Raw genomic sequence first — 72,089 nt, forward strand, 5'->3', positions numbered from 1 at the left:
GCCTGCTGGAAGAACGGGCTTTGTACAACCTACCGTCGCCCCGCGCTCCCCGCTGCACCCGCAGGGGCGGCTGGCGGGCAGCCGCAGCCCCAGGGGCTGCCAGGAAGAAGGGACAGGTCAGAAGGCCACGTGTCCCACACCCCGTCCCACAGGGCAAGGCAGAGGAACGAGCTAGCGAGGCCCTCTCCCGGGTCAGCTGCTCTATCCAGCAGAGCTCACCTTGGAGATGCTTTATATACTTGATTATTTTAGGTCGGGTTTACTCCTAAAACATGGTTTAGCTGCACCTTCTCAGCTCCCCTCTATCCTGCAGGACTTCCTACGCGCGAGCAGCTCCCGCAAGCTGCATGGGTCTGGGAGAGCAGCACGGCAGGAGCTCCCGACCACCTCCAGCTCTGCCAGCCACGCCGGGCGCTGGTTTTGCTGCTTCTGGAGAGGTGGGAGACAAGGACAACCCTCTGCCCAGAGGGACACAGCATCACGCTACCACGTGGCAACAAGGAGGGGCGCAGGGCTCTCGGCGGCCTCAGAGATCAGCGCACAAACGCCACGACCATGAATAAAAGGAACAGAGCCCTTTGTGTCTGCCAGAGAAGGCACAAATTCTGGCATCCGACCCCAGGAATTTGGTCTCCATTTCCACTAGAGCTGACCCGCCGGCTGCTACAGGGACACCCACATTGCCACAACACATGATGGCAGGTGCTGCCGGGCTGCGGCTGGCAGGTGGGACTGCAGGAGCCAAGTGACGTCACGTTTTCCACAGCGACGTGAAAACTGCCTCCGGTGAAGTAACTCCTCCAGCCACAGCCCTGACGACAGATTTGAAGACGCACTTTGAAGTGGGTTCACGAGCGTAAGAGCAGAGCACCAGACACGAGCTGCTCCGGGAAGCAAACCCCAGCAACACCGAGGGAAGCGGCAGCGGTCCAGGAGCTCCACGCTCGCATTAGCAGTGCCGCGGTGGTGCTGGTGACGCACAGGCACAGCCCGGTGTAATCCACACCCTGGGAACACCATTCCTGAAGGACACTCCCAAGCCAGCAAGCACTCACCTCGTGGAGCCACGCTAAAGTAAACCTGTAAAGTAAAGTAAACCTGCGGGGAGCGTTGGCAGGCTTGGCCACATGCATCGTACAGGCCCAGCCACAATGGCAGGCTGTAGAAACGTGGGGCATTCAAGTCCTGTTCTCAAATTCAGATGTGACGTGAGGAGAAGGAGGCTGGAGCACAGCCAGGTCAGTCCTCGCCTGCCAACAAGGACTCTTGCTCCAGGAGATCACATGGAGTTTATCCATCGACAGTTTGATGCAGATCGGGACACTCGTTGTGCCCCAACCGCTCCACCATCCATCAGCGTTCGCTGACACGGGCTGGGCTTCAACCACTGACATGACAAACCTCCGAATCCTGAAACGTCCCTACTAAAGCTGATTTAAATATGCATTGAAATGTCAGTGGCTTCTGCCTCATCAGCCAGCTCTCTCAGCCAGCTTGAAGTAACATGAGGATGAACTCCGCAGCTCCACGGTTCAGTATTTATCCTCTCCTACTACAGTATGACACAAACACAAAATAGCATACCAACCAACCCAATTTCTGCTAATCTCGTAACTAATTTGCCTGTCTGTCTTCTACTCATCCTCCTCTGGCCCTCTGGGAAAGATTTACACAGCTGCCTGTGCAAACTGGGACCAGATGTCAACACACTGGTGGCAATCACCAAGGAACAACCTGCCACAACAGATTGTCCCAGGCTGGAATCGGTACCAGAGAAAAAGTGATTGTATTACAGGATTCAGTAATAACCTCTGCAGGTTGCTGAGCCTACTAAAATAATTCCTTGAGAAATACAAATGCAAACTTAAGACTACGAAAGCAATCCATGATTTCAGTTTTTTTTTCATTTTGGCAGGAGAGAGAAAACGTAAGGAACAGGAGGCACCGCAGTAGCTGAGAACTTCTCACAGACCAGCACTGTCCTCATTTTACAGTGTTAGCAGATCTTGACTTCACGATGCAACAAACCCATGGTCCATAGCAGAGGAAGGTGGATCCCACAGAAATGAGTGAAAGGAAATGCCATCTAGACCTTCCGCCATAGCTGGTGCGGGGTGGGGGGGAGAAAAAGAAATAAAAACGGTTGTGGACCAAAGACGAGAGTACATCTTCTTACAAAGATCTAATCCTTTTTCTCAGCTTAACCAAGAATCTGAGATCAACATGCTGAGCTCTACCATAAGTTAGCCAGGCTCAACAATTCACAGCTTTATCCTCTGCATCTTGCTTCCCCCACACCCAAAGGGGAAAAAAAAAAAAGTCCCAAACAAAGGCATGTTGAGCCAGACCAAAAATAGTTGTGGAGAAGCAGGCTGAAAAACACTCAGGTAGCAGAAGATAACATCTGCCTGAAACAAGAGCCATCTGGCACCAAGGAAAAAGCCACATGGAAGTTTATCCGCAACTAGTCAGCTATCCAGAGAAGGAAAAACCCCTCCCCTTTCGAGTTATCAGCACAGCCAAACCAGAAATGAACTGACTGAAGAAACAGAAAACACTTCACACCAGTGCACTACAGGAGCCCGAGTCCTTCGGCATCGGCGTGAGAGCCCCTGAGGACACTAGGTTCGTCCTGTCCACACAGGAGGAAAATCAGAGGCTCTGACACATTAACCCAGGAAGCCCCAGGAATTCTGCCTTTAACTAAGCTTTGCAATTTTCTTCTGCAATTTGGAGAAAACCAAAGGCTGCAGAAACATCTCTAAAGTCTTCAAGTACCTGATGAGTTTTGGCGTAATATATATTAAATTGACTACTTTCAACTGGTTCCATTTTTTAACAGACTTACTTTCTTTACACATGATCCCTTCCACTGACTTTCAATTAAAACCATCCACACAATTGATTTATCAAAACCTCTTTCTTGGATAGATGAAGTATTCTGAAGTAGAGTGCTTTAGCTATGGAAAAAGCAATGAAATACCTTTTTTTGATAAAAGAAAACCTACACTGATAGAACAAGTAATTTCTCAGCCAAGAAAGAAATCACATTTTAAGAGTTTCAGTGATCGCTGCTGCCAGTTGTGCCTTTCTTGTTCTAGGGCTTCTAAGACACCTCTCTCCACACCATCCCGCGAGCCTGCCCCCGGCATGGCTTTCCCAGCCTCCGCTGCTTCGGCCGGAGCAGAGCCGGCAGCAGCTCGGCTAGGACACGGGAGAGCTGAAATGCTCAAAGCTGGCGACAGGGAAATTGCGGGGGACAGCACGATCCTGTTTACAGGATTTAGAGACCGAGAAATAGGAGACTCAGTTTTAACTCTGAGGTCCACGACTTTTCATCTTTTGTGATCACAGAGTATATTTAGCTCTGGTATGTAGCTAGCTCCCATCTGTGGGGAACAAGCTCTTCATATAAGTCATATTTAGAAGTGACCCAGTGTCCTTGCTACCAAATTATCAGCACAACAACTGCCTAGTTCCCTCGCTGGTGCCCTCAGCCCAGAGGCAGGCCAGTCAGAGCTGCATTTATATTTGAATTACTGGGCACGTGTTTAATACTACACAGTTAGGGACCAGTATGCCAACAGCTGCGCAAAGGAAAGATGAGATCAAGTACAAGCTGGACTGCTTTGAAAATTCAGACGCGTGCGTGAATCTGCCACGTTGGGACTAAGTGGCACCAGCCAGCTCAGAGTAGGAGAATTTTGCATCCGCCGCTCCCCAGCTCCTGCAAGGGGAAAGGGCTTAGGTCTCTGCTGCTAAGGGGGCTGCTCTCGTGCTGGTGAAGATGACGAGCAAATCCACCGAAGGCGATGGAATCGCGTAGAGAAGATGGCACAACTCAAGTCACATGCTGTAAAGAAAAAGCTAGAGCCCCCTCATCCTGGCTCTCCATCACACACAGGGCTGTGCCCCGACAGCACTGGAACGGCTCATGGCATCCTTCACCCAAAGCCTGTCCCCTGCAAAAGCCCTGGCACTGCCTTGAGCTCGGCACAGCATTTAGCCAGATGTAAGGTCAGTGTATCAGAAGAAGAGAGCGCGCTCTGTTGTTCTACAGGCCTATACTAGACACAGGGCGTGAACAAATTGTGCCCAAAACCAAAACGAATTGCATGCCAAGCCCTCGGGTCTGATACTAGCATTTGCCACCTTAAAGTAGATGTTCAAGGAAATTTGAAAAGCCACCTGATCTGCTTATAAATACGTGTCTACTCGGGGGGGGGGGGGGGGGGAGAAAAAAAAAGAAGGGAGCTCTTTCTGACTGGCAAGCATTTGGTCTGAATAGCAGCAACCATGCCTGAGAACTAGCAGCTGAAGCCATTTGGAAAATGGAATTGAATGTTTCTTAGGAAATCCCCCCCCAAAAGCCTTCGTGATACTGGCACACGACAAACAGCAGGTGCCAGGAGCACCGTCCCCACGGGAGCTGCGTGCGGCCGGCCGAGCGGCCCGGGTCCTGCGGCGGGGTAGCCTTTTGGGAAGTGGTGCAATAGGAAGTCGGAGCACGGGGCACGCCAGCTGACGGAGGCCGAGCAGAGCAAGGCCAGCGTGCGCCATTTTATAAGCATAACCACAGAAAAGATGAAAGTTTGTTTCCTTTTATTTTTCACCCAATAGAGAAGTTTTAAGGATAAACAGCTGCGAGGGAGGGTGGGCTGACACAAAGAGGGACTTTCTTCACTTCCTAACTGCAGCAGCATCAATGCATGAAATTGCAAACGCAAAGAGCTTTAACTCTTTCCAATGCTGCCCGAGACCAAATGCGGGCCAGAGCCGGGGGCCACCAAAATGAGCAACTACACAAGAAGGTGCAGCTGGGCCTCTGGAGCAGCAACATCCAACGCGCAGACATGGAAAGAGCTGGATCCTGCTGCAAGAGACAGCTGCATGTTCCCGAGAGCTCAGTCACTTACTCAGTCACTGGTAGATCTCCCACACAGATAGCTCCTTCGCTGAGGCACAGCCACAGGAATGCATCTGCCACACGCTGCTCGCATCCAGAGCCGCAAGCATGGCTGCAAAGAGCAGAACCAGGGAATCCCCGTTCCCTGCACAGACTCAGGCCTGTCTCGAGCACCAGAGGCCCAGAGGAGAGAACCAAGACGGGGGCACCAAGCAGCTCTGCCATGTCACTGCATACTCCTGGTCAAGTAGTCTACACAGTTGCTCCCAGCAGCTTCCAAGTTTCATGTGTTTCTCAAAATTTCTTAAAAAGGACACTGCTGCAGTATAGAGACAGCTCCACTTGGAGAGAGAGGCTCTCCCCCTCCTCTGATGGCGCAAGCGCAGCTCTGCGCTGGCCGGTAGCTGCCGGGACACGCCGTGCCATTGCCGGCTGCCTCCAAGCAGAGCGCAGCCTGTCCGCGCCGGGCTAAGCCCCCAGGCCTAGTGCTTCCGCTCAGAAGCCAGACCTCGGTCACCCCGACACAGAAGCATCCTTTGCCTTGCGTTACTGTTAAGATGTCCCGTTATGACAATCTCGAGGCTACTGTTCAAAACAGGATTTACTACCGACTCTGTGCCGTCCGCTGTGCGAGTGCCTCCCCTGCCAGGACAGCAGGAGGAACGAGAGCAGCTTTTAATGGTTTCTCTTTCTGTTCCGCAGGCCCCAGGCAATATTTACAGCCGCATTTGGGTGCCTGGGGCTGGGGGGGGGGAAACCTGCAGTTTATAAATAATCCTCAGTGATGTTTGGGTAATTTTCATAGTTTCCACTCATTTCAGGTTTCACCAAAACCTGCATTTTGTGGCTTGATAGCTGGAACACGATTGTCTGTCTGTCTCTTATTTAACTGCCTAGCAGTTAATGGGTTGCTCATTCATGTCTTCCCTGCCACGTCCAGCTTGCACACCTAGCACCCTGTGTCCCACAACCATCGTCTTTTGGAAACCGCATGCCAACCCCCGGGCACAAACACTTTGCAGAGACAGGAAACAGCAGGAGGGAGAACTGGGCAACGTCTTACACCGTAGGCAAAGCAGATGAGCCACTGAGCTTCATGTGGGAAAGGTCAGGATCCACTGCACACAGTGCAGAGCAAATGGACAACAGCAATTTGATGAAGCTTCCAAAGACAGACAGAACCTGATAAACTCCTCATCTACCCTCAAACTCCACAGAGGGCCAAGGAAATTGTGGGTTCAAATGAATGCAAGAGTGGAGCCTGGCAGGTTCTTAACTTTGTTGGTCTACTGACGAGACAAAGAGGGAACCAGCAGCCAAGCTCCGTTGCTTGACTGAGCGCCTGATGCTTTGCTCAGAAGCCACACAGTAGCCCCAGTCATGGCACTCAGGTAAATGATTCCACATTTTGTCAAACCCACATTTTCAGTGATTCTGCTCCAGCAACAACTGAATGCAATGAAATTCTTGTTTACTGATGCTTGCAAATAATGATATATAATCCCTTCCTCCAACCCTGCGGGCTCCTGGTTCCTGTCTCTTGGCAACTGATAAATAATTTATAGTGCTCTCTGCTGTAGGTGCTAATTGCAGCTCTGCTGGTTTAATGATGAAACCAGTGCCTAGGAACTGGAACAGTAACTGTCTAGATCACAAGGAACATGTAGTCAGACGATCCCACACTCCTCTGCATGTGAAACTAAAAGCAAACTGTTCAAAAAGAACGTTTTCCAGAGCTGCGGCTGCTGGGTAGGACTGCACCCGCAGAACAGCAGATTATCTGCAAGCGGAACAGGCGCGCGCCGGCACTCCTGCCAACACCAGGAGTTTAACATGCTGCGTGCTTCGTCATTTTGCTCCTTTCTGTTAGCATGTATGGAAAAACTCCTAACAGGTTGGTTTTATTGTCAACTTCTCTTACGCACTCCTATGTAATTTGGAAAGCCTCTGGGGTTCACACCTTGAAGGTACCACTGCTGCCTACTTTGGGGGCTGAGAAAGCCTTTGCAGCTCCCATGGCAGGAGAGCTATTAAAAAGCGGCATCTTGTCTACGCAGACTACTCCAGCTCTTGCTACAGAAAAAAAAAAAAAACGAGACTCTTCATTTCATGACAGATGTTCTTCAAGTCTTTCCAACAGAGCAGTAACCACTCATGAGATCTGGCATGTTTGAACCGTACACAACACACGTGCACAGGGTGTGCGCTATTGTGGCAACACAGTCTCTTACACCATAAACTCACTGGAATGAGATTACCCAGGCAGTTGGCAACTGCAGCCATGAGGGCAGAGGAGTGAAAGTTTCTATTTTGCTGTTAGCAGATTTTTTCCTTAAAGGAAAAAAACCCAAAACCAACCAAAAAACACATCCCCCCCAAAAAAACATGAACAGAGAGGACGAAAGGGATAAAGTACTTCTGTTGACAAAGGCCAAAATCCCATCTATTTATATTAGAGTCACACAAAAACCGCAACAGAGCAGTGCTCAAAAGCTTCAAAAAATGCACCTACTCTCTTAATGCTCTTAGAAAATAATAATAAAAAACCCTATCAATATTCACTTTCTGAAATGGTGTAAAAAAAGGACTGCATCAATCATTAAACAGTTAAATGAAGGCAGTATGACAGTCGCTATTGTTCTCGTGAACCACACTTGTCTTTTGCCGAGCAGCTGCCAGATCCTATTAGATGTATAAAAAGAGGACTTTTCTAACCGAGTAGGGATGGTATAAGCTATTGAAAACAGCAGACAAAAGCCCACTTTTGCAGACTATTCAAGCCTTGTATAACATCTGTCCAAAATCAATTTTTGACCTAATGTTACTTTCATTAAGTAACAGACTTTGTTTCCAATGCAATTTGTTTTCTAGGATAAAACTGTATCCTAAGCATTATTACATGGGAAACAGCACAGAGGAAACAGAAGATCTTATTTGAGAAACATGAGAACAGAATTTCCTTAATTGTTTTGACACCTTAAGTACTATAATAGAGAAACTATTTTCCATTTATCTGAATTCTTGTGAATTCTTGAAGTTGGCAAAGCAGCAAGCAATGCACTGGGTTTATTATGACTACGATTTACTGAGGATAAAGGAGGATCTTTGGGAATTACATTAAAGCTGACAAATGCACAAAACTTCTGAAATCTTCACCAAAAATAAAGTACTCTGAACATTAACAACAGCTGTTGAAACTGTCCATTCTTGACAGCTAAGGCTTTTTTCAGGCATTTTAAATAATGAGGAAGTTGATTCATGAATTTGATTTCAAACAGGCTGTTAAGAAACATTTCCACTTACCCAAAGGGTCTCTGAATGAAAGCTGGATGCAGCTGCTGCACACCTATGGTAAAACCTAAAACAATGTTCAGAAAAAAAGAACTATTAGTGAACAGCACCCATTGTACCATTCAACTCATAATATACATGCGTAATGCACCTTGGACCACACATACATGCATTGTATCTGCTACGCATGCGAGCAAATTCAGAACCCCATTTAGAAGCAAGTTAATTTTAATATGCGTATGCGATATGCACGGGGATCAGATGGGAATTCAGATTAAAGAGTGTGAAGTGCTGTTATTAAACAAACAATGAGGTATAATGCCTTATTTTACACACTGGGTACTGCGGGCATTAAACCGAAGGGCAGAATGATGAAATGGATCTTACTGTTAACACCGACGTGACAAAGAAGGTAACAAGAAAAGAGATTAGCCGTGGGAGAAAACAGCTTTAACTCAGTTATATGAGCTTGGGTGCATAACACTAGTGTGACGGGTAAGAAGACACGGAAGAGAGGTAACTGGACTACACAGTGTCCTCAGTCCTAACAGTCAGCACTACGAGGGATAAGCACGCGTCGTCAGATCAGATGAACCCAGCCCGAGTAACTCGTTTCCTCGTCTTACAAGTTATTCTAATAGAGAGAGATGGGATCTCCTGGGTGCCTCACCAGTTTGAATACTCCGTGGTTTTGCTCCCAAATATGCCAGGTTTACATTTGCTTTCCTGCCATCAATGATGGGGTTTGGGTCTTTGCACGCTCTTTCAGCTGCGGCTCTGTCTGCCATGGTCACCTGGAATTAAGCACAGCCTTGTTTGTAGCAACAGCACTTTGTAAACACTCCGGCAACAGGCACTAAGCCGGGTTTATTTATTGTTCTATTTTGAACCGGGAGCTGAGCGCCGCTTCGTTCGGTCTCGCCTGCAGAGCGAGACGGGAAGGGGCTCCCGCGGCCGCGGCGGACAGGAGGGCTTCCCCTGGCCAGGCGGCTGCGCTGGGCTGCGGCCAGTTGCTCGCCCTTGGCTTTTCCACCGCCTCCCCCGTCCTGTTTGAAGCAGCCGGCGGAGCCAGTCCCGAGGCTGAGAGCTGGCAGGCGAGGGTCCGCGCTCCGAAAACACGCGTGGGGCCAAGACCGAGGGCAGCACAAACACGCAAAGAAAGAGCGCGGCGGGAGCGGGGGAAGGAGGTGCCGCAGGGTACGCCGCGACCTCGGCTGGCCCGGGGGGCTTTCCTCCCGGGACCCTCGCCCCGGCCCTTAGCCTGGGCGAGCGGTCCCCCCGCCCCGGCAACTGCCGTGAAGCAGCAGCCACGGGACGGACGGCAGCACCGAGCCGCTCCCCGGCGGGGCAGCGCCCGAACACCGCGGGGGGGGTCCCGCCGGCGCGGGGGCACCGCGGCCGGGCCCCCCTTCACTGGGCGGGGGGTGAAGCAGCGCCGCCGCCCGTCACCGCGGCGCCTGGCCCCCCGGGACGCGGAGCGAGGCGCGGAGGGGTAGCAGACGCGCGGGGCGGCACTTACAAAGCCGTATCCCCGGGATTTGCCGGTCTGCCGGTCGGTGATCACAACCGCCTCCTCGATGTCCCCGAAGACTTCGAAGTACTTCCTGAGGGAGGAGTCGGTGGTGTGGTAGGGCAGCCCCCCGACGAAGATCTTGGTGAAGGTGGTGTCCTTCTGCACGGTGTGCATGGTGCCGGGCGCGGCCGGCCCCGGCCGGCATCCACCCCGCGCCGCGGGCGACGAGAAGAATACTCCCGCCCGCCGAGCCCCCGCGGCGGCCGAAGGCGGCGGAGCGGCGGCTGGGTCCCGGCGGCCTACAGGCGGCTCATGGCCGCGCTTTGTCCCGGGAGCGCGGGCGGCGCCGCGCCCTCCCGCCGGTGCCGGTGAGTAGCGGCCGCCCGCCGCCGCCGCCGCCTTTGTAGGGCCGCGCCCGCCCCGCCCCTCCCCGCCGCCGCGCAGGGGCGCTCGGGGCGCGTAGTCCGGCACGGCGGCACGGCGGCGGGGGGGGGGTGGGCCGGCCCTGGGGACCGCGGCGGGCGGGGGTCAGCCCCCTCTGCGGCGACGGGCCCCGGGCGCTGCCCCCCGAACGGCGGCCGCCTCGTCCCAGCGGGAGGAGCCCCGGGCCCCCGCCCCTGCCGGCAGTGGGACCGCCGCTGGGCTGTGCCGACCCCCGGGGGGAGCCCGCCCGGCGCCTGGCCCCGGCGGCGAGTCCCGGCGGCTGCCGGGGAGCAGCTGGAAACCCCTCGGGCACGGGGCGGGGGAGGCATGGGGACCGCTCCTGCAGGAGCCCGCCGAAGAGACCCGCCTCGAGAGGGGGCCTTCACCCCCCTCCGACCGCACAGTCCCAGCGGCAGGAGTTTGGTCCCCGGCAGGTTCGGGCATAGGGACAAAGCCAGCACGCAGGCTGCCGGCCCGTGGGGCAGGCCGGGTGGCAAAGGCGCGTTAAGAAGCCAAGGCAGGAGGAAGGGATGCCGGCGAGGAGGAGTAGCCAGGCGTTTGAACACTGACGAGAGGTCCGAAAGTGCCTTTATTAAACAGGTTCCTAAGCTTCCTCCTTCACACAGGCAACATCTACCTGTGCAGCCTGCCTCTGTGGGCCAGGGATGTGCTACTCCCATTTCCACTGGTGGTCAGCAATGGGGTTCCTCTCCACTGTCCCCCTTTTACAACTGTTCCCTCCAAGGACAGGCAGCTCATACAAGGGAGGCTGTGAAACGCCACAACCTTTGCTGTGACCTGCAGTTTTTGGGGATAGCTGTGATTCAAAGCTGGGAGTACAGTTACTGTAGCGCAACCCCATACTCAATTCACACAACCCTCCATTCGGAACCACAGGAAAACAAAAGCTGAAAAGTGACTTTGTGCCTCAAAATCCACCCTTGGGGATCACTCCAACAGTAGATTGTTTGCAATGCTTTAATTCCTCCCCCCCAACATCGGTTAGAGTCTGGGGTGTGGGAGGGGGCCCTAGAAATAATTTTTCATTCACCATTTCCATCACCCAGAAATTCATCAGCCAGAACCTCAAGAACTGCCCCTGTGCCTTGGGTTTTTCTTACCTCTACAGGGTTATCATTTTGCAGAGAAAGAGAGAATATTTTTTGCTGCATGATAAATGAAGAAGTAACATTTTAGCAAAAAAAGCAAGTGCAGTTTTAAATCACCATCTACTTTGGCTTCTCTACAGTAGGTTCAGACTCTGCAGACGTTTTTCTGTTACAGAGCCCACAGAGAAAAGCCAGTTGTTTCAAGAGAAAGGAATGCGTTAAATGTCTGCACTCCATAGTTATTCATTAATATTTTTCTTGCACGGCTTCCATAGTTCTAAACTCCCTATGCTTCATAAAAGAAGGATAGAGGGGGAAAAAAAGCTAAGGAAAGCCATTAAGCTTTTCGTTCCTAAAGCACCAGACTTCAAGACTAGGACACGTTTCTGTTGATTACTGTGGAAGAAAGATGGAGCTGGGCCAGCAGCACCCAACATCACTGCAACATTAACAGCCTTCTGCAAAAGGGACAGCCACATGGGAGTTCGTGGAGCCTTTGTGTTGTTTTATGCAGTGATGTGTGTGTGTGCAGCCACCAGCTCTCCCTGGCCCGTCCCAGCAGCAAGCCCAGAATACACCTGTGGGGTGGGAATACAGCCAGGAGCTGGGGCCTCTCCACCGCTGAGTCACACCCCTTGTGTCTGCATGACTTCCACCACAAACTGCACATCAGCTGCTTCCTGGGCAGCCCCAGCTAATGGCAACCCAGTTGGCATTCAGTCGCTGTCCTTTTACAGAGCTTCATTCTGCTCCAAATGATGGCAAAGATTCAAATCATCCAAATAGACTCCGGCTCCTCTGGAAGGCAGGCAAGGCTCACAGAGTTCTCAAAAGCTACCAGAAGTATCTCAGTTCTCAGTGCTTACACTGGTCAGGGGTTGAAAAACATCATGTACTTTCTTCCTCTTCAAACACGAGCCCCACATCTCTCAAAACAGGAATCCCAGTTCTTCTTCTTTCCTAGAGGCAGGAACAGAAGTTTTTTTACAGGCAGAACAGAACAAGAAAGAAATTAGGGCCAAACTTGTACTTAGTGACCACTGCAAACCCCACGGTACCGCTGGCATGGCTGGGGAGAGTTTGCATTTTTTTGCCACACCCTGGAAAGCAGGACGGGAAACGAACTCTCCTATCTCATGGTACAGCTATTATAAGTGCAGGGTTTAATGAGCTGTTACCACAAACGCAGAGGGAAGGAGAAGAGAAAGCGAGTAAGGTTAACATTATGTGAGTTAACTTTTTTTTTTTACATTTTTTCCCTCATTCTTGGGATAAACAATCATCACACTCCCCAAAACACCAACAGATTAAATCCAGCCACCAGATCAAAACTGCAGCAGCTTGGCAGAGCCAGTTTGCTGACACCTTCCTATGATTTTACTACAATGATAAGAGTACCTGAGAAGAGTACGTTTCATGTTTCTCTGGCCAAAGAGAGCTCTTGCAGAGACAGGTGTATCTCAAAGTACGAAGCTGCCTGCGGGAGTGCTGGACAATGCTTAGCACAAATCCAAGAGCAGACTGCAAGCAAAAACGGGAACACAGATCTGATATGTGCTATTGTAAGGCTGTAGTTAGTTCTTTGTATTAAGAAATAAAACTACACTGGTCAATCAATGAGGAGGCTTGGACAGAAGTCATCTTTAGTAGTGGTGTACAACCATCCACATGGTTAGTGGATGTGTAGTATTAATGTGTAGTACTTGTATTGAAAATCCTGAGCATCCTATTCTCATACGGATTTGGAAGACTGATTTTATGGTAATTCAACATAGTTAAGAGAACTCACTGGCTTGTTACTTACGTGTTCATATATTCCTTGAGGTTTATGCAAAACTGATACACAAAGGCTCCTTCTGGTGGACTTCAGCAGCATTATCCGAGGCATGAAATGGGGCAGCTGCAGATCACCAAACCAAGTGTCCTGGATTCCACTGAAAATCTTAGAGAAGGTGGCAGAGCAAGACCAGCCAGGTACAGAACCACGTAGAAATGGTCTCTGTCTTAAGTAAGAAAAGCAAATTATGACAGAGTGAGTTGTAGCCTGGGAGCACAAGAACACGATAGAGAGATGAGGAAAGAGTAGCAAATTAATTGCAAGGGAAAAGTTAGCCCTGTTCTTTGCCCTCTGCAAAGCAGCAAAGTCTTTTCTGTTCTTGTCCCTCCCTTGGCAGAGAGGGGTGGAATGAACGCCAGTGAATCTCTGTGGTGCTGTCCTTGTATACTTGACTGAGCATTTCCCTTTCCTCCCCTGATGTCTTTGGGAGAATTGTCTTGAGACATCCCAGGTCTGATCTGAAAGCCATTGAAGAACCTCCCTCATTTCTTATGAAACTGATGGGCTTTATTTTCAAAATGGAGCAGGGCTACTGTTGAGCTCTGACCTTTTTCGGTTGCTGCTGCTGCTTAGCCAAGACTTCATTGCTGTAGGGCAGTGCCCTTTGGTTTTGTCATGGATACCCGCTTACTGGTTATTGCAACAACAGTAGATGAAACATCCCTCTTAGAAGCTCTGCAGTTAAATAAGTTAGCTGGAGAGCAAGGGACTTACTGTGGGAACTGTTTGGTTTGTTAGTTTTACTAATGCTCAGTCTGGATGCTGGCCACCAGCTAGGCTGTGAACAGTAGCGTAGCTGGGAGATCTTGAGGGAAGCTGCATTCAGTGGCATTTGGTTTAGGTTATAGCAGGAGATTCTGTATCTGGGCCCTTTGTCTCAGATTTTCTGCTTTCATGCCCTGAACATACTATGGCCATTGCTTAACTCAGAGCTCCTGCTGCAACAAGAATTAAAAAATAAAAATTCTTCCTCTTTGGGCCGTTTGTAACAAAATATTTGAGAAGAGGATGTTCCTAATCAGGAATCCTTTTTGAATAGGCTTTTGCTTCAGCTGGAATCTTCCAATAGGACTATTTCCTCTTCTGAAATATTTCAGAACTGGGGATGCTGAGTAAGCTCTATTTTCTTTGCTGGCTATGCTAGTTACATAGAAGCAGATCATCAGCTCTAGCGGTCACAGAATCATAGAATCATAAATAGTTTGGGTTGGAAAGGACCTTTAAAGGCCACCTAGTCCAACTCTCCTGCAATGAGCAGGGACATCTTCAACTACACCAGGTGGCTCAGAGTCCGTCCAACCTGTCCTTGAAGGTTTCCAGGGATGGGGCATCTACCACCTCTCTGGGCAACCTCTGCCAATGTTTCACCACCCTCATTGTCAAAAATTTCTTCCTTATATTGAAATCTGCCCTCTTTTAGTTTAAAACTATCACCCCTTGTCCTATCACTATAGGCCCTGATAAAAAGTCTCTCCCCATCTTTCTTACAAGCCCACTTTAAGTGCTGGAAAGCTGCAATAAGGTGTCCCTGGAGCCTTCTCTTCTCCAGGCTGAACAACCCCAACTCTCTCAGCCTGTCCTCATAAGAGAGCTGTTCCATCCTTCTGAACATTTTTGTGGCCTCCTCTGGACCTGCTCCAACAGGTCCAGGTCTTTCCTGTGTTGAGGGCTCCAGAGCTGGATGCAGGACTGCAGCTGAGGTCTCACCAGAATTATCTGTTTTAATGATGCAAGTAACCTGCAATAAAAGAACATAACAGGATACCACATGGATATGGACATTGCTAACTCCGGGATTGAGAGAAGCAACCAATTGGACACCTGACTGGACCACAAACACATTTTAGAGAGAGAGTGGTGAAAGGAAAGGTCATTAAAAGACTAGTTCTACTTCTCCAAACTTTCATGCCCTCCCACTCGATATCCCTTTGCAAAATGAAAGTTGTGTATCTGTGCCAAGACTAAGGACAAACTGAATCATGATAACGGCTGACAAGATTCCCTAAAAATAAAACAAAGGCTAGGGAGAGAAATTGCAGAGCTCGTAACTGCTTGGAAGATCTTGCCACAGGAAGTCAGAGCTGCAACGCAAGCCTTGGGTAGAAGTCTGGATTAATATATAGGCCTATGAGGAATAATGGGCAATGAAACTAAGAGGCTGTGCCATCACATTGCTCATACACCTGCAACTACCAGCAAGGAGAACTTTCGTGTTTGGGAATGTTGTGCATTGTTCTTTATTGACGGTATGTGTCCAGAGCTTGCTATTTCTTTCCCCTCCTCTTCTGGTCCTGCACTTCCCAGGACCAGTGCACAATGTTAGGAATCAAAGTCCACTGGACAGTAAACCACTTCCAACTGCTACTGCTGGGTGCTGCCACTGTCAGAACTTCCTTTGCTCCTACCTGCACTGTGGCAGTAAGACTCCCTGCAGCTCACACTGCCACTGTCACCATTTCCTATGAGTTTCTTAGACACTAGGCTCGGCTGCAACACAGTAGCTTGGCACGTTTTCTTCCATGTGCTCTTGTGCTGAGCATGCACATCACAACACGTCACAGGGGAAGAACGAACCGCGTGCTTGGGACCAGGAAGGACTGGGTCAGCAAGGAAAGGTGCTTCAACGGACTGGTGGTAAACATGTGCTGCAGTGCACCTTGGGTGGTCAAACCTACATTTATCAGTGCCGGTATCAGCAAACTGGTGCAGGTTACTCTGCTCTTGCGGAATTTCTCTTCCACGATCTACGATGTGCTGTTTATCACGGGTAGCCTCCTGGGAGTCATGTGTGTAAATGTCCCAGTCAACCAGACTATGCCCAGTCTTTGCAGAGCATGCTGGGGAGCTGGAATGACAATGCACCAAGGATGCAGTAGATCTGGTTGGGCCTGTTAACAGGGGATTGTCACAGTCTGACAGCAGGGAGCTGGGATGGCTGACTGAGCGATGAAGATACTGCTCTTGATTAGGATGGTGACTGTTTTCTGGCATTGTTGGAGTCCATACCAAATAGTTTCATCATCATCAGTATTGTAATGTCTTGGCCTAGAGCAATGGTAACCCTTGCCTTCCCTGTGACCTTGGGGATGACTGCTCTTTGGCCTTTTAGTAAATAAACTAATGAAAAGTGCTGTGATGTTCATACTGCAACTAAATTATGCAACAAATCCATTAAACCCTTCACTAGCTGTTTTCAGTTTCTTCTTTAATTTGTAGGATAAAACAGGAAAGGGATGATAAAAGTCAGAAACAGAAAAGGAACAGGACAAAGCGAACAACTTGTGTCTGTTTCTGGACCAGAAGTTTCCATCCAGATTTTCTACCACAACTCCTCCATTGATAATAAGTAATGGTGAATAGAAGACAGAGATTTCCTGCTATTGACAGCATTAGGTGATGTCAGAACATTAAATATGTAGGCCAAAATACTGCCCATTTCTTCAAGTTTACCTTTGGTGATGCCGTCAAGGAAGACTCTGTTCAGGAACATGCTGAGGTATCCCCAAATCTGAAGGGCAGGGCAGGGCATGGGGAGAAAGGAGAGAAAGATAAAAAGACAAAACTTTAGTTTTGAGTAACAAAAGAGTCATCATCTGCTAAACACAACCTCCAATAATGATATTGTTCCTTTCCTGAATTTCTGCACAGAAATTCTGGCTCTTTTTAATGGAAATATTATCCCAGCTCTCTCAGCTGGGACGTAATTATTGAACAAAAGGGTTTTCCTCCCTGAAAAAGTTTTTTAGAAAAAACATTCCATTTGAGTCAAACTGCAAAGCTTACATCTCAAAATAGTTCAGGAAATGTTTTCACTATTTCAATTTTATGGTGTACTTTGGGAAAATACACCTTCATACTTTTGATAGCATTTTGAAAACCATAAACTTGAAAACCATTTTTTAAAATGACAAGAAATACTTTTGTGTTCTTTAAAGGAAGGAAGCAGAAAGTTTCAGGCATTTTGCAACAGCATTAATAATTTCTTTTTCCAAATGTTTGTTGAGCTGTTATGTTAAAACTAAGTGGTATTTTCTGATTTAAAAAAAGGAAATGCCAGAATGTTCCTAAAAATCTCTCTCTGAGCTACCAGGACCACATCCCATGACCTTTTCATGGGATTGCACGTGACACTGGTAGCACAAACTGAGCAGGAACTGTCCACCCACTCCAGCGAGTGTTCTTCTTCACAGAAGAACATTAAACAAGATGTCTCAGCTCTGGAACATGCAACACAGTTGTATGGGCAAAAGAGACATTCTTAACAGCTGAAGAAAAGTGACTTCAGAGCTGGACCACATCAATAGCAGTGGGTCAGACCGCAGGTGGGCCCCTCCTATCCAACTTCCCACAGGCGAGCACAGTCTCACCCAGCTGGATGGCCTCCTTATCCTGGTGGTGTCCTCTTCTGCAGGCTGCTGTATTTTAGACCTTACTAATACAGACTCATCTGTCTTGTCACATCCAATGATATAAATATTCCATCTACTCTGGTATCACCATTTCAATTTCTGATACTTTTGGAAGGTATTTAATGCCTGCAATGAACCTGGCCAAGTGCAGAATACCATACACACACACACAAATACAGGATCGGCATGGCATGTAATTAACTTCCTTTAAAGTTCGAGTTAGAAACTCTTGGGGCATTCTAGTTACCATGTCTACTCTATTCAAACACAAGGCAGCAAAGGTTTTGTTGCAGTGGCTCTGAACAGGGTATGACCACAACTGAACTGTCAAGACATCAAAACAACATACCAGCACTGGATACAAAAGCTATATCCATGGAGCCTGGAAAGGTATTTAAAAAGAAAAACATGGTTACCTGGACTGAAATCTGGGCAGAATGATTCCAGCTTCTACATGATCTCAAAAGGCCTTAAACATGCCTTTTACAAAAACCTCAGTTACCACACTGCCACAGAAGGGCAGCACAGTCACAGGCTGCAAGGGTCAGAGCTCACTCGGGTGATGCCATCCAGTTCCTTAGAGCACAACACCCACATCCAATCGGCTGGAGCATTGCAGTCATTGCTGATGAGGAAGAGCCATCAATTGCCAGCAACATGATGTCATTGTCCTGCTGCAATGTTGGGGACATCAGCTGAACATGACAACTGAAACATAGGCAGGCTATTTCCTGCTAAATCACATGGACCAGGTACTATGTAATGCTTTTAGTTAGTGGATAAAGACGTAGAGAAGAGCATAAGACAATAAAGAGGGTAGATATTACATGCATTCTCAGAAAGACAGAAAAAGGTGGATAGATCTGTTGATTTATATTTTTGAAGTTGAAGTCAAGCTCGTGAATGAAGTGTACAGATTGGTACGAAATCAGGAAATCCATTCTGCTTCTTGGGAGTATTGTTTTCCTTTTGCCAGCCTGAGGGTGCCAAGGCCAGTCCAAAGGACATTTTCATCAACCTATAAGAAGAAAAAACAACTCTGTTTCCTTACCAGAAGGGCAGCTTTGACAGCATTGTCCATGAAGATAATGAAGGCTAGTAAGAGCAAGATAGCAGCAAGTTGATTCTCAGATGACTCCATGATAGGAAAGTTATTGGGGAACTTTTCCCTGCGCCAAGCCATGTTCAGCACAGTTTGGAGAGTTCTCACTTCCTCACTACTGCTGGCAGGACCACCAAAGAAAGGTGCTCAGACGATGAACTGGATGACCTAAGCCATTGTGAAAGACATAGGTCAGCATTACAGAATGACTCAAACTGCATTGCACAGCCTATGGTTGAACAAAAGCTCGACAGGAGAAGGCTTCAATGAAAAAAGTTTTGCTAAGCTGTTCTCTTTTAATAGACATTTCCCATCTTTCTGTGTTTTTGTGAAAAGCTGTTTCAGTCCCGTGAATGTGTTTCTGAAATGCTACGTACTAACGTTTGAAGTCTGACAACATTCAATGGATGTAAAAGTTGTTCTTTACAAATATACAGGTACCATTCCATGAATTAAACATTAATGCATAAACAACCAATTACTGTCTGCAAACCTGCTGCTTTAGACCATGAATGAACATTATGTAGAAAAAGGAAACCTCCAAGGAAAAGGAGTCAGATGTCTGCAGAAAGCAATCACTTGTCAGTAAGTGATATCTGTCCTTTTGAGTCCATATAAATCACACTCCATGTTACAGAAGGAGCATGGCAGACAGCTGCCCTTCTAAAGAAAAAAAATGTTGTATTTTAACTCTGGTTTTAGTAATTTGAGAATAATTCGAGCTACGGCATTATTTCTGCATTTTACCGAGTACAATAATCATGCTCTATTCTAGACAAAACATATCTCAGTTTGTTGTAGATTAGTTGTTGTGTTGTAGGCTAGCAGAGAAAGATGACTGAACCAGTAGACAGTGGCTCAGAAAAGGACATTTGAACTTACACCTTTCTGGGAGATGGCACAAGTGTGATTAAATACCTTGGGAGGTATTGAAGAAAATCTGTTACTGAGTTTTGCTTCACAGAGCTCCCAGGAACTGCACATGATCATTTTCCTTATCTGGTCCAGCAAACCACAGAATGCAGCACCACTAATGATTTGCATTTAAGAAATATTAGTGACAGAAAGCATTCAGTATCAACCTACAAAGCATTTGTCAATACACCATAAAGTAAGGAGGAGAGAATTAACTGACCCAGGTATTTAACACATGGTTTCCAGCATTTTTCTATTGCTACAACAAACTCATTACTGGGTCTCAGCATATACATACGTCACACGTATAAAGCAGTTATTGCCTGCAAAAGATACTCTGGACAGTAAAGGGTGAACATTCCCTATTCACGGTTAAGAGCATTACCTTAATCTTTTATCTAGGCCTGCTTTTCAGTGGCACTTGATACAGGAGCTATATGAAACACTTCCTTGAATACATAAAGCCAGAGATTGAGTTACACATGATTGAAGATCTATGCCGCTAGTAAGACAAAAGCTCCTATATTACCTGGCACATGCCTGCTAAATTATTGAAGCGTCTCCTCAAACTGAATGTATTCTCTGGATAATTAGTCAACAGAAGAAAACGGTCTCTCTTTACAAAGCTAATGTTGACAGGTATGGTATCTTTCATGCGCTGTAACAAAAAGTATTTGCAGAACTGACGCGACACAGACGTTTGGAATTGCCGTGTCAACGCGCAAGCGCTCCCGAGGCACGCAGCCCCTTGGTGCTGTCGCCCCGCATCGCCTTACAGGCCAGTGCTAAACGGCGTGAATGCCTCCAGCTCCGCTTCAGAAGCAGGTAAACGGTACAAATAAATGCAGGTTTGCTTTGCGTTTGAGGAACGAGCCTGATCAAACCCAGCCCGACGCCAGCCCTGTGCTGTGCTGGCTCCTGCTGCCGTGGCAAGCGGGACCCGCCGGGGCAGCGCCGACGGGTCACTGCCACCTCTGGTTCCTAACGCTTGTAGTTGTGGCATCCCAGCGTGCCGCTCCAGCGGCTGCGTCCTCAGGAGCTCGGTTCCTGCTGCACGCTCTTGGGAACCCAGGCTACTCCCCGTGTGCGCAGCGCACACCGCGCGGTGAAAGCTCTAGCATCTGCCTGCTGAAAGCAGCGCAGCCAGCCAGCTGATGTCACTTCGTGCATTCCGACCTGGCAAGGGAAGAACACTAGCGGTTTCCGCACTTAAAATGGCTGTCCTATTGCTGAGAGCAGTAGGATGGACTCTGTACTGCCTGTATATAAACCTAAATTTGCCAGGAAACGAGACTAGATGGCTTTCAGCTGTTTGAACACGAGCTGTAGGATGAAATACACAGTCCTGCCAACTCCAGCTCATAGCCTGAGGCGTGCAAAGATGACGTTCTGTCAATACAGATATTACTGGATTTTTTTCTTTTAAACTACACCTGTCAGCCAACAGTAAGGGGACAGACAGGTTCTTTTAGGGATCCTTGGCAGAATGATGACAGCGCTAGATTGTAGTTAAAGCTTTATAATATCCTGTTAAGAAAATTATTAGCATAGCACAGAATTTGTTATTGGAATGGCACAGGATTTCTACCAGCAGAATCAATACAGTACAATCTGCAAGTAGCATAATACAGAGTTTTTAATACAGCTTAATTTATAATTTCTAATCACCTGGACCCTCTGCAGATCGGGTCGGATCTTAACCCGTGGTTCGCTGTACCACTATAACAACCATAACCTAGGCTTGAAAATCATACAAAAGAATACAAGTCACTCACTCAGTCCTTGGAGGAAGCAGACGACAGTGGCGGCGGCGGCCCTGGCCACGGGTCTCGCTGCCCAGCAGCACTTCGGGTCCAAGTTCTCCACTCAGGGCTTGTAACTGCTCGATTTTATAGCCAGTCTCTGCGTGCTGCTACGCTTCCCTGTGCTCTGACGGGGTGGTCAACACCACCTGGCTGGCCGGGTGCCTGGGGCCTTCAAGGCCGGCAAGGAAGGGAGTAATGGGCCTGGCGTCCAGGAACCTTGAGGCCGGCAGGGAGGGGGAAGAAGAAATCTGTTTGGTTCGTCTGCTTGGTTAACAGGACCTTCGGGGCCTGATAATGAGGGAGAGGGAACAAATATGTGACCCGCTCCGTCACAGAGAATGGCTGCTTGCCTTATAAAATGGCGTTACTTACGCTAACCACGTTACCAGGGGTCGGGAGCAGGGGCTACCGGTCACATATGCCCCGGGGACAAAATAGCTACATGGAGTAAAAAAGCAATTTAAAAATATATTCAAATCTTATAATTCAAGACTAGTTCTCCCTTTCATTATCTGGTGCGTTTCCCAGCTTTGAGACTGAAAATATAAAAGACACCGCATTTCAAATTTTGGGGAAAAAGTGCCTTTGGTTTTAAGTAGCTCATCACTGAGCTTACCTGTTTGATTTTTAGTGAAGCATTTGAATTGGTTTTTTTCTTTCTTCCTTCAAGAAGCCCAGTTTAGGAAAAAAACCCTAGAGTTTCTTACCAGTTTTAAACCTACAGTCTCCTACGATCGCCGTATGAAAACCAGTTGAAGTTATTAAGGTTTGTCTCAGAAAAGGACGCTAATTAGAATGCTAGTAGCCAATAGTCCGGCTCACGCTAGCTCACTCAGCTCCACCCTCACCTAATTCTGAACTCTTAAAACGTCTGGTCCCCACACATGCTACCAACACCTTTAATACTACCGGGGTCCCCAAAGGCAGGCAGCCATACCGACGTCTCCCTGAGCAGCTAGACGAGCATCTCAACAGCTTGTTCTACAAAGGTCTTGTTTTACATTTATGGACAGATATCATGTACACTCCTGTAAAACTCAAATTAGAACGTATTTCCATCTCGTATGTATCGTCATCCCTTCCCCGAGTATTTCGGTACCCCGCAAACGGCTGCATCTTGTGCCACAGCGCAGGCGCGGCAGCCCCTGCGGCAGGGAAAGCCTGCGCGAAGACGCCATCAATGCCGCCATCTCCTGGCGCAACCGGAGATTTACAGCGACAGCTTTAACCTGCACATTTAAAGCATTTTCTGCGCACTGCAACTGCTGGTGTAGAAAATTTTATTAGGGAATTTTTATGCTGAATTTGTTGCATTCGTTATTTTGTGTTGCAGCTCGAGGTGATGATTCTCACCCGGCCGGTAAGCTGAGCAAGCCAGGGGAAATGTTACACATAGTGAATCTCCATCAAAAACTTTTGGAAGAAGTTAGTCTTACCCCAGACTGGAAATGACACTTAGCTAGCGAACCTGGAGATGTAAAAACATACCAGCATAAACCTTAACATTTCACTTTGCCCTGGTTCATCTCTCCAAACAGCAACAGCAGAAAAGCAAATGAGAAATAAGCAGCTTCTATCATTTCAAATGCCAGATAGTGTAAACCTTTTGAGACTGGTTTGACACAGTTCCTTATAGTGGACAGTTGCCCAAAGCCCTTGTCTGCCAGCAACACTTAATCACTATTAAATTGAACCAGGCCTAAGCAATAGTTTTATTGAAATTTCCCACATACACCTAAGCCCATCTCTATCCCAAATCCATACTCCTCTGGAGAATGACTCAAACTAACCTGTTTTCCTAGCCTGGGAGCTAGGCTGGAGTACTCACCAATTCAGCTATTGCGTTTCATCTGGCAGATGGTAAATTAAGATACTCTGCCTGGCTGCGTGCCACTGTGCAAACATGTCTTGCTTTCCTTTGTGAAAGGCTTTAGCAGACAAACTTTTTGTCAATTGCTTCGTTTGCTGAAATACATTTTATTAAACCGACATGCAAGACCACTGACGTGAGACTAGCAGGAGGAAGGTTAGGAGAGCTTATCTGAAAATGTTTATAAGATGTCCCCATTTTGGGGGACCCGAGTTGCTTTTTATGCCAAAGATTATTGTTCTGCAACAAAACACAAACACTGACAGCAAGCTTTCAAAAAATTAATAAACAGGAGTTATTTTATAAATCTAGCATTCCTGTGGTTATCTTTGTGTACGCACCTTAGAATGTTACATTCTACTTATTCAGTTTTTTTGCACAGGTAACTGCCATAAAATAGCAAGTTAATACATTTCCAGAACATGCGCTAACACTTACTTGTGCGTGAATAAGCTCTCACTACGTTTGATGCTTGAAGGGATACAGCTGTGTGTCCTTTACACGAGAACCCACAATAATTGCAGGGAGGAGTAAATTGCCAATGCATTCTCTTAACTTGGGTAATGGAAAACAAATCAGTTCAAAGTTTGACTGTCCTCCCAATTGAGTATGTCTAATGTGTGCAGCACCGTAAAGGAAAATATGCCCTTCCAAAATCAGTCTGAACAATTAATAATTCTGAAACCTCACTAACAGATAAAAAGGAATCAATTCCAACAGGAGAACAAGTACTCAACATATTAATATAGAACTGTATTACCAAACAAGAGTAATGGCTGAGGGGAGACCTGCTGGGCAAACTGAAGGGCGGGAAGGAAACACACAGGCAGTGGCAGCAGGGACAGGGATCCTGGGATGAGTACAGGGACACTGCCCAGTTGTGTAGGGATGGGGTCAGGAGGACCAAGGTGCAGCTGGAGCTGAACTTGGCAAGGGATGCAAAGAATACTAAGAAGGTCTTCTACAGGTATGTCAGCTAGAAAAGGAAGGTCAAAGAGTTGGGGTTGTTCAGCCTGGGGAAGCCTCTGGGGGAACCTTGTTGCAGCCTGCCAGTACTTAAAGGGGGCTTGTAAGAAAGATGGCGAGAGACTTTTTAGCAGGGCCTGTAGCAATAGGACAAGGGGTGATAGTTTTAAACTAAAAGAGGGCAGATTTCAACTAGATACAAGGAAGAAATTTTTCACACACTGGCACAGGTTGCCCAGAGGTGGTAGATGCTCCATCCCTGGAAACCTTCAAGGTCAGGTTGGACGGGGCTCTGAGCAGCCCGATGTAGTTGGAGATATCCCTGCTCACTGCAGGGGGGTTGGAGTAGGTGGCCCTTAAAGGTCTCTTACAACCCAAAGATTCTACGAGTCTGTAAGAAAGACTTATCACTTTTCATAATGAAAATATATTTTGCCCAAACTTAGTATTCACTTAAGTAGGTGCAATTCCATTGGATCTAGTAGAAACATACCTGCTGAACCAGAGTGAATCTATTTTCTCATCACTCATTCACACTGTTAAATATTTAAAAAAAGAAACAGGTGATACATTCCATTCTTCCCTGTTTACACCAGTGGGAGTTCTACAAGAGATTAGAAATTTACGTATTTTTTGCCATCAATGATCACACACACTTAACCTTGAGCCTGCAATTGCCCGGTGGCATTCATTTGCCTGGGAAGACTGGAGAAATATGCTAACAAGCAGAGATTACAGCACAACAATCACAACCTTTAAAAATAAAATTCAACAAAAACAAAAGAAATGTTTGAGTAAATGACCAGCTGTTGATGTAACTGCTGGGAACTCTCTCCTACCCTAAAGAAAACAAATAGGCCATGAATGTGAAATCTAAAACCATGTAAAACATATAGGTATCAGGAAAAAAACTAACCTGAGAAATAAAACCCAGGAAGCAAGAGCAGAGTATATTTCATGGACTTTCCTCAACCATACAACTATACCAAACCAAGAAATATAAACTCAGCAAAAACTGATGAACACCATAAAGAGAAGAGTCTGAAGTTGAAGGACCAGCAGGCTACAGAGAGTTTGAAGATAGAATGATTCATTTGTACTAAAGACAAACTGTCAGGTGTTTGGCTGTTGAGCTAGCAAGGAACTTGATTCATTCTCATAAAACAAAAGGCCTTTCACACTAGTCCTCTTAATTCTTTGACACAAAACCACAGGAATCATTCATAATGAAACAGCAACTGGAAAAAGCATTACATTTCCAGCCCAAGCAGCTGGAGGACAAGTACTTTACTTTCAGAAAATGTATCTGAATCACAGTGGAAGGACAAGAAGCTGCTTTTAGAAGTGAAGCACACCACCTCGCCCATGTTATTATAATAGAACTTCTGAATAGAAAAAAGCATTTAGTAAAAATTTTATTTGAAACGTAGCATAAATTCATAACCCTAAGTGTTACAACATACAGGTTTACAGAGATTTGTACAATGACAGGTATTTCTATACATGCACCCCCCTATTTTTATTTAGTCGTTATCAAACAAACAATAGTTAAACAGGAATAATAAGCATTCTCTTCTAAAAAGAAAACTTTGGTATGTATACAACTGGCTATTTAAAAGTAAACAGTGGTAGATTCAAGTCAGAGAGAAACCCACTTGTTTTGTTTCACAGCATTTTTGATCAGGATGAAAATCACCAGCACTGTTTTCTAGTCAATACAAAAATGAGTACTTTTTTTCAGTCCAGAAAACCCTGTTAAGGGACAAAAACATGTTAAGAGAGATGTAAAAGAACGACTTTTAGAGTTAAAAGGTGTCAGTTTTAAAGCAGTTTAGGCCACGAGTATTTTGCACACATTGGTTTGGTCATGAATAAAACAAACCCTTGAACGGTTTGCTTGTATTACTGAACTATATATCACTTGGCACAACTGATAATTTTTCCTTTGGATTAGAATAAGCATGAGTATCGCTGGCTCAAAAGTCATGTCCATTGCTGGAGTGTAAGTTCGCACTGTGCCCATCTTCTGTCTCGAGTTTCTGTCACTGCTGTTGGCCACTTGCATACCTACCAAATTCATCCAAAAAATGAGGGAAAACAATTTGCAAAGCATTTCTTCCTGGCATACAGTAGACAACATTTCCATTTTAAACAAATCAGAAAGCAATGAAAGAACCCCTGAATAAGTAATAACAAGCCTCCCTTACAGAAGAATTACTTGCAATTCTTCAAGTACTTACAAAAAATACAGTATTTATACAACTTCTCCAGAACTATTATAGTTAGCATACTTAAATGTAGTACTAATAAAATAAATCCATAGATACAAATGGTTGCACTTCTAAGCAGGAGTATCTAACCCAGATTTAGATTTTGCTGCAATTTCCTTATTGCTGTGGAACAGACAGTGGTTAAGTCACGTCAATACTAGCCTCTCTTCCTTATACACATAGGAATATCTAGTTTGAAAAAATGTTCTCCAGCAAGTCAGAATACATTCGATGTAATTTTTCACAGTTCCTGCTCAATGTTAGCGATCCAGAGTTGACTGAACCATGATGCAATAGGGCACAAATGGCAGAAGAGCAGTGAAGCAGAGGCAGGAATGGCAGAAAAGCAGTAGAGTAACACAAGTCAGACTCATACTCACTACTTCTTATTCCTAGGTTTTAACTCTTCTGCTGCATTTCGCAGAAAAATGTAGTTTTTCTTTTGTGGATTATAAAATTCATGACCCTAAAAAGAAAAATCATCTGTATTTATTCTCTTCAAAGAGGAAATATCAGCATTACCTTAAAATGTAAGAATATGAATATTCCATTAGCTTGGTTTATTAATATTTAATCTTAAAGTCTTTAAGACCAGATATTGGACAACACTGGCGAATTAGAAACAGCTTACTATAACAAGTAATCAGAAGAACTGTGCATATGAAGTAAAATTTAAGGGACATTTATCCATTTTTAAGATATAAAAAAGTTTTCATAAAAAATAACCGCATCTCTCTAAGCTTAAGATGCAGCATAAGAGCTCAATATGGGTTTTTTTTGTCATTTAAAGAAAAGAAGAAAGAAGCAGCAGAGAAGAAACTAAAACTTTAATGGCCACCCAGTTTCACTTTACATATTCTATCTTTGAAGTGAAATAAGGTCACATTTTTTTCAAAGTGAAGCCCAAGTTCTACAGGCAACTGCAAAAATATCTCCATTCCCCAACTGCAGATGCAAATATACTATTTTGCATATTGACATTCTTTGCATACACATTACCAACTCAATATGCAAGTATTCAAATCAAGGCAAGTAAACACTAATAAAGCTATTAAAGTCCAACACACAACCTGAAAATTACCAACTCCACTTGACAGAAATGGTTCTAGAGAGGAAATTTAGTACCTACTGGTTTTACTACTTAATATTGGTTTACAGATCTGAAAGATACCTCAGTATGTATCTGCCACTGCAGCTTATCCAAGCATTTACAACAGAATTCATCTGTCCTAGCACATTACAGAGTTATCTTACTTCAGATAGCATCCAGAAGACTAGATACAATGCAATAAATTAAAATTTTGCTCTCTTTGTGGCATGCAGCCAAGTTCATCTGTGTGATTTCTGCATTCATTTCAGTCAAAACCACAAGGAATGTTATCCTCAAATTTAAAAGCACTAGGAAAGCAATGCTTTTCATGGAAGTTGCCATTCCATTAAAATCAGTTACATTTCAACCTTGCTACCACCTTCTTAAACTATTAAGAAGTATTGATTCTCCACATATTATGGTTTGTTGTGTTTCTCTTGCATCGGTATGATTTATTGTTGAGTGAAGTTTGGAATATAAGAAAATAAGTGCCAGCAGCAAGCTGCACTGAGTGGTACTGGAAATTTAGTACGCAGCATACAAACACTGGCTTAAGTGTTTATAACTACAGCCACAGTTTTTTTTAAAGTTAAAGAGACTCTACAGAAGCAGCAGAGATGTGCATTTCAATCAGATTTGTGGGAACCTGTTAGGGTGCCATACTGCCTCATGACACTCCCCAGAGCAGAATGTGAGAGAGCAACCAGGATAACTTCTGAATTATGTAATTTACATTTTGCTCATCCATATTTGCAAAATACCATTGTTTAGCAATCTTATCCAGCTGAAGCTAAAAACCAAAGAAGGCACTATTTCAGTGTTAAATTTCATCCGGTGCCTAAAATGACCAGTGTAAGTTCTCTTGCATGCTTGTGGAATTAGAAAGACTCAGCTACTATTTATAAAGGACAGTGAAAGCCTCCCGTGAAAAGGATAGTCTTGGTTGTCAACTGCAAGTATGTACAGGAGTCTAAACCTTTCTTACCTTTGACCAATCATAACTGGAAGCATATGCAAATATATTGCCATTATGGTTGAAGCAACAAGCAGATATCGGCTGGTCAAGTTGTTCTGATGTTTTTAGCTTCGTTCGTGCATCTTTATCCCAAAAGCTGAACCTACCATCAGATCCTACTGTTGCAAGTGTACCATGGACAGGGTGAAATGCTATCCCATTTACCTGCAGAATCATTACAAACACTATGTAAAACATCACACATGGAAACATTCACAACACGTGCTGAATCCTGAGAGAGTAAATACACAGGAAAGATTTTTTACAACTAGAGAGAGGTTTGGGGTTTTTTTTTTAACATTTTCAGATATGTTCTCTGGAAAAACAAACAAACAAACCAAAAAACCCCAAAACCCCACCGAAGCAACAGGGAAAGCATCACCTTTTTTGTGTTACCTAAAAATTCAATGCATAATCCCATTACACAAACATATTAAATATTGCTTCAATATCAGCAAAATTAACAAGTGTCATCTCTACCAAGATGATTTAATGAATGGTTGATCTGGTGTGTGTTTTAAAGAAAGTACAAAAATTTGCCTTTCCTCTTAAGGTATGACTATGACTGGTCTTTAAACACACATCTAAGATGACCTTTTATGTTGCCTCAAGTTAAGGAGAACAAACAATTCATAGCCAATTTTACATTAAAAGTGTATATTGCCCTGTATAAAAGATCTAGTGGTATATGCTGAATACTTACAGCATAGATATCCTGAGGTGCTGATGTGTTTGTTCCATTGGAGCGATGACATTTAAATGTGAAATTATCTTTTGCACTGGTGGGGGGAAAAAAGTCTTTTTACTTTACTCATTGTAAACTGAGCAATGAAGAAAAGATGTTTTATTAAGTGATACTTACGGATTTGGGGGATTGATATAATGAATTGCTACTCTTCCTTCGATACTTCCAAGAGCAAATCCAGTAGGTTTGTTCACTTTGTCTTTAAAAATAGCAACACAGCGATGCTAAATTTGAGAAAGATAATTTTAGACAGAGGCCCAAGTGCTGATTTTCTGAATGCTGTCTGTTTTCCACAGGGACACAAAACATCACATACATCAATGCAAAGTAAAGTAAAAACACAAACAAGGTCAAGAGATAGGTCAAATTCTATTGAGAATTTGGGCCACAATATTTATGTTTCCAAATCCTTATGAAGATCAGCAATAGATCAATGGCAAACCAGGACATGTGCCATAGCATGATAAAGGACTTTGGTTTTGAAACACCAAAGTTCAGTTTGTTTGTTTTTACCAAAGAAATGGCAAGCCCAGAATTTCAATAATCTGTATAAATACACTTGTAATAAATATAATAATTTACCTGGTGTTTAAGAGGCGATTCTATTCTTCTAAATTCAGAAGGTTGATTCTCTAACTGATAAACTATCAAACCCCTTTCTGCAGTGGCCACAGCAGCCATAGGATGAACCTGAATAAGGTTGTAAAACAGGTTGTGTAAAGAGCATGGCAGAGAATTCTATTTATTATTTCACAGAAATTCCTGAAGTAAAAAGAATTAGACTATTTGGGGGGGGGGGGGGGCGGAGAGAAGGGAATTAAGAAAAAGAACAAAGTTCATTTGTAGACATATCTTCAGACAAAACAAATCAGTTCTTCCCTGCCATTGAGATATTAAACATACCAAAAATCTTCAGTTATAAGCTGACCCTTCCAATGTGAATCGCAATAGCGGTAATGCAAACTCATCCAGAAGTGAGGGTAGGTCAGTTCTAGTGCTGATTTGGTTTTGTGACATTAAAAGAACACCAAGCATGTTTTGTATCATGCAAATACCTATTTTCCAGAGCCTGATCAAGACCAATTTATGTTTCATTGCTAAAATCACACAGAGATTGAATACTATTCTATGATTCTATACTAACCGTCAGTATTTAGTGCTAACCTACAGAAGCCTCAAAGACTGACAGTTTGTTCATACTCCCAGTCATCTAGCTGACACTGGTTTCCCATATATCACGGCTTACCACATCTGCACAATAACATCTTTCAGGGAGCTGCAATGTCATCATAGGTGTTGGTGAACGGGTATCCCAGAACTGATGGAAACAGAGAAATGAACAAAATTACGCTTGGAGTTGAGGATACGTTGTCTAAATTACTTTAGTAAAGAGAATGCAATTGGTACCAAGTTGTTTCATTGTATAGTCGGAATACTGCCACTCTCTGTGAAGTGAAGCTATTTCATTAATCTGCTTTTTGTATTAGTGTTTTAATAACATATTTTCATTTCACATAAGTATTTTCATTCACAGATTACTAGCACACTTTGTGTCCATTTGTTCAGGTAAAAATCATACCTTCAAAGTTTTATCCCAGCTTCCTGTCATCACACAGCTATAATTTGGTGCTTTAATCCAATGGATTGTCTTCACAGGAGCATCATGCTGAAGAAAAGAAGGACACACATACATTTACTAAGATAACAGTCCACATTTCTTGTAAACACATACAAAAAATATGAGGAGCATAGACACTTTTAATCCATTCAAGAAAACTGATTCACTATTTTAGTCACAGCAGTTAGGATAAAGGTTGGTCATGACCTTGTTGTGTTGGTTAGTGCTGTAAAATCACCCACATAAGGAAAAAATGGTTCCCGACACAAAGAAATACAGTCAAGTCACCCTACATAGGAAGATGGTCACAGCAGAAATATAAATGATGAACAGTAGGACTTTGTATTTATTTATAAAAGATATTATCCATCATGCTAAAAATCAACACTTTAAAATAGCATGTTATTTATTACAAACCAATATAAAAACCAGCTGCTTTTGACAAGAGCTACAGAAGAAAGGTCTATGTTAATTACACCAACAAGGTTTTAAAATCAAGGCTAAGAATCGGAATTTTATCACCTCAAATAAGATACAAGAAGCAACCATTAAAAGGACCAACTCTCTTAAATTATGTAACTGGTATCTCATTTTAGTCACCATAACTAAATTTTCTATGAACAGACATTCACTTCTAAATTGAGAATGTAAATTATAATCCCTGTAAATTATATGTAAATTGAGAATGTAAATTATAATCCCTGCTACTGCTACAGCAGAAAGCTGGTATTTGTGAAAGTGAATTCAATGATTTCTTAATTTTTTTTTCTCCCCTATAACGCAACAGGGTGACTTAGTGAGATCACAGCAGCAATGGAAACAGCTCTCAAGTAAAATAGAGGAAACAGCTGCACAGGTTATTCAGATCACTTTGACTGCAAGTCTCCTTATTCATATGCACTTCATTACCTCAAAACTACAAAAAGCACCCTACAACCTCTTCATATAGAAGAGCATAGCATCTACTTCAGATTCTCATAGCATCTACTTCAGAAGCACTGAAGAGTAGCTTAATTTGCTAATAAAGGTAACTTCGAATAAAAATAGAGAAGGAAAAAAACCCACCTAATAGCTTGGGGCTTGCTTACTTACTTGTGCAATCTGAATAGCTTGATTACTGTTGAGATCCCACATTTTGGCAGTTTTATCACAGGAAGCAGTAAATACTTTACTCCCATCCTAAAAAACAAGAATAAGGCCAAAAGATTAAATACCTCTATCATGCAGTATTTATTAGAAAGCTGACAAGTCTTATTCTCTTCTAGTAATAGCATTAACATTAATGTAACATATAGAGGGATTGTAAGACAAAGAACATAAAAATGGAAATTTATTTACGACTGTATGTCGTAAAAGAGAAAACTGTGTTAGCCATTATCTAGCTTTAAACACATTATTTTAAACTCACTTTTACTCTTCTTAGGTCCATGTTAGTCTATTCTATTAGGACATGCTTAGCACATGTTTACAGTAACATAAGTCTATATAATAATCACGGTCTGCATCTACATGTGGCACTTGTGTCTATCTGGAAACCACATGCCAATTTATTTAAGGTTTTGGTAAAAAACCTTTATTTATTTTTAAATAGGAACATACATCACTCCAGCAGCCATCTAGTACAGGCCCTGTGTGCATCTGCTGAGCCTTCGGAATTGTCTGTCCATTATCTTGAACTTCCCAGCAGCGAACCTGTAACAGGAGAAGCGTATACAGACATAACATATTAACACTAAGAACATAAAAGACTTTTCTCGAAGATCCCAGCCTTAGTTTATCCAAGGAAAAGTACAATTATAAACACCAAGCTTTTTTCAGAACTAGTGAAACCTTATTTTCTCTGATTATGTTCCTTTTATCTGTACAGCCACAACAATCCCACAACTCCAACCCCACCTCAAAAGTACCTTACGATCACATACACCTCCCAGTGCTCTCCTGCAGAACCCTTAACCGTGAGCTAGGAAGCAGCTGTCTGCTGCAGGCTGCTGCTGGCCAACAGACCAAACAGAACTAAAAAATGCACTCAGATTTGTCTTCCCTCCCTCTTTGTGCCAGTTGGGATCTCACCCTTCAATCCAAACAAACTTCAGCAACGTTGTAGGAACTTAATCTTTTTGAGACTAGACTGTCAAACTGGATTATTTGCCACTGGGTTCATGGTTCTTTCACCGGGCAAAGCGCAACTATGTTAGCCTAACCGTGTAAGACAATGAAGCTAAAAACCAAACAAGTAGGAAAAGAAATACCAAAGTAATAAAAATCTAACCAGGAAAACACTGGCTACATATTCCGATCTGATGCTTAAAACAACAGACAGAGCAACAACTCATCTTAAGATCACAACTGAATTTCTCAGTTGAAGCAGCTCAGCTATGTCAAACTTAGTGCCTTGCTACCAGACACAAATTTTGCAGTTCTGCAAAGAGGAAGATTTTCAGTTGCCCTGACACGAGTTTTTAGGATCACACTTTGCAGTTTAGGCACCAATGCTCCCACTTTATTAATCTGTAAGGTCTGATTGTGAGTACTTACATCATTTGCCCATGATCCTGCAATGAGGAAATTACCCGGCAATGTTGGTGGACTAAATGCTAAACAAGATATGCTATCATCAGGTGGAGATGTTACTTCAATATCCTACAAAGGACAGAAGACAAAGCAAAATCAGGCACATTTGCAAACTGTGCACTGAGATCCCATTACTTCCATAGGGTGAGTCAGTAGGTACTGCTGTGACGCTTTAAAACTCAGCAGCAGAACAGTGGTTCCCACCGGGGCTCATGCACATACCTTCATTGGATTATGGTTATCTGCAGTCGTACTGCCAAACATGCTGGTACCTCCAGTACCAAACCCGGACGTCGATCCAAACAGACTCATCCTTGCCCTGCAAACCGAGGAAAAGGCTTACTGAGACCTGCAAGGCCCTCAAGCATTCCCGGGGTGTCTCATGGCAGTCAGTACACCAGCACACCCCTCACCCTGCCTGGAAGGCGCCCAGAGATATAGAAATACACGAAATTAAAAAAAAAAAAAGAAATAAAAAACACAATTCTCGTTGCAGTTGGATCCCTGACATCTCCCGGTGGGCCACCCTCCCCTCGCTGTCAGGGATTCCTTCTCCCATTGTCACCTGGTAACCCACCCCCCCGCCCCTTCACGCTCCCCCAGCATCAACGACGCCCCGGGGAGCCCCACGCCCGGCAGAGCCTGCCCCGGGGGTGCTCCCCTCCGGTACACGCCCCAGTCTCGCGTTTCCACTTGCAGCCCGCCCGGCGGGGCAGCAAGAATGCCCGGCAGGCGAGGACGTGCCGTTTCGCGGAGGTCCCACTTCCCCGCCGACGGAACCGGCCAGCGGCCGCGGGGAGCGGCTGTTGGGGGTGGGGGGGCCATCGCAGCGGGGCCGAGGGCGCCCACAGGCTGCGGCGCTGCCGCCGACGAGGCGGGACCGTCCGGGAACACGGGACGGACCCGGCGCCGACCCTCACTCACCCGTGTGGCGGGCCTGGGCCCGCGCCCGCGCGCTACCTCCAGCGATGCGGCCCAGCGGCTAACGCGGCGGCGGCGCGGGGACAGGCCGCGGACCTCTGCGCAGGCGCCGCGGCCGGCGGGGGGGTGGCCGCGCCTGCGCCCTGTTCAGGCAGGGCGGGAAGGGGCCGGGCGGATGGGCCGCGGGCGGGGCCCGCTCCGCCGGTCTCTGCCGCGCGGGACGAACCCTGCGCGGGTGGGCCATCGTGCCTGCTCCCTCGGCCAGCTGGGGACCTGCGTGGCGCTGCCGCTAAGGAGAAGGAAAAAGGATTAATTTCGTTGTCTTTCTCTGCGGTGTGAGGGGTCAGCTGAGTAGTGACGTCTGTAGCGCTGCCCCGGACATGGCTCATAGGGTGGTTTCCCGTGGCGTCGAGCGAGTTCGGGGGGCCAGACGGGTCAAAGCTCCCCTTGGGTGGCACGAAATACAGCTACTGCAGCGTGGGGCAGCTCGCCTGTTGGAGTCCGCATAGCGTTAGCCTCTGATAGAACGCTGCGCCGAGTATTTCAGAAACTCGCTCACGAAAACGAAGCCTTAAGGCTGAGCACAGAAAACCTCCTCTGCTTTTCACCTCTGCGTAGGCCTGTTGCCTCCACGTTGGTCTGACCCACTTGTGGTAATGCTGACCCGTGGCCATTACACCTGCTGATGGAATTGCCTTGTGTTCGTTCTGCGTCTAGGTTGGTTGTGCACCTGGACACTAGAAATTGCTAGAAGGTAGTAACACTGCTACTGTGCAGTAAATAAAAAGAAATTTTAATTCCTTTTGTGTTTAATCCTGGTGGAACATCAGTAAAAAACCCCAACTAGATAAAGTCTACTGGAAATATTATTTGCAAGATCCATGCTGATGACTGTAGATCAATTTTGGAAGTATTTTCTCTGCAGTCAATCTGGTTTCCTCACATAAAATTGATTGTAAACTTTAATCACCACAGTTTCTTGCTCCTTTTTACTGTTTTAGAGCCAACTAAATAAAGAAAATGAACAAGGGATTCTGTTACGATGTGCATCATTAACAGGATTGTTTATTAAATTCTTAATCAGTAACATCTGCTGGCTCACTTGTTCATTGAAGACAAATAGTAATTTGGTTGCTGGAACGTTTATAGCTGCTTGAGATATGCAGTACTGAAGAATTATCTCTAACTTTTTGGTCTGAATTTACAGCGAACCCAAAATGCCACAATGCTGTACTTAATTTCCCAAAGGAAGCATGCGCAATAAATTAACAAAGTCTTTTACTCTCTTCAAAAATAAAAAGGTTGGTACAGCATCATCTTATGCTTTAAGACAGAAGGCAAAGCAAATCCTTTATATGTTTTTGAACTTAACATTTTCTGGCCAGAAAGAACATACCTCATCATTATCTTTTTATGTATGTATCATTGCATTTGGCATCGTTACAGTGCAGAAGCCACAAAATGGAAGCAACAGTATTCTGTAAAAAGGTTGTAATTTCTCTTACGTTTTGAAAGAGGAAAAAGAGAGAATGATCATCTAGATACAGCAATAAGAAAACTTAACAAGAAGCTGAAGCATACTCCTCTGTCTTTGCATTTTTTCTAAGAGCAGTCAACAAAATAAATCAATCTCAAGAAAAACATTTCATTTGCAAACAAGCATTCATAGCCATCCACCGAATTGCAGTTTGTTTGGTAAATAGACTCTGGAAAGGTAATCTGATGAAAGAGAAGTTAAAACTTGGATTTCAGCCTTCAGTTTAGATGCTGCCATAATTTCCAGCTAAAAAAAAGAACAAATTAATGTGTGATGCTGCAACATCAGCCTGATCCAGGGTTAGGCAATTATTTAAATAATAATTACACTTGCTGGATGTGCATGTAGAACTCTAAGGGTAGTATTACTGGACATGGTACTGCAAAATCCCTGCCACTGAGCTGAGATTCAATTTACTGTATGTTCATGTGTGTGTACCTCACAGTAACACAAACAATTTATGAGTATAAACAGGAAGGAGAAGGCACATAATACCTTTTCTTCCTTCTTAACCATTTCACACAATATATGCCCGAACTGAGATTCTTGCCTGTAAAAGCTACAGGCAAGAGTAGAGGTCTAGTACAGAGTAACTGTTGTAAGCATTCCCCTACTTGTAAAGATGTAATATATTCTGTAATATTTAGCAACACACTAAAATCCCATGTACAGCATATGATCACCAGATGACTAGTGTCAGGAAAGCTTAAAATGCTGCTGGTTATGGCCTGCAAGCAATTGAGGCCCACTGATTCAGAGAGACAGTGAGCATGGGCTTTCTCAATCTTGCCTTCTTTTAGGGCTGCAAAACCTTACTGGTTCTGCCATTCTAAGAGTTTGTCATCATAAAGAGGAACAGGATTGCAGGCGATAGGATTTGTCCTGTGGGGAGGAGGAAATAGGAAACAACAGGTTTATACATACTTCTTTTTTCCACATTGGCTGACAAGCAATGTAAGGTCTCTTTTGTATACTTGCTAACTTATTTTGATCTTGCTTTGTAAATGGAATCAGGACATCTTTGCGTATATTTAATCTGAAAAGAAAATAAAGTTGTTAAATTTTCTCATATACTTAAAACATATTTATTCCAACTTATTTGTTTATATTAAGCCAAAATAATGCATGAAAAGAATAATGGATTTAAATGTCAGTTGCCTTTTTATGCATTTAGGTCAGACTGCATTTTCTGTCTATGAAACAGAAGAATACTTCTGTTTCTTATGGGGAAATAACTAACCTCTCAAGATCAGATGGAAGGAGACCAAGCCACTTTATTGATGGAACGGTGAGATGATGGGCCTCAAAGGACATTGACTAAAATAAGAAAGGTCAACTATAGCATTCAGTGACTTTTAGTTTAAACCATTTGAGATAATATGCCTTCCGAGGTCATGGACCGATTTTATTACAAAGATAAGTAGGTATTTTCACTATCAGATTGATACAGGATAAAATAATGCAACGGAAGCTTACCATATCCCCTTGCTGGAAACCATTCCTTCACTAGGACCTGCACCCTTCAGACTCTAGACTAGTCCAATTTCGGCTGGTCTAGTCTGAATTGTTTTGTTTTTTACAGTCAACATGAGTCTGACTGCCAAAAAAAAAACGTTAAGCCAGGAGGAACAATGACAGTCAAATCTGAAAATTTCTGATATTTTCTGCTGGAAAGCACCACATCATATAAAAATAGCCCAAAGAAAGTTCATCTGGTCCAGTATCATAGCTACAGTAAATATCTCAGGGAAAAGTGTAAAAACAAATAAGCAATTAATGATACTTCTCAGAATAGTCCCCCTGTTCCCAATGATTTGGGACTCCAACTTTCTGAGCCAGAAGTGGTGGTGACGTAATGCTTGATTTTGTCGAGTTGCTTTTAGAATCCGTTAAAACTTTTGTCATCTACAGCACCCTACAGCAAAGTTAAATTACATGTGGTATAAAGGAATACTTCCATTGTTGGTAATGAACTTGACATATTCTATTTTCATTTGGTACACCTGTTGCTCTGTAATTGAACAAAATAAACTTTCAAAGGAACCTGACAGTTTAATTTAATTCTGGAAGATGGTGTTTTATCAGTTTACACACCTTTGTGGGAGAGCTGGAAGCATGGCAGCTCAGCTGAAAGCTTGGGAGTTCTGTCTCCCTGGATGTCCGTAAGGCATATGTTATGACATATATTTGAACTCTGACACCATTGATGTCTGACAGTTCTCTGAAGGTTTTGGGGGTTTTTTTGTTTGGTTGGTTGTTTTTTTTTTACATTGGATGTTCTTTCTCCATTGCTCTACTGAACAGTTCACCCATCTGCTCCTGCCCTCTGCCTTCACCTTAGTCTGCCTGCCTTCCTGTACCTCATCTTTTAGCAATGTGATGTTCTGGTTCCCTTTGCCTCTTCTTCCATAATGTTCCACACTGACACATGTATCTATAAGCAAATTCTCACCCCAAAACAAAATCTTTACCAACATAACATGATTTTGTGGAGAATCACCCATCTCACAAGTTATGTCCTCCTCCTCCCAAGGTCCCTCCAGCCTTCATTTCTCTTCTAAGGCAGAAACAAAGCAAAATGGGGAACACTTTTCTGTTGGGACTTCCTGAAATCTGCCTGTGCAGCAGAGAAAAACTGAAGTATAGTTAAATGAAGCATGTGTCATGGTTATCCAGTTTCTTTTTGTTGCGGGAAGAAGCCATTTCTGCAGACACACAAGGCCTAAAAACTGTGTCTTTGTATTGAAACAAAATTATAAAAGGCAGTAACCATTCTAACAAAGGCTGTAACATTTCATACATTCCAGCTTCAAGGCTGGGCTACAAAACAATGTATTTGAAGTGGAAAAATTATACTCACCACAGATCCATATTTGTAGATGCACATTATTTCTACACCTAGGTTGCAGAATACCAAATGTCAAGTGTCTGTTTATCTGCACTCTGGGCATGTTTAAGATGACTGCATTAAGAATTCAATTTTATGGCATAAGAGTTATGGCTTTATGATTACTGAGGTTCTTTATGGTTTACAATTCTTTTGGGAGTATGTCAAAACAATTATAATTTGAACATAATATGTCATCTTTATATAGTTAAATGTTTCACACTGTCCATGCATAGTCATTTCAAAATCAAGGATAATCAGCTCTTTTGCACATTGTTCAACACCTATCACGAAAAGTGTTAATCCTGTGTAATGCATAACTCTCAATACTATTGCTTTGAGCAGCTGCTTCTCATTTTGCAGTAATCTCCCTAATTTTAGGTGGTATCAGTGTAGATACATAAGAGATTTTCTACATTTTGTGTATGTGAATTCAGAATCTGAATTCAAACAAAGGCATACACACTCATATACACAGAATTCCTCATGAAATGAGGGAAATTTCAGACCTGCCGCTGATGTAACGGCATAGCACATCCAGAATGCGATGGACTTGTTTTAGGATTAACTTTATTCCTGCTGGCATCAGACTTGTAGTTTCTAGCTTTCACCGCTGTAAACTATTGACATGAGTGCCGAATTAGTAATATAAGTGTATGTGAACTATTTTAAAACCAACAGAAGACTCGCTTTGCTCAAACGTACTATTTTCTTCATGTCTGTCTGGCCTAAGGATAATGTAGTTAAAAATTTTTCCTTATACAAAACTGTGCATTTACAGAAGTTCCTGGTATTTCCCTTTATTTTACAAAAGGAATAGTATAGCACACAGCTGGAATTCTTGACAGAGCAACATTTTCAATGGTATTTAACTCTGTAAAGATACAGCTAGGACCTCCTGAGACTTTTAGAAGTGGTCAAGTGCGTAAAATCAGTGGAATCACGCAATGGATCATAAAATCCCATTATCCTTATATTCATTTTTAGGCCGACAGGTACTTTCAAAATCTAGCTCTATTCTGAGCTACGAATTCTATATATTTTTTTTTTCTTTTTCAGGCACAAGATAAGATTCTTACTAATACCTCAAAGCACAACAAATCATCACAGAGGGTAAGGGTATATTCAGTGGAGATGTAAAGCCAGTACTGATGCTTCACAAACTCCTTCCATACTCCTAGATATATTCTGCATAGATCAGGAACCCTCTGAATGTGTGGGATCTCTGTGCTCTGAGCACCTTCGCATACAAGTGAGAAAAGACATTCTAAATAAATTTTGCTTTCCTTTTATGTAATTGAACCTCTACAAATTTACCATGTGGATCTGCATCCATAAGGGTGAAAATAGGAATCTGAAAACTATCCCACAGCTTTCTGACCAAAAGTCGTGTATTAAGATCTGGTACGCCTCTTCCCTAAGGAAATAAAATAAAAGCAGACAGTTTTAAATTAATTAAAACAGCATCTAGCTACATATGTGTTTACATTTGTCATTTAAAAGCAAGCAAGCAAACAAAATGCTGGCAGAAATATTTCTCCAGCAGCTATTTTGCAGGGAAAATTGTATGCTCCTATTTGGCTTGCTGGGGAGGGAAGGAGGAATGGGCTGGGGAGCAGCACAGCAGATGTCCTGGATTACAGGCACTGTAGAGGTATCATACATTCCTCTACTTAAGGAGTTAATTTGTAAGGTCTGGGAGTTGATGTATAGATGTACCCCGGTATCTGTATAAGCTGGTGTAAGAAGGCCAGTTTTTTCTTCTCATTTATGGCACTAATGAAACAATATAAACCAAGTTCTTGCTATGACTGGCTACAACTGGACGGTATGCAGCACAGTATAAATGCTTATCTCTCTTAGGTATGGGGATATGTTTTTTCCTCACTGAGGGCCAAATTTGTCCCAGAACAAGTAGGCACGTGTATTCCATTTACACATTCCTATTAATTCTCCAGGCTCCATAGCTTTTTCAGTACAATCCAAAATCAACCAACAGTGTTTCATTTGGGTTTGCTAAAGCTAGGATCCTGCAGGAGGAAAGGTTACTCAGCAGTTAAGCCTTTCTGAGACTGAGTGCGGCAGCTACTTTGCAGCAGTACATGAAGCTGATAAGCTACCACGCTCTGAGATGTTTGGAGGAAATAAGTCTTTAGAATGTGTATTTTGCATTTCCATGAGGATAATAAAATTTTTAAAAATATTGTTAGACATGTTTCATATTAATTCTATTATGGTCCTTGGACCAAATTTGAGCACCACTACAATGCTAAAGTATTATTTAAATTCTTACGTCTAGCTAGATGGTATGAAATATAAAATGCATACCGTAATCATTATACATGGGGTCAATTTATTGCAGAAGTCATCATCCAGGAGTCTCTGAAAAGTTGCATCTTTTTCTACAATTAACATAAATTTGGCATGTGAGATTAAATCTTTTCTGTTAAGGCTAGCTGCATGTAAAGTGATCCATCACACCAATCAATTAAAACTAAATGCTCTAAAATACCTGTTCTGGAGCCAAAAGCCATGTTCATGACTCAATTTCAGAGCCAGCAAGCAAAGAAAAAATTACCAGAACATTGTTTAACTTGGAATATTCTTTGTTTTTACTTTATTTTTTCACTCTACAACAAGGGTTCTTGCTCAAAGGATACTTTTAATTCCTTGAACATTAGATGGCACAGTGACTGCCTAAAACAACAAAAATGAGATTAATCATTTTAAACAGAGAAAATGATATATTTTAAAATAACAATATTAGGTAATGAAGGACACAATTACATCCTGAGACAACCATTCATCTTCTATATATGAGATCAGTCTCAACATTTTCACCTCTTTATAAGTGTATTCAACCATTCATATCCTGCTCTATTGTATGGTTGTGTAGGAGTCCTCCTGTTAAGACAAGACGCTTTTCAAAAGTGTTAGCACTACTGTCACAGAAGATTGTTCATCATATGGGCATTACAGAGATAGCAATGTCCTGATTACTTTTTTATCTGTCTTAGCCAGAAAAAAGTCAGCTTGGTGTGAAGACTGCAAATTTAATACAAGCTTGAAACATTCTTTTTGGAAGACCATTGAATCCTTTCTTTTATTAACCTATAACCTGATTTTATAACTATTTTGGAGCACCAATTTTAAGACATAGTAATGTTTACTTTACATCTCTTATTAAGATTGGCTCAATCTGGCAAGCATATGGATGAGAAAACAGGAACTGGAGGAAGAACTTGGCAAAAGAGTATGTATATATTGAAGTGTGTGGTCTGTTTTTACTTCTGACTGCTAAATCACCTCCGGTGCCAGGGTGGAACAACTCAACAAATAAAAATACAAAGAGCTGTAGAAGAGCATTAATAACAGGGGTCTTTACGCTCTGCTTAAAAACAAAGTATAGTAGGCAGCTTAAGGTTATCTTTCCATTTTGATATTACTGACTTAGGCTTACAATGAACACATTTTCCAGGAAATCATGACAACAGGCAGCAAGTCTGAGTTCTGTTCCTGCTTTCATATTCTGCATGGCTATAGGAAATCTTTTAGGACTAGGTCTGTTGAATCTCATCTCCTCAAACCACTTTTGGCTCTTGACTCTTATGAAACCATGGTTATAAACTTCTCTCTAGCTCAGTGCCACCTTTGATCAAATTAGTTGACAAATACAAGCCCTTCTAATGTCTGTAATTCCTGTGTAAGTGATAATCCTGAGACCAAACAGCCTGATATACCTTTGGTTGTACAGTGCTTGGCACATGCAGACAATATCAACTCTTATGTGGAGTATCATCGTTAAACCTCTGTAAATGTGAACATAATTTGGGTCCAGAAAGAGATTTCTAGTTACAGAGGCTCAGTTCAATCTCTCATCTGTGCTGTTGCTGCTAGAGGAGTCTGCCCAGTGTGGTGGAAGCAGCTCATTGCGGACCATGTGAGTATGTTAAGTCATGCTGTAAGACTTGTTTTCTTACTCTGCCAGAAGTCAATCTATTGTAACAGAAACAAAGTACGTTCAGGGTGCTCAGGATTCTTTAATTCTGAGCACTTATTTGGCAGAACATTGTAATACAAAGCGTAAGATGCGCAAGATGTACACCTTCCTCTGCAAGGCCTCCGTGGTAGAAGATAGTGCCTAGAAACCATATCCAAAGGATATATTCCTGGTGAGTGTATAGTTGAGCTTCATAATTGCCATCAGTTGAGCACTACTTTTTATATCTCTTTTTTCACCCAGGTTGTAATGTCTCAATTTGCCACAAGCACAGTCTGTATAATAAATGTATACAGTAACCTGAGCTACAAGTGCAGGATATCATGTAAAGGTAGATGCTATGAATTACTGCTACTGTTTTATAATACATACTGTTGCACTGCAGGTACAATTCACTTTTGTACCATCTTCCTCAGTGTAACTTAAATTACCAGCAACAAAACCTTTAGTTGTAGACAGCTGAAAAAAATAGTAAATTCTATACAGTAAATTGGAAGTTACATGCTGTTACGTTACTATATTGCACAAGCAAAACAAGAAACTTCTGAAAACAGTTCTGACCAGTAATAAGCAGTTATTGACCGCCATCAACCTTTTAAACACTAAGCAATGTTGTTGTCATCAGGGATATAAAGGCATACTTACAATAAATAATGTTAATTGCATTTGTAGATACAAAGGAATTCTTGTAAGGCATGAGATATACAAGTAAATTTGAGAGGTTGTTACATCTCTGACTTACTTTAAGTTTTCATTTAACCCCCAAGTTAGCAAATCATTTGAGTACAAATTGCTAAACAGATGTCTTGCACTATGAAGTTTAAACACTGCCTTCACTAGATAATAGCAAAAGGCCCTGTGAATTTAGCGGGCCGTTTGTCCCAAACTCTTTGGAGCAGGCAAACTCTGTGAATTTTCTCTGAAGGAAGAAACCTTTCAAGGACTATGGTAAACCATAATTAGGTTTCATTTGCACAAATGACACTTTTTATTTTTACTTCCTATTTCTTACTGATAACTTCTTTGTATTTCAGCTTCCAGTTCAATCTATATGATTTGGAAATAATGATAAAAACATTCATAATTGGACACTTACTATATGTAGACTTCTCCGAGGTATCCTTAGCATGCAAGAAATGTCATTGATTATATTGTCCACAACACTTTGGCTGCCAAACAGTAATGTGTCTGAATAATATATATCTCTATCAAGACAAAAATATTGTATTTGTAATTATAATACTGAAACAGCTGTAGGATCATGAGAATCTTACAGATGGCATGGATAATCACAGCAACCTAAAGCATTTTAGGTACAGGAATCCATTATCCTACAGGTTTGCATCCTACAGGCCGTTTTTCACAATAACGTTCTTAAAATACAACTTTATTTGAAATCACAGAAATGTAGTATGTTACCTTTTAGTTGCATAAGTATTGCTCTGCACCATCTTGTAGATCATAGATAATATTTTGAGCATCAGAGCTGAAAAGATAAATTTTTAAAAATATTTTATCCATTTTCAGAAATTCATATACAATAATTTGTCTTTATATCGACCCATATTTGTGTTTCATAAAATAAAACTTTTAAACGTATGTTTTTATGTGCTGTGAAAATACAGAGAGACCGTACTAATCAATAGACACAATAATTTCTAGCATATTTGTTAAGTGAGGGAATGTATGCCCTGCTGTCCAGGACAAGAAATTAAATGACTGAGTTAGAAAAAGAAATTAGTTTATTGTCGATATTCCAAGATTCCTTTATTAGCTAGCTTTAGACCTTTTGAATGTGCCTTCAGCTGATATTCATTCAGGGAGGGTAGAAACTGTAAGAATGCTGTATTAATTTCACTGTCACTCACTATAATTTAATAGAGAAGAGAGAAGCTGAAGGGCTGGTCATAATATCAGGTTATATTAGCTATACACTTCTAAATCACAGTGCATAATTTTTTTTCATAGTTTGCTTTTTTTTTTTTTTTTAACAAAGTTTTGAACTAAAATACAAGAAAATACAAGAATTCTGCTTTTGGACTTTTTTAACTTACCAAATCTTGGTGCTGATCTAGGGCAGTCACTTCTTATTTGTTTTGTAGTACAATGTGGTATCATCTGTAGACCTACAGAATCTTTAAATCTGATACGTTGCAAACAAATACAATAAAACTGTAAACTTATTAAGTATATGTGAATTGTTCTCTGCAAGGTAATTCAGACTCGGACTCCTTTCCTATAATCGAATATCTACTGCTATTTTCAGACTCGGTACAGAAACAATGAACTTGGGTGCAGCTGGAGTGGCTGGAGGAAAAAGGCAGGCAGTAGTCATCATCTGCCAAAATGACCCATGCAAAACATTACTGAACTGTCCCCATCAGATCACTGGCTTCAAAACATGAAAGTTTATCAAGAAGGTACTTCAACACTGAATTTAAGCCTAAAATACATGTTTCCAGACAAAAGTAGAGACAAGAAAAATACTTTATACATGTTTATAACTGTTAATATATCAGCATCGATTATTATGTATCATGAAAAAAAAGGAATAGCCAACACAAGAGAAAATGTGAATCATTACTGCAATACAAATAAAGTCTGACACAGTGACTTTCTGGCACAGAATGTATGAAAAAGTGTTATTATTTCATATCACAATAATATTATCTGATTTATGCCCTTAAATTACTATCAGAATAATTCAATTATATTCCATTATTAACTTTTGGAAACAAAAATGTGGTCCATCCTATTTTCTAAACAGTTGTTTAATCTAAATGAGCGCCACCATTTTGCGTTTCACCATTTCGTGTCTGAAGGTGCACATTTCACCAAAAGAATCACTTATTTTCTTAACGACACTTTATTATTTCACTTAAAACTAATTTTAGTGCCTTATGATATGACAAGTCCTGTCTTTAAAGCATTCTTTTTCACGTCAGAGTTTTGTATGGTCTTTCGAACAGTATTGGTGGTAAAATGGCCATAATTTTGTCTAAAACCACACGATGTTTCTGAATGTCTTTGTCAGAGGTTTTGCCGCATGCATCCTTTGGGTGGCAGAGCACACCGCGGTGCACGTTAATGTAAAGCGGCAGCAGAAGCAAACAGCACAGCCTAGCACCTGCCTGCCGGCTTTAAAGTATCTTTCCTGCCTTTGTGCTGCAACAGCTAAAAGATATTCCTGCATTTCGCTTGCATGCTCCCTGCACTGTGACTGCACGGGAGGAAAACCGGAATCGAAACTTTGCTGGGCTGCGCTCTGGGGTTAAGCAAGGAAGGCTCCTTGCAGAGAACAGCGTGCTGGAGGACCTGGGCTGTGCGGCTCCCACGGATATTTCGTAAAGGCAACTGCTAACTGGCATTAGATCGGACACCCAAGCAATTCCTCCTAGGATTGCATTTATCCAAGCAGAGTAGTTTTCTATAAAATCTGCTTTGCACTAATGGGAAATCTCCCCCCCCCCCCCGCCCCGGAAAGATACAGCTGGGCAATGGAAAATGATTGTAGTACTTCAGGCCTGGCGTTCTCACTGATTGGCATCATTCTCGGGTAAATACCTCTCTGGGCATCTACAAATGTTTACAAGCAACATTTCAAATATTAAGTCCTTCTCTCATTCTACTAGTTCCTGCCCAGCAGATTCCATCTGTGTAGATTAGGTATGAAAAGGCTGCCTAAAAAAAGAAAAAAAATGCCCCATTTTCTTCTATTTGTATTATATTTTGGTGTTCTGTTTTTATTTTTATTTGTCTATTTATTTTTATTTTAGTCTTCTCAAACTGCTGTATTAAAGTGGGATATAGATCATTATTCAACAGAAATGCGTATCTGAGACTACACTTCTCCACCATAAATAATAGTTCAGCTTTTTGTAATGTGATTGATGAGTCTTATTTTTAACACACTGTGATGTTAACTTGTTTTAATTTGAACGTTTTCCCCCCTATGTGTACTGACGGCAAATAACATCTCACATTTGTTTTTCTAGACTGGAATGCCATTTCCCCGAAGATTGCCAAAAATTGCAAAACTTTGTTATAGTATTCTAATTTTACAGACATCTGAGTGAAACATTTTTGTCAAACTATCAAGACACAAACCATAAATTCCCTGGAACATACAAGCCTTTCAGTTAACCAATTCCCTTCAGGCTCCTCAGTTTTTTTGATTGACAGAAATGTATTGTTCTCATTAAGCGAGTATTCCACCCAAGTGTTACGTGTGGAAGGTTTTCTATGCTTTCTCAACCTCAAATGTTTGTAATGTGTCCACTTACAATCACCTTTGCAATCTTACCAATCTAAATATCCTTTAACCCACTGACTTCCAAAGCTATTAGAGGACAAGAAATAGATTCGTGTCTTCCTTTATCCTTTTACTTCTGTATCATAGCAGGCAATTAATCTCTCCGTTTCAGGTATTTTCAGTTTAAATGAGCTCCATGGAAAAATACTGTTACACAAACAACTACTACAAATCCTTATAAAGGAGGACAGTTGCTTTTTCTCTGATCCAGTATAGATAAGCTGGCATAAGTTCTGAAATTTAGATAATGTATTAGAAACTTGATTTGCCTTATTCGGCTGGTAATGAACTTAACTTAGAACACAACATGGAGGTAAGAAATACAACAGGAAGAGGTGAGATGCACCTTCTCTGAAGAACAAAAAAAGGATAAGTTTATCACTATCATTTTAAGAAATAAGATACCATGAGGAAAAGCAAAGAAAAAGAAAAGAGGAAGCACAGAAAAGGCATTGGAGGATGAAATTGTTAGTAATTGTTTCCAGCCTAAAACAGATTTTTTCACTCTAACACAACTTGCCATTTCTGGTTTCTATTGCATCCAGAAAATGATTGTTTATAGGACCTCCCTTTCCTTTCTAACCCCTATTACAGTAGTTTTACATTCCCCTTTATCCTATGGTCTATTACTTAATACATGATGCATGTTCATGCAGAATGGTTACTAAGCGTGACTTTTTATTTGTCCATTACTTTTTTAGAAGTCAAATTATGTATTGACTCTAATACTTATAGGACTATATTTGATCGACTTTTCTGGAAGTTACATAATCACATTTATATTCATGGCATTTATATTGATCTAAGGCAGGACTTTAAAATATATAATACTTACTCTATATTCCTCCAATCTGATCTGTTAGCCAGTGTGAGAACAGGTGCTTTTTTTTGGGCCAAGCTTTCAAGTACATCTTGAATAACATTTTCTATTGCTTCAAGAACTTCAGAACTGAAACAAAGAAAATTAATTATACAGTTCATATGATAATACCTAGTTCTACTTTGAGTTTTGATCATCTATCTCCACTCCTACAAAAATCATGTAATCCAAAACTGCATCAAGGATATAGTTGTTTCAAAAATGTGGAGGAGCTCTTTTGTTTTTTAATTTTGTTTTGCTCAGTTTCCCTAAAATCTTTGACTTCCCATTCCAGATGCATGACTGAGGAGAAAATTAAAAGTACATTTCTATTCAATCCTGAAACCATAAAATTTTTCACCATCTGAACTTTTAGACCTACTGGCTGGTTTGTGACTAATGATTAATGTTTTACTATAAATGATGTAATATTGGCTTTGGCTATGATTTGGGCTAAATTGTTTTTAAATGCTGTAAATTTAAAAAATGTTCAAGAGTACAAATACTTCCTGTTGTACTGTTGTACATTAACCTTTTGGTCTGAAAAAGGTTATGCTGCCCTGAAAAAACTGTTAAGGTTTTTAATTATATGAAGGCTTAGTCTCAACAGATGCACTAGGTAAAGAATAAAATTTGTATCTTTCACCTAAAAAGCCAAAGTCACCTTGCAGCAGATTGCTTAAAGCAAAAATGTAGGCTGGTCTGAGTGTTATGACAGATGCTTTTTATTTTCATAAGCAATCTGACTCCGACATTTCAGCTGTCCTTAAAATTACAAGTGTACTATATACCATCATAAGTTTAGGTAGGAATTAAAAAAATAGACAAAACTTCTTTTAGCTCAAAGTTTTATCAGCAAAGTCCAATTTTGTCATTAAGTAATATACTAGGAAAAGATGAGTCAACACCACTGCACACTGCACAAAATGAATTATCCCACTGTTACAAAACCAGCAAGAATGACTTTTAAAACCTAGCTCTGAGTCTCCTTAAACAATAATGAAGTGTCATTAAAGCTCTCTTCCATCAGCTGAATATGTTTCTTCCATTTTGTATCTCAACTTCCACTTACTCTTCATTCCACTGAAACTAGATTATAATTTTTTGAAAGCAATTTCTGGAAACTATTAACCTTTTATTTTAAAATGTTATTCGTAATAGTATCTGTATTAAAAAACCCTACTAGTATTACTAACATTTTTGTCCAATAATATTAAACTGTTCAAAAAATACAATGCAAGATTTTTTCTGTTTTTCAGATGAATAACCTTGGACACAAACACACTAAGGGCTTTCCAAAGGTGAAACAGTGGAGCATTTGCAGTGCAGATAATACAAGAAGGCCTGGTCATGCAGCCAATATGTAAATTCATTTTCTACTGTATAATAGCTTCCTAATCAAGTCCAAGATTCCTTAACTTTCAGACTCATAGTCTCTTCCTCCAAATTAGAATCTCACTGCCATATCCAAACCAGAAATTCTATTAAGCACAGAGGAAATGTTTGGTTGGCGAGCTAAATGTGTATTGGAGCCAACGGTAAGAGTAGAATAGGTAAGCAAAGCTGACTGTGGTGCAGACATCCAACATAACAAAAATTAGAGTGTTCAAGACAATAAAAATATGTATGAGTATATAAATAAAAATAAATAATATAATAAAAATATATGTATGACTCATGGTGGAGTCACCATCACTGGAAGCGTTCAAAAAGCGTGTGGATGTGGCGCTTCAGGACATGGTTGAGGGAACATGGTGGTGTTGGGTTAACGGTTGGACCTGATGATCTCGAAGGTCCCTTCCAACCTTAATGATTCTGTGATCCTGTGAACAGATAGGTAGATAGGAAATCTGAACCATGTCATGCTTTGATAAATACTTTTACTTCCTAATTTGATTCTGTCCACTCTGTCTTAATATTCCAGATGTATTTCAAAGTGTGCTGCAGAATTTTTAAGTCTAGTTTTCTGTTCCAATGCCAGTTTCCCCATTTATTGGCCAACAGAAGTTGTAAATGTGGCAAAGCAGGAGGAAGAGGACAGCAATTCTCTGTGTAACCCCTGCTGATATTCTGTCTCCTTTTGCAGACGTTAACTGAATTTAGTAAGCAAATATACAATACTGGCCAAGTATGCCTACTTAAAATTCACTCTGCTTTAGTTAGCAGTGAGATCTGAGCAGAGAAGCAGTAGGCACTGTATATCTCACAGGGTCTGCCTGATCATTCCTAACAGGTTACAGCGTGAGGAGGTACTTGTTTCCATATAGCACAAGAAATGACCTTCAACATTAATAGCACAAAAGGTTAATATTATAGCCCCTTTAGCAAGCAAACAATATAAACACACAAGAGAAACAGTTACAAATAATGCAATGTAATAAACACTCCAAAACCCAGAACTGTACCTCGCTAAAGGCATGCGGTTCCCATACCCTGCCACAAAGACCAAGAACTCTCCAAGTAGTCATTATTATTATTATTGTTGTTGTTATCCTGCTCCTTTTAGTATACTTTTAAGATGCTCCCAGTCTGTTCTAGCCTCTGAGGCTGATATACTGTGTGCGGAATGAGTCTTTAAAAAAAAAGAGAGTTTTTTGGTAGTGAAATTCAGTATGTTTGTTGTGTCACAGTTTTCTGTATTTCTCTCTGTACCTACAGACTTTTTGGAGAGGTCTGAGGGAACAGAGATGCTGCTTACAGTGTGAGAGCCCCTTCTCCCCTGTGTTTTTAGGGGAGTATGTTTTTCACTTTTGCACAAGCCCATTAGGTGCAATGCTGCGCTACCTACTTAAGCATTACCACAAAAAGAGAGTATGGGTGCTATTTTTCACATCTTTTACCTAGGGACGTGTCTCTCATGACCAGACAGACTTGTTTCCCTGGAGCTGGCCTTGTTCCTAGCTGGCACTTCAGTGGAACGCACACTGTGGTCCTCCATGAAGGTTGGTGCAGACCAATCCAACTTCTTTGGAAGGAATGAAGCCATGTTAAAAAGGGATTACCAAAGAAATTAGAAAAGGCTATTCTGCGTGCTGGATTTAAAAACTCATGATCTGAGGTCAAACCATAGGGCCACAGAGAAAAAGCAGAAATTTTCAGTAGAAACCAAAGTCAAGGTTTTCCCGCCCTTCCTGACTGACTGACCAAGGGCTTTTCCCGCCCTTTCTAACGGACAGGAGCTGGCCCTGAGGGCTTTTCCCGCTCTTCCTGCCTGACCAATGGCTTTTCCCGCTCTTCCTGTCTGACCAATGGCTTTTCCTGCTCTTGCTAACAGACAGGAGATGGCCCCGCCCACCCTGACAGGGACCTTCTCCCACCCTTTCTGACTGACCACATCCTCTGCTGGGAACCGAACCTCGAAGCTGTCTCTGGAGCTGCTGTGCATGAGCAGATATTTAAGCACGAACTTCACAGCACCCAGATCTCTGGGCCACTGGAATAAATACGGCCAAAGTGGCCAAATCGCTCATCAATACTTTTCTTATCCTTTCTGAACAACCAGCAATTATTTTCTTCCCTCAATATCAAATGTCTTTTCCTGACTGTTCTCAGCGGCTGGAAGAAAGCCAAAAAAGCTGAAAGCTCCAAGTGTTGAAAAATCAGCTTCCTTCTCCAAAATGGAATTTGACTTCTGTTGATATGAAATATTTAATACTATTTTTCTCATTTGCTTTCAGCATTCAGAAGTTTTAGTATAGACTTGGGATATGTTTTCAAATCTTTCTCAATACACTGTTAAAAACCTGTGTTCTGAACAAACAATAGACCCCCAATTCTAAAAGTCATGAATCACCAGCTTCCAAGAAAGCCAAGATTTAAGAAAAAAATGCTAGATTTTGTAAGGCTTATGGCTGAACCAGGACTTTTACGATCCACATGGCGTCCTCGGCCGGAGGGCATCGCTTCAAAATGGACGATACAGGGCCAGAGACAGACTGCAGATTTGAAAAGAAACCCCACATGCGATTATCATTTTGGTGCATTTCGTACCTGTTTTCTTTAGGTGTTCATTTTTTCCTACAAAAATTCCAGTCTTCTCTTTCACTTCAGAAAGCTTAAACACTTTGTAATTTTAAAAAGAAAATGTGGTACTTGCGGGAGACCTTGTGAAGGCCAGAGTGCACCAGTGCGTGGCCAGTTGCTGTTCATGGCCAAACCAGCCCCGGGCGCTGCCGGAGCAGAACCACGTGCTCGGTTTCTTCAGTGGGTTTTGAGCGCAGAGATCGGGGCTCCTTCACTGGCAGCTCGATGTTGAAAAAAAAGCAAATCCTAGGAATTTAAACTGCTCTTACCTTTGCAGTTATGATATGCCAAATTGTCTTTTCAACCCCTAACTACGTCATCGTGATTGACTGCCTGATAGTGGTCATTCTGAGAGCGTTAGCAGTTACTTAGGAGATAAATATCTCAAAGGCTTGTCCTTTCTAGAGAAAATTTCTTAAAGCCCACTGTTGATAGCATCGCCTTTTATGCACAGCAGTCAGAATATTGGAAGCTGTGCTGTATCTAGCTCACTGCCAACAGCATTTCAAATATTGCGATGCTCAGACTTGTTGTTAGCAAATTAGATGATGTAGTGTTTAAAATGTTGGAGACAGCTGGTTTCTCCTGCTGTTCCATTAGCTACTACCCCTGAACCTTTCTTCTTCAGCACTCGTAAGAGTAAGCAGTCCAAATCCAGCTTGGGTAGGTAATTAAAAAATTCATGCATTGATTTATTCAAGGAAAACCTCAGGCTATGATGATATAAACACAAGGTGCTTCAATTAAGAGAGGCAATCAAAAGAAAGGGGAATTAATAAATTGAAATTTTCAGATCTTTCATCTTAATTCTTTGGCCTTTGGGTACCTTGAGATCACTCCGGAAATATTTATGTAAAATCTCTGTAGCTCTTTCCAACAATTCAACATCAAAATCAACAGACTTTTGTTTGATATAGAACTGACAAAATTATATCACGCCCCTAGCAACAGATTGCAAACAAAACTATATACATCAACTTGTGAGAAGATAATTTAATGACTTGTATCTTCTTCACAGGAGCAAACAGTAACTATAAAAAAGCACAATCAAAATACTCAATGCTTTTATCTGAGTCAACAAAACAGAGATTGAAAACCAAGCATCAATAACAAAAATGTCCATGTTTTAACCTTAATATTGCACACATATAGGTAAATATGCACATATATATAACCACATAAATTAATATCCAGAATATGACCAGTAAATGAACTGCAATCAATATATGAACTAGGAGGTTCATTTCCTAAAGCCCTCTTCCTTTCTTTATTTCCCTCTTTTAACTTTGCTTGCAAAAAAAAAAAAAAAAAAAAAAAAAGAATTTCAATTGCAAATACCGACTGCATTTTTTATATATATTAGAAGGAAAATTATTAGGAAAACAGACAATGAACCATTATTAAATGTTAAGGTGGAAAGAAAAATGTGGAAAAAAGCAGTGTAACCGATGCGGTTATCTCAATATTTGTCTTGCTTCTACAAAGATGTGCAGTAGAGGGCACCACAGATGGCAGAGAAAAAAAGATTACTACTTTGAAGCTGTTAAATGTAACACTATGATTTCATTAATCCTTGATAAAACAAGTATGATAGGTAATGAAACACATTCAGACCTGTTTGCTTTAAAAGATAGCCTGTTCCCAAAAAGTTCCCTTGAGATTGTCTCCTATTATAAACATATGCTCTTATCGGGATACTTTTGGAGGAAGCTCTGCTGTGAAATAGTCGGTATGAGCTGTTGGATGCCGATTTCGAAGCCTGTCTGTAACTGCTGAAGAAGAACCTGTCTGGATCAAAAACTGTTGCTATCACTATGCACTACACAATGAGAGCACTGTACAGAACAAGTATGTGCATTTATCTTAGTGCCAAGATTTTAAACTGCTTGTTACTCATTTCTCATCTATAAATAACTGCATCAGTAGAATAAATAATGCATAAAAGATGTAAAAGCATAGGTACGCTCTTCCCTTTTCTTCACTGCATCCTTTATCGAAAGATTTTTCCTCTTTTCATATGTAGTTAGTCTCTTACACTCTTTTCATGATTGCTATGGTAATTATTTCTCACCAAGTCGCCTGTCCTTAATTCTTTTAACAGACTGGTAGACACACCAATGGACCTGATATGACCTGATATGCTTATTTTCAATTACTGCCAAATAGCATGTGAAATCCAGTCTTGCACTCAAGTCTAAAAAAAGGGAGACCTCTGTAAAAGGTCGTGATTCAGTCCAAGCAGAAGTATTTTGGCCAGATAGGAGATAGATGAAGGCTCAAAAATTACAGTAAGAACAGGAAAAAAAGCATCTCCACCAGCCATTGAAGAGCTTCTTGGGAGTATGCCTACTGCGTTCCAGAAAGCTTCAGTTTCTTTCCAGATTCCTTGGTTGTGATCTGGACAATCCTTGGAAGGGCAGACATTTTGTGAGCCAAAAGTTTACTGTGAATAGGTTAGGACGAAACAGGAGCAAGATCTATCACCTGCCAGTTACATGAAAAGTTACTGATCTTTTTCTAATGAGCAAAGCCCAGAGAAATAGGAGATGAAAAGTCATTCACTGCTGACAGCTGACAACTTCAAGCGGGACATCTCCTTCCAACTAACATGGTTGGCTAAAAAACCCCACAATCCTAATACATGTTTTCAGTTTACCTAGCTCTGGAGAGAGAAACACCTGTAAAATATTTATTTTGTGGTGAGACAAATCACCATAAGAGGAAGTGGTTTTTTGTTACCATCCCTTCTTTTTGTGTTTTATCTTTCAGCCAGAAATAAACTCTGAGAGGCCTTTCTTAAAAACAAAAGTAACTATCATCTAACGTCTGTCACAGTGATTTTCAGATCCAACATTTTCTAATGCTTTTAGGGGCAGTAATGTATTTTGGGTTGCAGGGCAAGACAGGTATTTGAGACAAAGAAACACAAAGTAAGTTAAATAAAAGAATGTTTTTTCCCAATTTAGCATAAATGCTATGTACACTCTGGTTCATTGATAATAATTAAGCTGCAAACAGGCAGCATTATGTGAGTGAACATTCAATGACATAAATTTTATGTGCTGAGAGCTTTGAGCTGGCCCAGTACTATCATAGCCACTATTAAAAAAACAAAACAAAACAGTTGTAGCAGCTCTAAGGTTTGGAAAAGTTAGATAAAAAATGAGAATAGGATTTTATATGGGCAAGTTGGGCATTCTACCACTGTTATTATTCTTTTGGAGAACATGTTGTGGAGGAACATAGAGAAAATATTTTGAAACATCCAAGCCTCCATGTATCATAGGATTACAGAATCATAGAATGGTTTGGGTTGGAAGGGATCTTTAAAAGCCATCCAGTCCAACCCCCCTGCAGTGAGCAGGGACATCTTCAACTAGATCAGGTTGCTAAGAACCCCATCCAACCTGACCTGGAATGTTACCAGGGATGGGGCATCTACCACCTCTCTGGGCAACCTGGGCCAGGGGTTCACCACCCTCATTGTCAAAAATTTCTTCCTTAGATCTAGTTGAAATCTGCCCTCTTTTAGTTTAAAACCATCACCCTGTGTCCTATCGCAACAGGCCCTGCTAAAAAGTCTCCCCCCATCTTTCTTACAAGCCCCCTTTAAGTACTGGGAGGTCGCAGTAAGGTCTCCCCGGAGCCTTCTCTGCTCCAGGCTGAACAACCCCAGCTCTCCCAGCCTGTCCTCCCAGCAGAGCTGTTCCAGCCCTCGGAGCATTTTTGTGGCCTCCTCTGGACCCGATCCAACAGGTCCATGTCTCTCCTGTGCTGAGTGTGACTGCTGAAAATAAAGATTTTCTTGCTGTTGAAGAACCTACAGATCTCTCAACTACAAATAATAAATAGAATTGTCTATGTTACGGAGAAAATGTTAAACTCTTTTTCTGCTGTCTTCTATATCAAAATCCCATGACAGCTGGGATTATCTCTCTCATAAAAGAGATTAGGCAAATACATGGTGCCACTCTGTGCACCTAATGCCAATCTATTTCTAACAGAGATAAACACCTATCATTTACCTATTACCTCATTTTTTGTTGCTAGGAATGGGAATCAAATTAAAATCTGGGCTGAAGTGCTTATATAGCAGCTAAATAAATAATAAGACCAGGTGAGTTAACGGCCAGTTCCCTCCACTCTCTCTGGCAACTCCCAGGTATCAGCAATAATATCTAATGGATTGATTTGTAAATATCTATATACTTGTAAAAATCCAAATCTGGTTTTAACTGAACATTGAATAAACATGTTATTAGGAAAAATTCTGATTTAAAAAATGTGTTAAAGGGAAAATATGTTGAAACAAACAAATGGAAGACATTTGTGCTAAAACGTAACTGGATGTCTTCTATTCCATGTTCATGTGACAGCTTGAGCATAGTGGTTTTGGAAACAGCTGCATTGCTTCTGGCTTTCAAAAGGTAAAATGTCTTGTTTATTTTCTGGTTTCCTTTTGTTGGCAAAATCCTAGGAAGCATGAAAACTCAGGCATGATTTTGCTCTTTAAACCCCCAAATGCCAGCTGCTGTACATTAAAAATACTTGAACCAAAATCTGTTCTTTCATTTATATGATCGCTACATCAATGCTGTCATGGCCCCAGATTTATGCCAACAGGTAAAACTCGGGATGGAGTTTTTCACTTGGGGAAAGTGAAGTAAGGAGATGACGTAGGAGTCTATTCTGACACTGAGTACTGTGGGCCATATAAATAACGAAAAGGGTGGGGCAGTTGATTAACAGACTTCTACTTCATTTTTGGAAGCCTAGATTAAAATCAACTTTATGTCATCCTTTAAAATGCATTTGGTGATTTTAATTAAGCAGCTAATGTTAATTGTTCCACACCACAAAAATGCCAGGGGCACTGTGATGTAATTTTGGATAAATGGCAACCTTTGCTTTTGAGGGTCCTAGGGCTCAGTAAAAAGTATATCAAATAAAAAAATTGCATAGATGTCTTATCTTGGTTTGCTCATTTTTTTTACTGCAGGAGAAGAGAAAAAACACAATTCAAATATAAATATGAATCCAGCCCAAAACACGTCTTACTGAGTTGTTGTATAAGTAGTTCTGGATGCAGTGAGATTGTTAACTGGCCTTCAGCAAAGACATCTCTGCGTTGCCTTTCCAGGATATGTTTTTAGCCCATTCAAACATTTTTCGAAGTCTCTCTGTATATTTATAGACCACTCTTCTCTGTACTCACAGCAAACTCAAATGTGTCGGCTAGATGTCACTGCTGCAAACCATCTTCTGTATTTGGGCATGGAGGAAGGTATGACATTTTTCTCTGTTTTGCCTTGTTTCGCTGCTGCTGGCGATGAAAGCTCCCAACTGTCTTGAGTCTGGCTTGAGGGATCTTCTTCCAGGCAACTTTCTGTCTTCTAGTTTAGGACTGGCCTCTAGAAGGTGCTGAGCCAGAAGAATCACAAGGATGTCCCACAGCCAAAAATGTATACAGCTCACAGCTACAAGAAGGTGTTAATTAAATGTTTGGTTAGTAAGACTATGGAGTCTGTGCACATAAATACAAACTTCTACAATATAAAGCTCTCCCTGGCTGATCTCATGTATTCATCCCAAAGGGAGTTCAGTGCTGAATTTGGGCCTTAAAGAATTGAATAGAACAAATTTATACTATTCTCTAAAGACAAAATCTTCTGGCACAAACAGGAGTTTGGAGCTGTGGACTAAGGGCTTTTCTACACTGGAAAATTGACTGGAATTGCTGTTGTAGAATAAACTATTCTGCAACGACTTACTGCCTGACCCGTGACTTTTCCAGACTAGAATATCCACACAGGGAGCTATTATGGATAGTTTATTCAGAAATAGCTATTGTGGTCACTTTTCCCACACAGATAAATGCACAGTATCTGTGCATATCTATAGTAAGGAAAAAGTGTGGGGTTTTTATGGAAGAATACTTTTTTCCTGATATATAGCATGTGGCAAAATGGTAAAGTAGACAGGGAACTTTCAATCAGATCCTGATGCAATTGATTAAGACCCTTTATCAAATTTACTAATATAAGATATATTATAATAATTTACTATGATTACTTACATGCTAAGAACTTCTCTATATCTGCAAGGCTATGTCCATTACAGGATGTTGCATCAGCCTAACTAAATAATTTTTTAAAGAAAAATGTAATTAAGTCAGTGCAAAAAATTAATGAAATTACTTGCAGTAGTCTCTGATTGATGGATCTCACATCTCAGTCATCAGCCTTCTGATAACACCATACATGTTGTTAGAAAGAAATACACAACAGTTCCATGCCTCTGCAAAAAACAAGTTTTTTTGGTGTTAGCGCATTAATTTTAATAAACAATAAATAGCCACTTGCTGTCAGCAGTACCTTTTTCAGATTAAGAATTCCTGTTTCTGCCTTAGGCACAGGTGGATGACAGGTGGGTCCAGCACTTGTTACCAGAGTTCCTTTCTAAAAATCTGATGTAATGTTAATTTATTATTTCAATGTTTTTCTGCATGTCCCCTACTCGGTAACGTTAAAGGGTCTCTCATGCATTTCACTGCAATGCTTCCAAGTTTGGATCCACTCACAAGGAGTTTTGAGTGCCAGGAATGCACGATTGGGACCCTACCATGTCAAGGAGAAGAAATGAAAAAAAAACTGGTGTAGAAATGGCATTGCTGAAAATACTATCATCCATCCATTAGTTCTAAGAAAATTATATTTAAACCTTTCTCTATAAATTAAGGCAAAGGTTTTCTTTCAGCCTTCTTTAATAAAGTTTGATACTTCATCAGAAGGAAAACTAACATGCTCATCAACCAATCCAGATTCTTATTTGGTGTGGAGAGCTGGATGAGATCATATCCTCAGCAAAATTACGGAATGCTAAGAAGCGAATCGGGAGAGCCAATTCCTAACTCTCATTTTAACGACAGGGTGCCTCATGTTAGTGATGTAATGTAAGCAAATAATAGGTGTTGCTGAACAGCTGCTATTACACTATATTGGCTCTTTTCTCTTAAAGATTCAAGCAGGAGAGAACTGTTTCTTTAAATTGTAAGTAAATTAGTTTTCTAGATATTTCAGCCATATTATGATGGCAAATACATCAAAATCTTCATATTGACTTAAAATAATTTAAAGAGTTATTCCATTAAAATTTAATTCCTGTAGAACATACTTATTCTATAGAGACTGCATTTGCTGAAATGTGGATTTAATTCCAGAAAACTGGATTCACCAAATTATATTGTGACATGCAAGGAGAGTAGTAAGAGAAACAAAATGTTGCCTTTTGGATACTTTCAAAATATTTTTATCTTTCTATATTTTTTCAAGGACTCTTGCTTATAAAGATTTACAATCTAAAATAAATATTCATATAAATACATATATTATATATTATGACAGAGAAAGGCAAAACTTTACATAAAGCCATTTTTGCCAACAAAAAAAAAATAGTTGCTACTGGGAAATACTCTGATTCACACAAACATATTAGCAATAAAATTATAATTTGAGTAACTAATAGGAGGAAGACAATTACACCACATCAGCTGTCTGGGAAGATCCATAACTCTACAGATTTGTGCATGTATTTGTATTACTGACACACTACTGAAATATAGGCACTTCTGGCCTGGCATTTGGAAGTAATTCTAACGTTTCTAGTGCTGTGCTGACTGTATGTTTTCTGGGAATCGTGGCTTTACCCATGGGAACTGATGGGAATCAGATTGTCCACTCATACTGACAGAATGAATGGCCACAAGAACGACTTTGTATAACCTCCTTGGGGACAAAAAGGCTGTGGCAAAAGGATTCCTGGGGAGTCCTGGGAAAAAAAGAAATGAGGTTTCATTCTGGTGCAGCAATCCGTTACAAGATTATTACCTAAACCCTTTCATGTCACTGTTACACTGGAAAGAACCAAAAGAGTGGCTTGTAGGAAGGAAATGATAAATAGAAGTTGGAAAGCCAAACTAGACATCTCCCAGGCTAGAACTGGAAGAAGCAGGACAAAGAAAGGCCAAAATAGTACAAATCAGTTAAACAAACAGGCAAAATTATGCAAGAAAATATTATATTTTTTTTTTCTGTTGGAATGTATTTTGAAAGACTAGGGCAGAGCCTTCAAACTCGGAGACTGGAGGTCTGAAAGATGAGCAACTGTAAGATTTTCGTAACACTTTGTGCTCATCTTTTGATTTCAGTAGAGTGCATCTCTCGGGAATTTATTTTACATTCATATTGTACATTTTCTCCTTGTGCGGAGGGATAAACAACTCAACACAAGCAAAAGAGGTCACTGTACTCATATCAGATAGATTTAGTCACTGGTAATCTATAATTAAAAGAAAAAAACCAAACCCAAACCCCAAATCAATCATTCACATGATGCAAAAGCCAATATTTATGGAGACTCAAACTGATTCCCACTCCTAGTGGAAAACTTCTCATTTCATAAATTACATACTGCCTGTTCCACAAGATAAGTTCTTGCAGAATATGTCATCATCATCCTCATTCATAGTAATTTTCTACTATTGTGGGGTAACAATAACATAGTCTTGATCTTTCTTCTGTGTTACAGATCATTCAGTCGTTTGCTGGAGAGTTAAACTGAGAGAAAACTTTTACTTTGAAATGATACATTTGTTTTGGTGTTTTATATTACACACTTGTAATAAATATATTAATATACTGAGGTCAGTCATGCTGAAACACTGTAATAAACATACTTTATGTTGAGTGCTGAAGAAATTATTATCAATAACTGTTTTCAAGTTTTCATAATTGTAAAATCCGCAAATGGACTTGATATTTGAGAATCATATCTCTGCAGCACAAAAGCACATTGTATCGTAATTTTCAAAAGAAAAAAGAGTTCTGTAAATTTTGCAAATTGAATTCTTAGGTAAAAGCCTTGCCTAGAAATGCAGTGAGGCAGATTGGTGCTAATGAGATGTAAAGTTCATATTTGTACTCCATTCATTCTCCTATCATTACCGGCAAGATTAGTAATAGCATATTTGCATTGATTTATACTAGCTACTTACAGTGCCCAGGGCACAGATGCAGAAGTTACTCATCCATGGAAAAACCTGCCATACTCTCCTTTTTTCCAGTCATGTCCCTGTCTGTGTAGTAATAGAGAGATGGAGTTTCTGTCACTGGAGTAAGCTGCACAGAAGTCAACTTCTCTAAAGCCAAGTATAAAGGAAAAATACGGCTTCGCTAATCATTGGGGAAGGTGACCTAAAGATGGCAATGAGGAAAAGACTGAAGTTCTTAAACCCTTTCTTGCACTGATTTGCAAGCAACATGCTCCCAGACATCTCTCTGTACTAGCACAATTTGGCAAGGGAAAGGGCAGGCAGCAGTGGCGGAGCAACGCAGGGACTCCGTAGTGAAGTTGGACACATAGATGGGGCTGGTTATACTGTGCCCAGTTTTGGCTCCCCCAGTTCAAGAGCAGTGTGGAGAATCTAAAGGAGGTTCAGCAGAGAGTTACTGAGATGCTCAGGGCCAAGAGCACATGACCTAAATGGAGAGGTTGAAGGTGCTGGGGTTGCTTATCCCGTCGAAAAAGAGGCCAAGGACTGATCTCTGCCTGAATGGTAGTTACAGAGATGATAGCCAAGTTCTTCTCGGTAGCTAGCGTCATATGACAGAACAAAGAGCAATGGCCATAAACTGCAGCGTGGGAGGTTCAGCTGAAAATTGGGAAAAAATGTTACTCATTTTTCAGGCATTCTTTGAAAAACAAAACCCAAAAAACACTCAGCAACTACTAAAACAACACCCCAGTATGACTACAACTGAAGATCCTAATATGAAATAAAAAACTGCCACCCTCTGGTTTCTTACTGTTTCAGATATCGCCTAGCTTCAACATTACACATATCACACTATTACACATATTTTATCACACGTGTATGTTACGTATATATGTTACACGTTAAAGCTACCTGCATGCTACATTTTTGTTTAAAACTCTTTGCACGCAATTAGTAGCTGACAGAATGCCATTCCTTGGTGAGGAATGAGTTCTTTTTGTACAAGCGAAAACCAGAAGTGCTTAATTTGCAATGTAATATTGACTATCATCTCCTTGAATCAAAAATTAGCTTTTTGTAATGAATTCATTGAATTGTGTGGGCAGCATTGCATCACTTTGTCCAATGGGGTAAAGAAAAATGTTGGAAAGAAAACAAAAACTATTGAAAGGAAACTGCAAAAATCCATTGGCCCAAACAATGTGAGCATGTTAATTAACTAGTAGCAGTTACTTGAATAATCAAGACAGGTCATTTCTTGTATTTCTTACAGGTGCTTTCAGGTATTTCTTACATCAGCTGTGATATTTATCAAATCGTCTGTTTAGAACACCACATTGGAACATGTGTGCTAGAGAAAGGGGTTAATTTTGAACACAGATATTCTATTTAAGGTACTTTGTGACACCAACAAGTTTTCACCTTTCTGTTAGGATTTTAAATCTACTAGCACTTCTCAGACAGCTTACACTAATTCTGGTGCTTTCCAAATCCAGTTCCAACCATTCAACTTTTCAGTACCCAATGAGAAAACAGGTTTCCTTTCATTTGCATCTTTTCAGTTTCCACAGACCAGTGGTTAATATTTTCAATACAGACTCTCTATTCAAGAAACACAAAAAGTTTACAAGATGGGTCACGTAATTAATTCTGCAATGTTAAAATCTGGGGCATGGACTCGCCTACAGGCAGACCAGGGCTTTCTGACCATTTGATTGCTGTCTCTACAGTAAATTTGCAATGGTAAAGATAATGACTGGAGGTATATAAATATTGATTTATGCTTTATCAGATCAACTACTGTTTGAAACTTTTTTTTTTTTTGAACGTCATCCCCAAGAGTTCACTCCCATTATACTGAATTCATCAGTCTGAATCTGATTTAGTAATGACTCTGTGCTTCAACATAATGCTGAAAGGACTTACGAATTGCCACAGAAGTTTTCATGGTGAGAAGGTGCTTTTGTATGAACTTTTTAGAGCAGCTGGCAACAAAATATAAGAGGCATCTACCGTGCTTCTCTGGATTGGTTTAAGAGATGGAAAAGTAGGAGAAAAGCAAACACCACAACATGTTGTAGTCCTGTTTCACAACTAAGGGTTAACCTACCTTCTATTCTTAACAAAAATCGTAAGACACATTATACTTTTTAATCCAAAGTCCGCCTAGCTTACTATTGTGCTTCTGACAGCAAGCAATACTGGACATCATGAGAAGATAAGGGTCTAGTGATGCTTTTCCAGCATACTCTCCCAGTCTCCTTCTGTTTATGACTCAAGGAACTCTGGAACCAGAGCGAGTGTCTTTGTAGTCATCAAATTTTTCTTCTGTAGATTTGCACATGCACATTTTAACATAAAAATGTCCTGTGATAGGGAGTTCCACAGATTAACTACTCACTCTCAAAGATGCATCTCCTCGAACCTGCTATCTACTAGTTAGTTATGATGCCCCTTAACTGTATTGAACAAGACAATGAACAGTCAGCCTATGTCCACCTTTCCCATGCCACTCAGTTGGGTTTTTTTCTAAACATTTTTAGCATATCCCCACACTGCTTCCCCTGATTCCTATTGTCATGGACTAGGGAAGAAAAAAAAAGAAGAAAAAAAAGAGTTGTAGAGGAAAATGGGGAAAAGCAGACAGAACCATGCAGGAGCCTGAACAAAGGAGAAGGGAACACAGTGCTCAGGATGTTTGCAGGATGATACCTGGGGCAGAGAGTAAGAGCAGGAAAATAGGCTGGGGTCAAACACACAGGAAGGAGAGTGGAAATCCCTAAATGACAGGAATAGGTGGCAATTCCAGGCAAGACGCTCTGTCTTGTTTTGGGTGATACAGGTATCGAGATTCAGAACAAATTTTGGCCATCTGAACTTGGCTGGAAGCTACACACTCACTCTATTCCTTCATTCCCCCATACATGTCAGCTCTGCTATCAAATGAAAAAAAAATCAGTTTTTAAATTCCTTAACATTTGGGCGTACACAGGCAGGTTTTACCTCCCTTATTCTCCCTGCAGGCCCACTGATATTTCAGCCCATGGGAGTCTGAGATCATAGTTTGGCTCCAAGGAAAACCAATGTACAGAAGTACATTAAGGAGATATACCATCTTTTCTCACTACTAGAGGGAACTTTTTTGCCCTAGCTTGAAAAAGAACTTGGATGTGAATAAGATAAAATAGATTATGGAGAATTTGATACACGTGTAAATGCTTCCAGATATTTAATCAATGGGGAAGCAGTGGAACAGGTTTGGGCAGCCTACAGGTTGATGACCTGTTCTGATAAAACCTGGCTGGACTATAAAAGTCATTCAATATCCATCCTTGCTGCAGTTTCTCATGGCCAGCTGGTTACATGGAGCAGATTCCCGATTTTATTAGACTTTAACTTACCACCCTCATACAGGTTATTGCATTAGGAGAAAAGAAAGTAATCCTAAAGGAACGTTGAAGTTCTACCTATCAAAAAAACCCAAAACCCAAACCATTATACATCCAGATTGGGATGAGGAAACTGTAGGAAATATTGGCTAGGAGTCCTACTATATGCATAGACATGAAATCTTGGCTGCCCACTGTATGAGCTAAAATGTTGGATAGTAACAGTGCTCTAGAAAAAATTGAACCTTGGGGCTTCCTGCTAGGCAATGATGGATTTAATTAGGAGGGTGTGTCTAGAGGGAATGAAGGAGATTCTTCTCAGGACATGCCTACACTTGAAACTCCATGGTTTTTGTGCATCTCTGCTAAGTGATTTGAAAAAAAATATTGTATGATCAATGCATACATACCTCCTCACAGTACTGCCCTGCACATAAGATATTCTTATTTTCTGTCACCAGTTCTTCATGCAATAACAGCATACTCTTTATGAGCTTTAGTGTAATTTCTCATCTTGTTCAAACTCCTTAAGTGTTTTGTCCTATTTATTTCCCACATGTTCAGTAGTGAACCATTTCACACCTTTTCAGTTACAAATAGAATAAAAACTGGCAGATTAGTGTACAACTGAAAGAAAAATACCCAGTGAAAATGCTAATGCTATGGTTTTGCCTCTGATCAGCAGACTACATTAAATAGCACATTGCCATGCAACAGAAGATGTTGTTAGTCAATAAATCCTTATAATCTTAGAGGAAAGAATTAATCTTACATAATTGGAGTTTTGTTTCAGGAAATTCATTTATGCTAAGAAATTCAGTCTCTTAATTGAAAAGATTTAGTGTGTTTGTGTTCCACTTAGCAGTTTTATTTGTTCTTTAATTTGCAGGAGTCCATACTAGGAAATAATGTAAAAAAATGCCAAGGGGAAAGGGATGTGCATACCAGGTGTGTGTGCGCAGACAAGAAACAGGGTCTCTTGAGCTATGCTACTAGTTGTAACTCTTAAAGACCTCAAAAATCTCTGAACATTTACACGTTAGTTGCTCTGTCTGTAAAATGGAAATTGAGCACTTGGTTATCTCACATAACTACTGTTAGCATTGGTATCCATAGAACGGGCAGTTGATAAATGCACTACTAGTATTACAAATGTAACAAAATCAAAGAAAGCAGGATAAGATTTCATGGATGGGAAACATTGCCTTAACAAGAGCCTTTTTCAAATGTCTTTCTCTCCTGACAAAAGATGAGGAAATTACTCGTAAATCCATTAAATTGTATTACAGGAGAAAAAAAAGCTGCCATCTTTGTATTCTGCCAAGTGGAGAAAACCAGCATTGAGCTGTACTACATAGAAAAATATTTTTATATTGAGAGTGATCCTATATCAAGCTTATGTCCCAGTGTGGGAATCTCGTTTGCAAAAGAACTGCAGGGATTGTTCTGCAAAGAGCATCTAAGCCTGCGGACCCCCCTGCCTTTCCCAGGAACTCTTGCTGCTTAGCTTACTCTTTCTGGCTGCGAAGTCTGAAAAGAGTTCACAGAGGAGCAACAGGATCAGACTTCCCCTCTCACCTTTTGTTGCAGAAAAAGAAAAGAGTTTGATTCAGTCCTCTGAAAACACTTCAGACTGAGTTAGACCAGAAACAAACCCATACTACACACAAAATGCACACCCACAAAACACGTCGCCTTCCTAACTCCTGGAGTTAAAATCTTTAAAGCTGCTGTCTACAACCAAATATGGCCAAATATCTTTAAGACCTACTACAAATTATACTGAAAGTATCATTCGCTATGACTTAAATAAGTATTCCATAGGTCTGGTTTTAGCTTCCCTTGAAAACTGATGTAAGGAGCCGCCACCCGTGGATGCACAGGCATATATGCACACGCACATATTTCATCCAACCCACCACTACCAGCGCCGGGTCACATTGATTAACACTTTTCACATAAACACACTTTTCTTATTTGAAATGTTAATGCCTGCTTAGTGCAAGGTGAAAGTCTATCCAACGATAGAATCCCTTAAGAGTGTTAATTAAACAGGACAATAATAATCCACTGGTGATTTATAGTGAGGTGGATTGCTAGACCATAGTGGTTGGTCTGATAGGCATTTATTGCCTACTTAACCATTTAAGTATAACAAAAAAAATCATTGTGGTACAAAAGGTGATGAATGTTTCTGCTAAAACAGTCCATTAAGATGATTCATTAACATTACAAAGAGGTCTGCAGCCTGTGTGCCACTTGGAGCCTGTAAAAGTCTGGGAAAGTGAGAGCCATTACCATAGGAAATGCGTTATGCTAAACGTGCGCTGATAGAATCTAAAGTCCACTTTCTGCTGATAACACCACTTTTTACATTTTGCACTACAAGGTCTAAGGGTGCTTTGTACTTCTCGGTTCTCCAGCTAGAGAATGCCTCTGCCTAAGAGAGGAGTGCGGGAGGAGAGGAGTCATAAAAGTCACAATGCTCTGGCAGACGTTGGAGTCCCTCCTGCTTCCCTTTGAACTGATGTTACTGGAATGCCGAATCGCTGGTTACACCACTGCAGAGTGACATGGGAGTCGTGAGTTATAGTCACAACAGCTACAGCTTTATTAAATGCAGAGCAAATAAAGCTAGTATAATGATCTTTTCAGGTCAAATAACAGCAGATTCCTGCTGCGTATCAGCAAGGAGGTATAGCAGCTACCACCCATACACGGAATTGTAGAAGGGTTAAATCAGCGTGTAAATGTATCCAAAATACCAAAATTAAGACCTCAATATTTTCCTAACAAATTATTCCCTGAAAAGTGGAACTAATGAAGCTTGATTCTTTATGGATTTATGTTACATCTCATACGCCTCCCTACTGGAATAACCCCAGCTGTCCTCCCGTCCTCTACCATACCACGCTGCAGTGCCTCCAGCCCCTTCATCCTTCCAGACTCTCCCCCCCACCAAGAACATGCAGGATCTCTCATTCTCCGGGGAGTACCCTAGCATGCCTTGGCACCTTTCCCCTAGCATCCCCTGACTTTTTTGGTTTGGCAGCTGAATAAAGCAGTGCTTTCGCCAGGGAATATCACAGCGATGTGCAAATCAGTCAAGTGGCTTGCTGTTGTCAAACACAATGAATAATTGCTGAATTCTCCCTTCTTCCTCAATGGGAGCATTAACAGGGATTCCTTCCTCTACTTAGATGCTAATTCTTGCAAAACTGGTAAGGACACAGTATCTCCAAAACACCTATGTAACCTGTGACAAATGTGTCAGCATATTGGAAACTGGGTCAGACAAATAATAAGATTGTGTAAGTAGTTTCCCTAGGGAACCAGACTGAGAGGCGTGATAGGATCTCCACTGACCAGGAGTCAGGAGAATCTTGTTTATTTATTTCATCTAAAGTAGAGCATCACCCAGCGCTTCCTAAATTACAGGAAGTGTGTACAGCACCTGCCTGGACTACCTGTGTTCGCTCAAAACACGCCAGACCAGGTTCTAGGAGCAGAACAAGAGACTTGCACCAGAGCTAATAAATTCTGCTTCTCAGTAGGTGAATTAGCACAGCTATACCAAATCCTGGGCTGGAGATGACTTAGATAGTTTTGCTGTCCCTGCATGGTGTTCATTTTCACTTCTAGAGATCAGTGGTTCAGAAGTGAATGTTAAAAGTGAGACATGACAGATACTGAATCTGTACACGGGAATGGAGCAGAGAGGCACATGTGACATCAAACATAGCTACCCCTAATATTTTTCATTATCATTTAACTCCTTGGGCAACTGGGCAAGCCACATTTAATATCTGATGCAAAATATATTTCCATTTTGTTCTTCTAGGAAAACAAGGCATTGACTGCATACATAATCTGTAACAACGCTTTATTACAAGCTTGCTGAACTGGATTGACTTCATCTACAGTAATGGGACAACTGTTTTCAAGTAGGGCCATTAACCTAGTAATCAGCTTTCCAATAACCAGTTGCAGAAATGGTAAACATCTTTAAAATTAACTATGCTGATTAATGAATTGAGAGTGCTGAGGCACGGAGAGAGCGTGCTGTTGAAATGCATGCTCTCCACCTCTACATACGCCTTCAGATTCCCCCAGGACACTTGCAAGTCTCAGTTCTTATAATATAATACTAATGCCCAAGAGTGCACAGCACTTGGGAAGTGTATTTGTGGTAGGATCAGGCCTGGGTGTAGGACAGACAGCAGGGAGGAAGGAATACAAAATAGTGGGAGGCTGGCAGAAGCACAGGCTAAACCAGAAAGAGAAGCTGAACATGTGTGTCCAGTGGAGCTTGATGAGATTCAGAGTGGGATTGGGAACAAGGATGAAAGGGTTGGATAGAAAGATCCCTGTTTTCAAAGCAAAGGAGAAGATCTGAAACTTCAGCACAATAAATTTTCTAATTTCTTTTCCCCTACATACTGAATTTAACTTAATTTCTGTATTAGCTGAGAGACAGTCATCAACAGCTTTTTACAATTTACTCTACATATTCCTTACAAAGTTCCCACAAATTTACACACACAGATTTTATCATCCCAGACCACATTTCACTTGTGATCTCTTAAACCTACAAAAAACCTGAAGGTAAATGCTTCACATTTGTACAATACAGACGTAGGTCTCGGTGCAGAAACGCTGTGGGAATTTTTGGACAAAGTGCTTTTTGCCATCAAAAAATGCCATCTTGTCAAAAATAAATTTTTTTAAAAGTAATATATCGATTTCCATGGAAATATAGTTAGGCAGGTTCAGATATTTTGATGAGCATGCAGTAGAAATGTGAATGTTACTTCATTCACTCCCAAGGTCAGAAAAATACCCAAATGTATATTAGCACCCTACCAAACACAACAGAGTAAGTGGCTCTCTATTCTCTATATGGCTACTTGACTTTGTTTAAAAAAAAAAAAAAAATTCCCTAGGCCAAAGAGAGACTGAGTGACCAAACAGCCTGTGACTAAGTCTCACCTACAAAGTACAGGACTCCAAGCAAGCTCTTTTTCAATCCACTTCAGAGCCCAGATTTGAGTCTGACAAAAATAATGTTGAAAACATTATGTCAAATGTCTGCTCCAAATCCCATAAAGCACTACTTGGATACAGCCCAAGTAAATATCCTAGCCACTGGATGTTGGCTATTCTGGGATGTCTCATTCTTTCTATTCATGTTTTGTTTTTTAAATCATTCTGTGACAAATCTAAAACAAATGTCAAAACCATTAATTTTTTTATATACTAGAATTTTTTTGTTTCTGGACAACTCTAATTCTCAGTGCACCACCCTTAACTCTTCAATTCATTTTTTCTCTTATAACTTGATCCAAGTTGCTGGCCTTTAGAGGAGTGAGACACGTTTAGCTCTTGCATAGGAAAAATTAATGTGATTTGTGCATCCTGTATTGTCCTATATCACTGATTTTTAAAGGGTGTTTCACAAGCATTTGGGGCCCAAGAGCTGCTTTTATACAGGGATCCAAAAGGTAAATAAGACAGATTGCTTTGATATGACATAAAGAATTGGCTGCCACCAAAGTCTGCAAATCAGAAAATTTATAGATCACTGCTTTATACCAGTATACTTGTGTCCTACTCTTGTTAGTATAGGTTGAAAGCTTGCAATAACTTTTTATTTGCACTGGGATAAATTACTACTGAGATTATTAAAATCTAAGAGAATCACAAGATTGATTGAAAGACGGTAAGAAGAATACTTTGGCTCAGGAGATTCATATAACACCAGATTCATCACTTTCAAGACGAAGCAGTTTTGCATCAATCAAAGTTAATATAAAGTTAATGTTGTTACTTTTCCCTCATCTTTATCCTAACGTAATCATATGAAAACTAGAAAAAAAGGATCCTCTTTGACACTGTTGTTCTTCATAATTAACAGTTATCGCATCTCTAATATGACCCTAAATGTGAGTTTCTAGGCAAAACATTAAGTAAAACTTGTTTACATGGCATTAAACACAGTTAGAAATCCATCTGTTCATTCGTTTTGATAAATTAATTCCTGTAAACTTCCGTAGATAGATTCAGAAGACAAGGTGTTTTTTCAGCCTATCCACCTGGACTTCTCAACCAGGAAGTCTCTGAGGCAGCAAATTTTAGTCAGAAAACTGAAACCAGGACATCCAGTTAGTCTTTTTTCAGAAATGTTCAGTAAAAACAATCCTCCAATATGGATTTTTGAGGAAAGATGTGAAAAAATTAATACTGTACCTTCATGCTATCATATTACACAGTTACCATATTTAATCACGAAAATTAGGTCTACAGCACTTGTACAATTCTTACGTGCATAGAAATAAGAAAAATAAAATTGCATTCATGGCAAACATCGGTGCGTGCTTATGGACCTCAGCTACATTGCCACGAAAAATTGTTGTTTTCACAAAAGGCCAGGTCACGTCTCAGCTGCTCTTCCTCAGAACTGTCCTTTAACAGAAGCATTTTCTCTATCCCTAGCGCAACAACACAGCTTGCAGCAGAGAGACTACTTAGGTTCTGCATTTTATTAGCTCCCTTGATGTCCAAACTGCTCTTCCATACATACCAAATATAGTAAACAGTAAATGCTCAGCTTTTTGTTCTTGCCTCCAGGCTTAGAAACAACTTGCAAATCCTCTCAATTCACTTTAAGTCCCCATTCCTTCCATTAGACTTGCTAACAGTATCTTTCACAAAGATTCTTTTGTTTCTACTGGAAATCTCTTAAAGATTTCTTTGACATTTCTCTTTCTCTCAGTATCCTGTCACAGGGCACTAGACCTTCATCCTGCACTTACCCAAATCCTTCCTTTTTCCAAGACACATGGAAACCTTCCATTCCACTCTCCTACGAAGGAAGAGCGTGGACACTATCCATAACCAAACAACAAAAGCCCAAGGCGGCAAACTGCTGAGCCCTTCCCACAAATGGCAGAGTGCACTCACACCCCCATCATATTGTGGATTTGAAAGTCTTCTGAATCTTGTAGCAGCTACTTTTCTCCATGATTTAGCCTGTGGAAGGGTTTTATGGATAGTGTCCACGCTCTTCCTTCGTAGGAGAGTGGAATGGAAGGTTTCCTTGTTAGGATTTGGGTAAGTGCAGGACGAGACTAGTAGAAATACCCCTACTAAATGAGATGCCAGAACACAAACTCCAGCTTCTTTCAGAAGACGCTGGCATTTCTATTTGTAAATGTAATCAGTGTAATTCACAAATCACCCAAATTACCAACTTTTGCTGCCTGACCTATCATCGCTTCCCAATTACATACAATGAAGATGCTCTTTAAATAGTTTTTTGTTTAAATGGAAAGTCTTCTGTGCTATTATTCTGATATATTCAGGACACAGAAATAGGGGCAGAAATAATCAGGAAGTGATGCATAATCTCCATAGCCCTCAACTGCGTGAAGACACACCATCTATGCTACGCGCATCTGTAGAGAGTGTCCTACGGTTATCCGTCTGGAAGAACAAGAGTTTGGTCCTTAGTGGTTTCACTTTATTGCTGTATCTCCAATTTCTCTGTAAACTAAACAACTAAAACCTTTCCCCTGCTCTTGATAAACATGTTATTCACAAAGATGATTTTTATCCTCAAAACTATCTTACTGGAATGTAAAAATCTTAACTTTGT

General features: G+C 41.4%; 3 protein-coding genes across 3 annotated transcripts in view; all 3 read right to left on the minus strand.

Moving 5' to 3' along the window:
- Window positions 1–9,884, minus strand: part of RBM38 (RNA binding motif protein 38) — a gene marked incomplete at its 5' end in the record, with an annotated part of 15,661 nt that extends 5,777 nt beyond the window's left edge. The window contains 3 exons of the mRNA XM_082007335.1: window positions 8,210–8,264; window positions 8,868–8,991; window positions 9,717–9,884. Of these exons, the coding sequence (XP_081863461.1) occupies window positions 8,210–8,264; window positions 8,868–8,991; window positions 9,717–9,884 (347 nt within the window). The remainder of the gene's footprint in view (window positions 1–8,209; window positions 8,265–8,867; window positions 8,992–9,716) is intronic.
- A 16,911-nt stretch (window positions 9,885–26,795) lies between these two features.
- Window positions 26,796–33,774, minus strand: RAE1 (ribonucleic acid export 1; the record flags this gene model as incomplete). Its single annotated transcript, XM_082007251.1, has 11 exons — window positions 33,678–33,774; window positions 33,420–33,524; window positions 32,484–32,576; window positions 31,977–32,063; window positions 30,846–30,932; window positions 30,513–30,584; window positions 29,849–29,956; window positions 29,384–29,490; window positions 29,225–29,300; window positions 28,492–28,686; window positions 26,796–26,882 (listed from the first exon to the last, which is right to left on the minus strand). Exons 1-11 carry the CDS (start codon window positions 33,765–33,767, stop codon window positions 26,796–26,798), a joined length of 1,107 nt encoding a protein of 368 aa, XP_081863377.1. The 5' UTR covers window positions 33,768–33,774.
- Window positions 33,775–36,039: 2,265 nt separating this feature from the next.
- On the minus strand, window positions 36,040–50,909 carry SPO11 (SPO11 initiator of meiotic double strand breaks; the record flags this gene model as incomplete). The annotated part of the gene is made up of 13 exons (XM_082007161.1): window positions 36,040–36,159; window positions 36,838–36,949; window positions 37,154–37,230; window positions 38,774–38,811; window positions 40,118–40,217; window positions 41,129–41,238; window positions 41,461–41,497; window positions 43,173–43,259; window positions 43,897–44,005; window positions 44,220–44,286; window positions 44,855–44,943; window positions 47,948–48,109; window positions 50,812–50,909. The coding sequence occupies 13 exons, from the start codon at window positions 50,907–50,909 to the stop codon at window positions 36,040–36,042; spliced, it is 1,206 nt and encodes a 401-aa protein (XP_081863287.1).
- Between the last annotated feature and the right edge of the window lie 21,180 nt (window positions 50,910–72,089).

This window comes from Phaethon aethereus (genome assembly GCF_964289735.1).
Source record: "Phaethon aethereus genome assembly, chromosome: 16".
Taxonomy (NCBI): domain Eukaryota; kingdom Metazoa; phylum Chordata; class Aves; order Phaethontiformes; family Phaethontidae; genus Phaethon; species Phaethon aethereus.